Here is a 64,890-nt window from a genome sequence, read left to right as displayed (position 1 = left end):
AGGATTTCAAAAGTACAACAACAACAGAAGCAGGACAATGGTGTAATCACCATATCCTTTGAAACTAATAATGCCTAAACAATAGGCAACAAGACAATTACGAATTCTGAACCATGAAAACTAACATTATGATGAATCCACCATGTCTCCGGATCTCCCAATCAGGCCACAGCAGGCATATCCTTGAGCCATGGGTCCAATGGCTTTCCAATTGAATAAACGATGAAGCCAAGCTCCCTAAGCTTCTCGGGGTCTACCACATTGCGACCATCAAAGATGAAGGCAGGCTTCTGCATGTTATCATAGATTTTTGCATAGTCCAGTTTCTTAAATTCATCCCACTCAGTCAGGATGCAGACTCCATGAGCCCCCTTGGTGGCCTCATATGCATCCCAGGTCACCGATACCTCCTTCACTGCGGTTGGGCTCATTGGTTGCAGGTGGATCGGGTGATCCCAATCAAATTTGTTCATCGCAAGATCACGTTGTATCTGATCCTCAGTCACCTGAGGATCATAGATGCTGATCTTGGCCTTGTCGCCTATAAGGCCCTTGCAAACGTCAATGGCTGGAGTCTCCCTTGTATCGCCGGTGTCCTTCTTGAAGGCAAACCCAAGAATAGCAATCTTCTTTCCTGAAACTGTATTGAACATGGAAGAAACGACACGGTTCACAAACCTGCTCTTCTGGTAGTCGTTGATCTTGATGACTTGCTTCCAGTAGTTGGCTACCTCAGGGAGGCCATTGCATTCACAGATATAAACCAAGTTGAGGATGTCCTTCTGGAAGCATGAGCCACCAAATCCAACACTTGCATTCAAGAACTTAGGCCCGATTCTACTGTCCTTGCCGACAGCATAGGCCACCTCAGCCACATTTGCCCCTGTTGCCTCACAGAGAGCTGAAATGGCATTCACCGAAGAAATCCTCTGAGCTAGGAAGGCATTAGCAGCAAGCTTGGATAGCTCAGCAGACCATAGGTTGGTAGTGAGAATTCTTTCCTCAGGAACCCAATGGGCATACACATTTTTTAGCGCCTGGATAGCCTCTTGACCCTCTGGAGTTTCCCGGCCACCGATGAGGACGCGATCAGGGTTGAATAGGTCCTGAATTGCTGTACCCTCTGCGAGAAACTCTGGGTTGGAGAGGATCTGGTAGTTGATGCCTTTGCTGTTATGGGTTAAAATCTTCTCAATGGCCTCGGCAGTCTTGACAGGAACGGTGGACTTCTCAACCACAATTTTATCAGATTGTGAGACGTCAGCTATCATCCGAGCAGCACTCTCCCAGTAGGTGAGGTCCGCTGCCTTGCCAGCACCAAGGCCACGGGTTTTGGTGGGTGTGTTCACTGAAACAAAGATGATATCGGCCTCACGAACATACTTCTCTACATCAGTGCTAAAGAACAAGTTTTTTCCTCTGCACTGCTTCACAACTTCATCGAGTCCAGGTTCATAGATTGGGAGTTGTTCACTATTCCATGCGGCAATGCGAGCAGCGGAAATGTCAACAACTACCACCTCAATGGAAGGGCACTTGAAAGCAATGACAGCCATTGTTGGCCCACCGACATAGCCGGCACCAATGCAGCAAATCTTCACCATATTTGTTTAGATGGACTGAATCAATCAAATGAAAAACAACACCTAGTCAGAGAATGCAAGCATGGTGGAATTGAGATATATTAAGAAATAATGAATCTAATGATCGTGGTCATAGATCTTCAACCTATATAAATTCCAAAAAAAAAGAACATAAACACTAATTTGTTCTTTTATATTGAGAGTGAATTCAAACATTTTTCTACAAATAAGAACATCTATTTAAAAAAACCAACAATATATTGATGTTAAAAGACAACGCATGAAGAAAGATTCAGAAGTTAAAGGTGGAATGCATGAACGGAGAACTCTTTCGTTTTCAAAGAGTACCTGGCGTAGTCTAATAGTATGTATGTATATGATCTGACGAAATTTTTAGTAAGATGGTAATAAGAGGCGGATTTTAGTCTTAGGTCCATTGCAGATCTTGAAAAAATGATTAAAAAAAAATTATAACTCCAATGTTTCCAGAACAACTGACAGGAAAAGATCCGATCTGTAAATTAGAGATGATATCATATTTAAAGATCAAACAACAAACAAATGAATCTGCATACCGGTAAAATCTTCCTAATTCCTAAAGGATCTCACTCAATCCTATGCATCCCCTTCATTCTCTGGCCGCTAATCAAGAAAATTATGCTAATAGTCGAGCAAAATCCTGGACACGATTTAGATCGTCGCGAATCTCGCAAAGGGTAAACAGATCTAAGGCATGCGCATGCATTTCAATCAAAGAGCGGTAAACCAGAAGATCGCGAAACTCAAATCGACAGGACAAGGAAAAGCTTCAGCGACAGGAAAAGCTTCAGCTCAGGCGATAGAATTACCTTCAGAGATCGGCGCACCTCCTCTTCCGCGACGAAGAGATAGCAAACGGAAAGAGCGAGATCTGAGAGACGGAAGAAAGAGGAGAGAGCTCCTTGTTGACGAAAGAGGCAGGCGAACCGAGACTTAAATAGCAGCAGGCAAACCCGACGCCTCAAAAAAGTCAAACGTCGATTTCATGATCTACCAAACCCAAACATTTATCTTTTATTTTATTTTATTTTACTCTCTTATTCTTTTCCTAATATCAAATTTTGGTCTTAAAATATTATATTAATATTATGTAACTGTATCACTACGGTAAGAGGTTAAACCCTTTTGTACGAGTCAATTAGTCCGTCGAAAATTAATTTCAAAATTTATAAAATGATTAATTTTGAAGATCTTCGATCTGTTCTATTAAAATGTTTCATCCATCGTATAAATAAATAGAAAAAAGTACTCATAATATTTTTTTGTTTCGTTTTCTAAAATAAATAGGGCATTAGTAGTAGACCGTATGCATGGATGGTGATGCCAACCAATGTCTCTTGTGACCGACATCACCTAACTATTTGGTTAGTGTTTGAACTCAAGCATCACGTCGGCTCCGGACAAACTAGTATAAATAATCTTAGTTGACTTATATTTGTAACAAACTTGGCCTACCCTATTGATCCAATGTTACTTAAGAAGTATTTTAAAATTAAATATAATAATAATAATATTAATAATTATGATTAAAATAAAAGGTTTAAAAAAAAGGAAAACAATTATACAATAAAAATAGGTATTTAAAATGGTTATTATATTATTTTTAGAGTAATTTAGTAATTTTAAGGTAAAGCTCATTAAAATACCCTCTACTAACTTTTTTTTTTCAAAATAAAAAATTATTTTGGTCCTTTATAGATATCATGTTAATAAAATATTTCAATAATCCAAATATCTGAAATTCATCTCATTGATTCTGAATGTAGATCGCCTTTTTATATTTACCTATCAAATAAATCTAAAATATAATTTATATTCAAAATAATTTTTTATTGGCAATAATTGTTTGTTTATTCCTCATCGCACATGTGGAACTGCTTCTACCCTAATTTTACATCGTTTAATCGTTCTTTTTTTTATGTGTCTAGATGTTATTGGGATACAATTAAAGTTCCACATTGAAAATATATGAAAAAGATTATGAATTTATAAAATAGAATATATCTCAATTGGTATAAAGTCTTTTAGATAAAATTTAAAAATAAAACTATGAGAGATTAGATCTAAAGTGAACAATATCATACCATTATAAATATTTTTTGATTTCATCAGTACTAACAATTGGTATTAATATCATATTCTATGTGCAACCATGTGAAAACCCTTAAGAAAAACGAAAGAGATAGGAGAGGCCCAAACCATAGTAAGTCCCAGTAAGTCAATTAGACCAGATACTATGCAGTCTTGATGAATTAAGAGGATCAGACATTGAGACAAGGAGGCCTAGTGGGTTAAGAGATCGGACATCAAGTTGGTAATGTCTCAAGACAGATAAGTCCTAGTAGGTTAGTTGGACTGTATATTAGGCAGTCTTGGCGGATTAAGAGGATCATATATCAAGGCAAGAAGGCCTGGTGAGTCAAGAGATCGAATGTTAAGTTGGCCTCGATTGATGTATGATGGTCCTTTGTTTGAGGAGAAGATTATTGTGATACAATCAAAGTATGACATTGGAAATACATGAAAAAGATTATGAATTTATAAGATGAAAGATATCTATTGATACGAGGTCTTTTGATTAAGTTCAAAAATAAAATCATAATAACGTAGTTCAAAATGAACAATATCATACAATTATAGAGATATTTGATTTATCGGTACTAATAAATACCACTCAAATTTTTATGGGTGCAGTCTAAACATGACGGGTTAGAAGCACTATAACATGTTTGTCTCTAACCGTTAGTCTATTGTTGGATAAATGTGAATGAAAAAAAAATAAAAAAAGGAGATTTCATTACAAATGATAACTTAGTTCCAATGATATTACGATGACTCAATTCACTTTTCACCTATGTAGGATCAGATATTAACGAGGTCGACAGTTCAAATTGCTAGTTCGATATTGTATTATTTGTAAGAATAAAAATTGTAAGTAGATTTTTTTTTTTCTTTGTAAAAGTATCAGAGAAAAGAAAATATTTAATGATGATAGAGCACGAGGATCTAACCTTGGAGTAGTGATTTTGGGAGACAATCAAGTAAAATATTGAGGGGGGAATCAAGTAAATTCCTTCGTATTCTTATTCTGGAAATATATTTATTCTAGGGATGTTACAGATATAAAGATACTATAATGCGTTTCTTAATTTAACTGAAAAAATACTATAAATAAAATACATATGTTAATTTTTATAAACTTATCAAAATTATTTTAATATGGTAAAAAATGATTGTAACAATAAAGTGATTTTTAAAAGTATCAACAATTTTAATAAAATTTAAATAATTTTAATTAAGTGTAGCTGCTATAACTTTTTGTTAAAAAATTTTAAGTATTTTTGATAAATCTGAATAAATTTATTTTAATAAGTTATAGTAGTTATTTTATATTACTATAATAATATTAAAATAAAAATATTTTTAAAATGAGAAATATAATAGGAGCGTTATTTTATTTTATTTTTTAAAATTTAAAATTCTGAAAATTGAGGATGTGCTTCTGATTTTTAACCATGTTTTTTTCCTTATAATTTAAAAGTATAAAGAAAGTCTTTTAAAATTTTATTAAATATTTGTATTAATTTTGTAATAGCCAATCTATATGGGCCTCCAACTTCATGCTGGAGGCCCAATAAAATTTGACTCTGATTGGCGCGAAACTATGAGTTTGCCACCAGAAAATTTCGAAATATTCAGAGATCAATCGGTAAACGCGGAAAAACTCCATGGAAACACGTTCCCGCCACTTTCCGTCGCTCAATAAATTTAAGGTTACAGAGTGTTCCTCACATTGTTTCCCCCCTCCTCGCTTCTTACCTTCTCCTTCTCTGCTATCTTCTCTTCTCGGCGTCAGATCTTTGTAGGAATGGCCAGATCTGTGACCCCAGGAGCCATCTCGATGCTCCTCTCCAATCCTTCTCCTGACTCGCCCTCCGACGTGCCGGAAATCACCGTCCAGGTCGTCGATCTGAAGCCCATCGGCAGCAGCAGCACGCGTTTCACGTAACCATCTTTCTCTCTTGCCATTTAGTCATATCTCTTCTTCTTCGCCTAAGTTTTTTTTTTCTGTCAATTTTTCGTCGACTTGTTTGCTAGGAGTCATCAGTTTAAGTATGCATAATATCGGTTAGATCTGCGTAACAGGATTTAACTTGTCTAACAATCTACATCTTTAGGGCTACAATAGTTTAGCCTAAGGTTTTGATTTCTCAAAGAGTTATACTTTATGCACTAGCTTAATTTTTTCTTGTTGAAGTTTGACAGTCTAGCTGCCCATGTATTCTTGATCGAGAATGCCTTGGATTATGCACGCAAAATTTCTTTACAATAATAAAGTCCTCCAAGTTGTAGTAGTCTAGAATTCCAGAATGAGAGCATAAAGTCACACGATTGTCTTATTTAGTACTAGTTTGATAGAATTATTATATTTTGCGCTTGAACTTCTTACGGATAAGCCAAATTTTTTAACTTACAAATTATAATATTTGGTTCCCGAGGGAGTTAGATGGAAAAGCCCACCATAATCGCAGTGTTTGGGTTAGAAGTAAGGAAACATAGATTGTGAAATAAAGAAGGAAATTAGAAGCCTGGGTGATAAAGGAGGTTACAACTTACAGAAAATATATAGGACTCGCAAGATGAGTCAACCGCAAAATGAAAAAAAGAGTTAAAGGCAAAATAATCCTGGTAAACGATGGAAAAGATTACGAAAATCTTATGTGCAAGGGACTGATGCTGAAAAAATGGCATGCGTTTAAAAATTCTTTTGTTGGTAAAGCTTCGCGCCTTTGGCCAATTTTTTTCTTCCTGTTTTTATATTGCATTACGCAGAATGGACAACTGCATGTTAATTTTAGAAGCTGATGTTATATTTGATAACAGGTTTATGGCTAGTGATGGGGAGATGAAGCTAAAAGCTATGCTTCCCACTTATTTGTCTACAGAAATCCAATCTGGAAAATTGCAAAACCTTGGTCTCATCCGTATTCTGGATTATACTTGCAATTCCATTCCTAATCAGCTTGAAAAGTAAATACATAGTGATCATGACTTTGACCTTTTGAATCTTGGTTTACTCTGATGCCAAAGCATTTACACTGATTCATATTCTTTCAGGGCTTTGATAGTGACAAAGTGTGAAGTAGTTTCTCCTTCTCTTGAATTGGAAATTAAAAATGATGCAAAGAAAGAAAAGCCTGATATGAATTTAGAGTCTAAGCAAGAGGTATTTGTTAACAATGCTGTGAAAATAGAGGAGCCTATGGTAACATTAAAATCTACTCAATCTATGGAGTCAAAATCTGCTGCCCAGATTGTGCATGAACAGCATGGAAAGTAAGTGGCTTTTATTGTATTTGCCATCAATTCAATTATGCAATTCCAGTTTCAGTCATATTATGGGTATTTTATATGCAAAGAGCCTGCTGATTATAGTATGTCTTCTTCATTCTGTTTTTCCTTTTCTGATTTATTTTGTTTGCGTTAAAATTATAATGTCTGCTATGTTCTGCAGTGCTGCTCCTGCTGCTCGTCTTGCTATATCAAGAAGAGTGCATTCTCTAGTTTCCTTGAATCCTTATCAAGGAAATTGGACCATAAAGGTTCGACTCACAAATAAAGGGAATTTGAGAACATACAGGAATGCTAAAGGAGAGGGCCAGGTTTTTAATGTAGAATTGACAGATGAAGATGTAAGTGTTTCTTTATCTAATTGTATCAACTTGTCCTCCTACCCTGGTATTTCTTCAAGATACAATATTGCTGATCAACTTTGCTAAATTTTGATCAGGGCACTCAAATTCAGGCTACAATGTTTAATGAAGCTGCAGCTAAGTTTTATCCTAGGTTTGAGTTGGGAAAAGTATATTTCATATCAAAAGGGTATCTCAGAGTTGCAAACAGGCAGTTCACAACTGTAAAAAATGATTATGAGATGAATCTAAATGAGAACTCCATAGTTGAAGAGGCAGAAGGGGAAGTTTTTGTCCCTGAAACCAAGTATAATTTTGTCAAGATTGATCAATTAGGGTCATATGTGAATGGGAGGGAGCTCATAGGTAAAGACCATCCTTACTAATTTGGATTCAAATTAATAGAATTTTGAAGCTTTCCTCTTAAACTTTTCTATTTGGTGTGCAGATTTGATAGGTGTTGTTCAGAATGTTTCATCAACTTTGAGTATCCGGAGGAAAAGCAACAATGAAATGATTCCAAAGCGAGATCTTACTATTGCAGATGATTCGTAAGCTGTCTTAGACACTTTTTTTGGGGGATTATTATTATGCATAAATTGATCTTTTCTGCTTCAATGGCTTAACATAGATTAACTATGTGATTGAGTTTGTAATTGTTTGTGCTACAGGAACAAAACTGTTACTGTCTCCTTGTGGAATGAACTTGCTACAGATGTTGGGCAGGAATTGCTGGATATGGTTCATACCTCACCAGTTGTAGCCATAAAATGCCTTCGAGTAGGAGATTTTCAAGGTATAAAATGTTCACCACTAATTTTCCAAAGGAACCGTCTTAAAACATGTTTATATGTTACTAATGGACAATTTTTTGTTCCTCTTGTAGGTGTATCTTTGTCAACTTTAAGTAAAAGCACAGTGATAATAAACCCAGATTTGCCTGAATCAAAGAAGCTGAAGTCTTGGTAAGATTGGCAGCTGTCAAAAAGCCTTTAACAAATTTCTCACCCATTTTCAACTATTCTAATACGTTTTCCTTCCTATTACCTTGCAGGTATGACTCAGAAGGAAAAGGAACTTCAATGGCATCTGTTGGATCAAGCTTGGTCTCTTCCACCAAAAATGGATTGAGGTCAATGTATACTGATAGAGTTTTCCTTACTCATATAACTGAGAACCAAAGTCTGGGTCAAGATAAGGTATAAATTTATGAATTGACACAAAAAGATAGCTATATTGTAGTGTTTTCTAGTTCTTATATCCTCCTTTGTGAACAGCCTGCCTTCTTCAACATAAATGTCTATGTAAGCTACATTAAGCCTGACCAGACAATGTGGTATCGTGCATGCACTACTTGCAACAAGAAAGTTATTGAAGCTGTTGGTTCTGGATACTGGTGCGAATCATGTCAGAAGAATGACGAGGAAAGCTCTTTAAGGTAAACAAAGTAAATGAAGTGTAAATGCACCGCTCAGTTTCTTTAATTATTTGGAATAATTAAGCTTTCAGATTTTTTGCTTTTCAGATACATAATGGTGGTTAAGGTCACAGATCCTTCAGGTGAAGCCTGGCTTTCAGTTTTCAATGAGCAAGCTGAGAAAATAGTTGGATGCTCTGCTGATGAGCTCAATAGAATAAAAACTGAGGTAAGAAATTAACACCTAAAACTCCTCATTCTACTATTTTCTACTTGGACTTAAACTTGTAAGATTATTTTTTGGTCTATGAATGTAAAACCATTTTTGGTGGCTTGTTTGAAAAAGTTGATCTATTGCAGGAGGGAGATGAAAAGTATCAGCTCAAGCTGAAGGAAGCAACATGGGTTCCGCACCTGTTCCGGGTTAGTGTGGTGCATACTGAGTACATGCACGAGAAGAGGCAGAGGATAACGGTTAGAGCTCAAGCTCCAGTGGATTGCTTGGCTGAATCAAAATACCTACTGGAAGAAATAGAAAAGATGTCTGTATGCTAATGTCCTGTGTTTTATATCTAATTTTCAGCAGTTGCGAATTTTCTCTGAGCAAACTTCGTCACTTTGCATTCTTTTTGTTTCCTCTGAAAGAATGTCCGCTTGAAGCACGTGTAATATATGTTCTAATTTTCTTGAAGAAAAGTCCTAACATCATTATTCATGGATGAGATGATGACTGTTCGTTGTTAAATAATCCCATTGATTTTGTCTATATTAGGTGTTAATCTATGTGACATACTATAAATGTAGATAGATGACTCACTAAAGCTGAACACTAGTAACAACGTACAACATCAACAATAATAAAGCAATCATATCGGATGCTCAAATAATTTCATACCAATTTAAATTGTTGGAAATACATTGACAAATGCAATGTATTTATTAAAAGAAATCTAATCTCTTTTGAATGTTTATTCTTAATTCACAAAAAGTAATATTCCTCAAATTTTTTGCATTTGAAGCAAATGATCTAAAATCAATATGTAGCATAGGTAATAAAACAATCAATAATGTCATTAAGACCGTTTACTTCTAGAATTAGTTGGACAAAATTCGAACACTTGAATTATAAAAAAAACAAAGCAACCAATAATTAGTGCAGTTATGAAAAAAAACTGTAATATTGGCATGCAAAAGATCACTCAAGAAATTAATCCTAGTCAAGCAAATATAACTTGCAACCCATTTAACAGTCAAAACCACATTTGAAAGAACTACCAACATCCACTTCCTATTGCTAAATAGATTCATTGTTCAGCAAAGTTATTTCTTTCTTCAATTTTATTAGCAGTACGACTCGTCATAATGGTCTGCTCAAGGCCATATCCTGTCAGAGATGATCATTCTTGGAGGTGACTTGTCAGAAATAGTCTTTCCAAGACCATACTTTGTCTTATCAGGATCTTCTCAAGGACCATGCCTTGTCAGAAGGACGTGACTTCTTAGAAATGGTCTTCTCTCTCTCTATTAAACAACATTGTCAAGCATTAATGGAAGATGTGACCTGTCAGAACGGGCTCTCTCTCCAATGAACAACTTAGCCAAGCATTAAATAAGGATGTAATTGGTCATCTTTTCAAGACCATGCTTTGTCAGACAAAAATCGTAGCCTTCTCTCCTAATGCTATGAGGGAGCTCTTGAGGTATAAAAAGGGAGGAAGGAGGTAAACTAAAGAAAAAGGGGAGGTTCCGGGCTCTCTCTCTCTCTGGATCTCTCTCACTCTTATTATCTTTTTTGGGCTGAGCATTTTATTACAGTATTTTTATTTTACTGTACTTCTTCTTCTTCTCAGACTGGGCTAACTTGAGCGTCGGAGTGGCCGTCCGAGGACTCCCCGGCGCTAGGATGACCTCTGTTTTCGATGGTGTTTCAGGGCCTACCGGTGGCTGATCTTCTCTCCTTCCTCGATATGGAGGCCCTCTCCGGCGGCTCCACCCCCCTCTCTTCCCCTGCATGCTGACTGGTCCGGCGGCGCATCCGGAAGCCGATCTCAACAGGAACAGCAGATTTAATTTGATGTTTGAAAACTATCAGGCATATTGTTTTTAGTTAGTGTAGAATACAGATTAATTTTGTTCCAACTTTTATTTAAGAGCTAGACCAGATTATCATACCTAACACGGTTCTTCAATTGGACAGTAATAATGAAAAGCCAATATATATACCTAACAACTGGCATCCCTACATTTGGATTCCCAGTCAACAATCTTTCTCATGCATGATATATATATATATATATCAATGAGCAAGAAAGCTTCTTAGTGGATGCTCTTCATTTCCTGCACATCCTTTTCCATGTAGCCATGAGCAGACAACGACCATTAACAACGCCTCGTGATGGCTACATCACCTCAATCCACCTGTAAAGACACCATTGACTCGACAACAATTGAGGCAATGCCGTGATTAACTGCTGAGAAACCTAGTACTGGACCTGATAACGAGCATCTTTCAGAATCCATGACCAACTTGTGGCAGCTTTTTCTTGAAGCTCTTTTAGGTCAAGATTTTTGCATGGACTCTTTTAATTTGCCTGCACTTTGTTAGGTCGAGGTCTTATTCCTGCTCAATCAATAAATCAGAGCAATCACCAAAAGTGCTTCATGTTAACTTGCACCACAAAACACTGGGCTCCAGTGTCCATCATGCACCTCTTTAGGTTTGATTCTCGAGCCCCAAGTTGGTAGGTCTCGAGTCTGATGAGTGCATGCCCACTGCCTCCACTATCCAATTTGGCTACACAAAGTGACACGATCGAGTGATGGAATAATATTCCACCAGTCATCTTGATGACAGATAATGATTTCATTTCACTGGTGGGTGGATCGGAGGAATCAAAATTAAGAGGTTAATTAATTAGGAAATCAGAAATATTGTTATAGTTAAACTCGACTCATTTACACCCTCCTATCAATGAAGGAGTCAAAACTTTTATAGCTCCTGGGCTACCTTCCTCTCTTTTTTTTCCTAGATTATATATCTTCCCCTTTGCTCGGGTAGGTCATCACGTGGCTCCGCCCTTACCTCCAATCCTCTTCTGTAAAAAAGGTGAATTCGTCATCCTAACGACTTCACACGATCGGACGATGACCATCTATTGAAACTTTCTTTCTCAAAACACCCCTGAAATTTCAAAATCTTGAAAAGGCCACTAGAGTCATCAAGCTCTATTTGTTTTACCCTTAATCAATAACACAAATTCTAATGAAATAGTCAACTCATTTTTACTATTTTGTGAACTACTCGAGAAAAAAAGGGGGGAAAATGATAGGAAAATAAAAACAAAGAGAATATTTTTAGTTAAGGAAATATTTTAAATACTTTATTAAGTAACATGCTGAAAATTCCCTTTTAGTTATAGAAAAGAAAGTCTTTTGTCTCTTTGTATTTAACATTAAAAAAGGTCATACACCCAAATAATAACTAGCAATATTTATGTTTGTTTTTGGCAATCCCCCCTTTGCGAGTTTATGCCTTTTTAACCAGGCTCATTCTTCCCAGTTCCCCTGCCTCGTTAACCTGCGAGGCTTCGCTTCCTCTTCCTCTTCCTCTTCCTCGTCCTTCTCCATTGCTGGCGCCGTGTTCCTCTTCGGCTTCCCCCGTTCGTTCCGCTGATTTCCGGTTTCTTCCGTCCATTGCCTCTCCGAGGTATCCCTTCCGCCTCCTCAGCTTAATTTTACCGTAAAAAGGCAACCTTTGCCACTCCTCAAATCCCTAACGTTACTAAACGCATCAACTGGTTTTGCACTCATTAGCGTTCCTTTGATCCAAAGAAATTTCCTATCTAGTTCCTTCATTAGGTTTAGGTTGCAAGAATGGCTAACTGTGGTGAACCAGAGACCAAGAGAGATTTGAGAGTCTTTGAGGATAAGTACGAGCTCACCACGGATTTGGCGGAGTATATATCCCAACTCTCTGAAAATTCCGTTAAGGAGAGAGGATGCTTCACCGTTGCTTTATCTGGCCGGTCTCTGATAAGATTGTTGGAGTAATCTCTTTGAATACCTTTCCAAATGTTGGTTTTTCATTGCTTTTTCTGCTAAGTTTGGGGGTATCACCATTGAGGTATGCCGAGTATTTAAGGGAGGACTTACTGTGGATGCAGGAAACTTTCTGAAGCTCCTTATAAGAAGACCGTCGATTGGACAAAATGGTATGTATTTTGGGCTGATGAACGTGCTGTTGCAAAGAATCATGTCGACAGCAATTATAAGTTAACCAAGGATGTATTTCTCTCAAAGGTTGGTAGTCATTTTGGATCCTCCTTGCTTGATGAACTTAGAAGATGATGTCTGTTCGTAGGGATCATGGAACTATTCACTTGTGAAAAATCTGGCTTATTTCTTTAAATGCTTTGTATTGCGAGTTCTTGAAAAGTTACCTTCAAGTATCTTCAAGATTGTGTTGAATTTCATCATTGTTTATATAGCTTTCTCGTTTTTTGTGAAGTTGGATTTTGTTGGATGTGTAAAAGAATTTGGAGTGAATAATTTATCCAATAGTCTACGGATGATATTATGCATGTCAATAGACTGAAACCATAATACAAATAGAAATTTTGTTTATGCTAAGTACAGCAGATAGTTTTATGTTTCAAGTGACACACACACACACGGTTCCAGTATCCTGAAAATGGGCAGATGATATTTACTTCTGCTTGTACTTCTGAACATATTCTTTTTATTGTAAGAGATATTTCTCAGTCCTTGGCCATTATACTAGCTACATGCCTTTCGTTTCATTCTACCTTCAGTAGAGGAGTACTTCATTAATATAATAGAATTATCAATCTTGATCGCACTAAATTACCATGCCTATTTTGCTATTTCTTGAGTTTTTTTTTTTGATATGTTGTTTTCTAACTATGCAGCACCCTGATTCAAAAGGAATAGTTGTTTGTATCATAGTAATATGAAAAGTTTCTTTTTAGCCTAAGGTATTGAAGGAAAGCCAATAGTAGTTTTTCTTTTAAAAAAATTTAAAGGAGGCTTAAATACTTTCTTGATCTACATGAATACATATTTTTCCTCATCTAAATATGTTTTTGAATTTGACAGTTAGGCATGTTTTCATTAATATCTTGTAAGCCAGTCCTTTCCATATTCTTTGAGTTGACTGCCAGTGCTCTGTTTGTTGTTATTAGAAAAGAAATATGTAAATTAGTGAATTTCCTAACAGCTCGAGATTTTGATAAGTAGTAATCCAATCATCTTTACATTTACATGGCATCTTGGTTCAGAGTTTAAATCTTGCTATGTCTAAAAGAAATCTCATCAATTCATGTGTCATGGTTTGGCCAATCAAGTGAAATGTACTCACATATGGAGAAGTATTAGAAAATAAACAAATAGTCTCTTTTCTATGAGCTTGAGAAGCTTTTAGAATGAGCAGTTAACTAATCAACTATTTAATAGTCGCATGACATCGTACATTTGTATTTCAAAAATTGAGTTTGGATTCTTTATGACGACATGTTTCTGGGTTTCTCCCTTACTTCTTGCCATTTCTAGTTCATATATGAAAAGCTCATGTTTCTGCCATTCAAATTTTTAGGTGTCCATTCTCAGCAATCATATTTTCTCCGTTAATGACAATGCAACAGTGGAGGATGCAGCAAGAGAATACGAATTTACCATTCGACAGCTAGTGAAGATCCGAACTATAGGTGTTTCTGAAAGCAATGACTGTCCTAAGTTTGATCTTATCCTTCTCGGGCTGGGACCAGATGGACATGTTGCTTCACTATTCCCTCATCACCCAGCACTTGAACTAAGAGGGGAGTGGGTCACTTACATCACTGACTCTCCTGAGCCTCCACCTGAGAGGATTACCTTTGCACTCCCTGTCATCAATTCTGCCTCTAATGTTGCTATAGTTGCCATCGGCGAGGAGAATGCCATGGCAGTGCGGCTTTCCATTCTCACCGACGACGTGAAATTTGATGCCTCTTCATTACCTGCTAGGCTGATTTGTCCAGACAATGGGAAATTAGTGTGGTTCTTAGATGCATTGGCAGCGTCTGCTTTGAATGACAATAATGTTGAACCTGATAAACTATGAGAAATTCTGGATGCACCAAGTGTTTTTTTCTTCTTCCAGTTTTCTTTGCAAGTATTTTGCTATTCTCTAGTATCGCTTAGAAGGAGAAGAGCTCCTTTGCTGTATGATATCAGTTTGTTTTGGGTAAATTACATAATATAATAACTTGGTGTTGCTTCAAGGCTTGTTCCATTCTTGCAGTTGGAGAAGCCTTTCCAATTAGTTAACAAGGTGATTCAGGAGTGCTTGACGAGAAAAGAAAGTCAATAAATATCTCTATGATATATAATTACATTTTGAGTAAAGTATGATTTTGTATTTTTTTTTCTCAAAAAACTTAGATGTGTATTGATTCTCAAAAAACTTATAAAAACAATTGATGATGTGTATTGATTCTTATGAAAGTAAGAGCTATTAATGTGTTAATAAAACATGATTATGAAAGTAAGGAGCAGTGAAGCTCACAAATAAAATAGAACTCATTGGACTTTATGTTTTAGATCTCATTAACCAAATTTATGTCTAAGAAAACTAATTACTATAGCTAATTAATTAATATTTAATTAATCATATCTAAATCTAAAAGACTTAAATTGACCTCACTAATTTAGCTTTATATAGATAGATTAATTCTCATGTTAATTATATATTCTTGTCAGATAATCAATATAATTTTAGACCATCTCTTCAATAATTATTATTTGTTGTAAATTAATTTATAAATTAAGGTTCAACTCTAATTTCAGTTATGATAGACCATGATCAAACTTAAGATAATCTAACTTGATAATTAGGTCAATATATGTCATTTAAGGTCTAATCAACATTTGAATTTAACACGAATAATTATGATAAGACTTTATGGAAAGTCATGGATCACTGATAAGGAATAGTCACGCCTAAATCAAGGTATAAAAACTAAGGCAAAACTCAAAAGGAGCTCTTTTTTATTGAATCACGAAAAGAGTTTTTTTTTTATTTATTATCAAAAGGCATTCCATCCCGTATATTTTACTTTATAAAATTATTTTTATTTTTGATGCTATTATAGTAGTTAAAAAATATAACTGTTATGTAATTATAGCATTGAAAAGATTATAACGGTTATGTAATTATAGTAGTTACGGGATCATAATTGCTATACGATTATAGTAATATAATTATGATTCCTTAACTTATAATAATTATAATCTTGTAATTACTATAATATAATATTGATCAAAATTAAAATGTTTGTTGAATAAGTTATGAACATGTAGTGGTTATAATAGTATTAAAAATAAAAATAATTTTGAAAAATAAAATATATAGAAGCCAAATGAAACACGGAATAAAATGTTCTTATGATAATAAATAAAAAAAAGACGTCATTGATGTTTTTTATTTAAAAAAGGACGTCATTTTAATTTTTACCTTAAAAACTATACGTCCATGTCAAATTCTCACGTTTTCATAATAGAAAAATAGGTAATTTTCTCGTATGGAAAGTACTAAATTACATTGCATAAATATCATGATTTATAATTATCTCAAAATTTAAAATTAACTGAAAATAGAAGTATTTTACTCTTTACGTTCTAAAACTCAAAATTTAAATTTAATTTTTTTTAAAAAAAATGATCAAGTTAAATAGCTTTCCTATAAAAATAAATTTTATTATTCAGACGTGCCAAATATAATAATAGTCTTTTGTTTTTATTTTAATTTAAAATTTAAATTTCATAACTGATGAAATGACGTCGTTCGATTTAAAAGTTTTTTTTTTATGACTTTTCGATTTCGTTTTTTATTTCGTCGGAACATAATTCTGCCCACTCGTAGTGGAGACTCTACGACAGCAGCTATCGTGAAATCACGTACATAATGCAGATCGCACAACACTGAATCAAAATCCCTGTTCTGTTTACACTGCATTTCATGGACAGTTTCTAGCTCATCAATTGGTTGAATTACTGAATGGTAGACGGTTCAATTTATTTAATCCCTACCAACTCTTGAGTAATCTCACCGAATCTAGTAAATCGAACGGCCGATATTTGCCCATCAACATCATGATCTATATAGTTCGGCCCGCCTGCAGGTGCTTCATTTGTCCAATCTCCCTGCCTCCATATACTGCGCGTGATCGCCACCCGTGCAAAACTCCGATCCAAATCGCCTCCTGAGCTCCGAGGCTTCGCCTTCCTCGCGCCGCGCTGCCCCGGCTCCCTACTGGATTCTGTAAATTCTCTCCGGTGGATCGGCGATCGATATGGGAGGTGTTTGGGCCCGATTTGAGCGGTTGATCCGCTGACTCGGTGTCGGTGCGGCATCTTACCGAGAAGGGTTGGGGGGTTCTGGAACGTGGTGACATGCGGCGGAGGGCGACGGAGTTCCGGCGTCCATCGAGAAGGCGGATCCCGGGCTGGATCTGGTTGCTTCTTCTGATTTCTGTCACGGCGGGGATGGTTCTCTTCTTCTTCCAGCACCGCCAGGACCAGGCTGCCACGCCCGTGCAGGTATACTTTGCTTTCAAATTAAAGTATCTTCTCTTTTGGGTCAGTCTTAGGAAGTGATTGGTGACGTTACTGTTAGATATACAGTCAATAAAGTCGGTTGCCTTGATCTGGTTTTTTAGCTATGGGGTTTGTAAAGAGGAATTAGATTCCTTAAAGAACATTTTTTTTTTTTTTGCATTAAATGGTTAAACCAGGATATATGTTGGACATCTTGTTTGGATCCGATTCCAAATGTAAAAGAATTAGAGTTCTGTATTAGATAAGAATTGTAATTTGAATTTGTCTGTTTTAATTTGAGGTGATAAGATTTGTGATTCTACTTTTTATGTTAGGAATCCTAGATTATGAGTATAATCTCTCCTATATTATTAGATTGTTCTGGATTTTGGTCAAATTTCTAAATCCCCAAAATTTGAAAAGATATAGTTGTAATTCCCATCATTTTGCCAAATGTGGATATATGATATTAGAATTAAAGTTCAAATTCTATTCTGAATTCAGTTAGGGTGAACAAGAGGTAGTGGAAGCATTTAAAGCATTTTTTTGCTAGGTGAATCAATAATGAAAGCTGATTCCATTGATATGTTAAACTTGTTTCCTATAAACATTAGATTAACAATAATTGGATGGACGAAGTTATTTACAAATGGGAACCGGAACAACAGATGGTGGTTTGGAAATAGCTAATGAAAGTAATACTGTCATGTAAACTCATGATTCTCATGATACATTTTGATATTTGTTACAGTAAATCTTGTGGATATCAACAAGGCACTTGAAATGACATAATTCTTTCAGAATTAGTTATTTCAAGACAAAAAATATTAAAATAACTTTAAGCAGCTACATCCTGTCACAAGGTCACTATTTGAGATGAGCAAAATATTAATACCAGTAAATATTGATCTTATCATTTTTCCTTGATGACTCTATGATCTGATTATACCAAAGTAGTTTGGAGTAGAAACATATAAGTTCAATCCATGCCCTACATATAATTATTGATTTATGATCGGTTTGGTTTTTGTTATATTTTATCTGATCTATAGGATTTTTAAAACCTATTAGAAGGGTCAGAAATGTTGTTTACACCCTCATAGCTGATTCACCTCCTAGTTGCCCATAAGAAGGCACATTAATATATTGTGATATTTTTGGGGCCTGTGAGTGGAAATCCTACACTTCAAAGCTTTAGGTCATTTATATTTGATTGCTGGATCTGACCCTTTTTTGTTTTAAATAACTGTCATAGTCAAGGCTGTGATGCTTGCTGCTCTATTTTTTGCTTCTTGGATTATTATGGTCTCTCATTTACTATTCCATACCTATCAAAGATTATATTAGCTGTAATAAAATTCTAGTCTACATAACCATGTCGACTTCTGAATTAAGATGGTCCAAGAGGATTGAGCATTTTTGCTAGCCTTACACAAGTTATTCTTAGGAATGAGCATTTTTGCTAGCCTTACACTAGTTATTCTTTTTGACTAAACTCTAGTTATCGTTCACAATGCTCACTTATACTCATATCTCCTAAAACCATATTGTATAGACATATACATGGTACACTAATAAACATATATTATCTTTATAGGGGATCCAAAATTTTACTTGGTAATTCTTACATTAAATTTGGCTTTTCATTCTTACTTGGACAATTTCTTGCTCTGTGTGGTCCAGTTTAGTGCAGCTCAAGCTATTTATTTTTTATACGAATGTGAGCAACCTGTCTTATGATAGATTTGTTTTTTTTGGTCATGATATCATCGAATGAATTCGACCCTGCAAGTTTGTTTGTCCCTATCTTATGTTCTCTTAGACAATTGTTCCTAGATATGCAGGATGTGGTATGAGTATTTTGTAACTATTTATTAACTTCTCTATGCAACTATGGGCTTCATAAGTGTTTTTCATTTTGAATATTACAGGAAAGTATTCTAGATGCTGAGGAAGAAATGAATGTAGCTTTAAATTTCACACAAGAACTTTTGAGCAGTAATTCCTTTGCCAGGCAACTTGCTGAGCAGATGACACTTGCTAAGGCATACCTTGTCATAGCCAAAGAGCATGATAACCTTCAATTTGCTTGGGAGCTTAGCTCACGAATAAGAAGTTGTCAATGGTTGCTTGCCCAAGCAGCTGCTGGGAAAGTAATCACCCAGGAAGAAGCAGGCCCTATTATCACTCAATTAGCACACTTAATATACAAGGCCCAAGACTCCCATTACGACATAAGTACGATAATTGACACTTTGAGGAGCCATGTGCTTGCGCTGGAAGAGCGTGCAAATTCGGCAATAGTGCAGAGTGCTGAGTTTGGTCGATTGGCTACGGAAGTTGTATCCAAGAGTCTTCATTGTGTAAGCATGAAACTCACTGAGGAGTGGTTTAGAAATCCTGCACTTCAAAGACTTTCTGAAGAGGTGAGGAACTCCCCTAGGCTTGTGGACAACAACCTCTATCATTTCTGTATTTTTTCAGATAATGTGCTGGCAACCTCTGTTGTCATAAATTCAACAGTCTCGAATGCAGATCATCCTCAGCAGCTTGTGTTCCATGTGGTGACTGATGAGGTCAACTACTGGGCCATGACGACATGGTTTCTTGGAAATGACTTTGGAGGCTGCACGATTGAAGTACGGAGCATAGAAGAGTTGTCTTGGCTGAATGCCTCATTCTCTCCTTTAGTCAAGCAGATGGTTCAGGATGGCTCAAAAGGTTCAACAGGGGAAATGAAGTATAAGAATATGATATTTGGATCATTGCTGAAACATTTGCATTTCTACATCCCACAGATACAACCCCTGCTCGAAAAGGTGGTGTTCCTTGATGACGATGTTGTGGTGCAGAAGGATCTTACTGCTCTGTACTCAGTGGAATTACATGGCAATGTTATTGGTGCTGTGGAGACTTGTCTAGAGACATTCCATCGCTTCTACAAGTATCTCAACTTTTCTAATCCAACCATTGGCTCAAAGTTTGATCCTCAGACCTGCGGATGGGCATTTGGGATGAACATCATTGACCTCATAGCATGGAGAAAATCTAACATTACTGCCAAATATCACTACTGGTTGGAGCAGAATGCAGACAAAACGCTTTGGAAGGCAGGGACACTTCCACCTGGCCTCCTTACATTTTATGGTCTGATGGAGCCCCTTGATCGGCGATGGCATGTATTAGGACTAGGGTATGACTTGGATATGGATGATAGGTTGATTGAGAGTGCAGCTGTTTTGCACTATAATGGGAACCTCAAACCGTGGCTAAAGTTGGCTATCAGAAGATATAAACATTTGTGGGAACGGTACATTAATTTTGCTCATCCGTTTATTAGAGATTGCATTGTGCATTAAGATGCTGTGAATCTAACACATTATTCCTTAAAGGTCTTCGACATTCTTATATTCTTAGCTAAAGATCTTGCTCTATGCTCCGTTTTGGAACTGTAATCTAAAGAGGGAACGCTCAGACTCATATCATGTAGAATTCAAGAGTTCATGTTGGAGATATAAGAACTTAATTGCTAGATCAGATGTATTCGGGTGTGGAATTTTAGTAAAAGCAGATATTCTTGATTTTGCTTGTACAAAGTGTAATAATACAATTACTTGGCTTGTTTCTCTGTGCCCATTCTCATACTGCAATTGTTAGAAAAAGCTACTGTCTGGTGGATTTGAACTTGGCTTGTGTGGAGTGTAGCAAAGTTGATTCAAGACGAGTAGTCATTTTCTGTATTATTTCCAATAGCCAAAATCTGTTTGATTAGAGTATTTTTCTGAAAAGAGGGGCACATTCAAAATGTGTTTTTTTTTTTTAAATATAAATCTCTCTTGCGATAAATTTGCTTGAGAAAAAGGGATAGTGAAACTAGTCATATAAAATGAATGAACTGTTCCTGAAGGGATCAGATTCATTGACCTGACCACCTTTCTAAAGGAACAAGACAGGGTGGAGGGGGAGGCCTTATTTGGATGTTTTGTTCTTCAAATGGCGACTTTTAAGTCATCTTTTTTCTCCTCCAATAATTTCCCTTTGAGTTGTCTGTTTCTCTTTATCAATTGGATGACCTCTAAGTCTAAGGAACACAGAAGAAACTTGTTCTTTATATATATCCAACTCTGAGAAAACTCACAACGCCAATCCATTAATTGATCTCCCTTAAATCGTTCACTCGCTCTTCAATTTTCTCTGCAACAATTAATTACTGACATGGGAAATCATGGAGAAGGTGACAACCCTAATTGCTGCTGCCGTTTCCACCCCAAGCAAACGGTAGTGGGAGTGTGTGCTCTCTGCTTGAGAGAGAGGCTCCTGGTCTTGGCCTCCGATTCTGAGCAAAAACCACTGAAGCAGTCCAAGTCCAGCGCCAGAATTGGTAAAGTATTCGCTCTGCCTTCCTTCTTCCACCTCTCTCACGCTCACGCCAACAACAAATTTGATGACGAGGCTGCTTCTGCGTCCATCTCCAGCCTTGAAGGTTTGTCAAAACTTCTTTAAAGGCATGATATTTAAATATAAACTAAGTGGAATGCATGTGTTTGTGTTCAGAATCATTCATATCGATCAAATTTGAGGATAACGGGCACGCATCATGGTGTAGTGACGACAGAAGCATACCATCCTCCACTGGCTTCATCGATTGCACAAAGCACAGAATTAGTAGCAGGAGCATGGTGGAGCACAGTGATGAGATGGTGCCGAAGTGGCGCGACAGGATTGGCCAATTGGCACAGTACTGGAAGAGCAAGAAGAAGAAGAAGCAGCAGCCCATTAACAAGACATGCAAGAACAAGCAGCAGTGCAATAATGTATGAGAGACTGATGAAGAGCATAACAAGGAAGAGGTCCTGAAGAAAGAAGAAACACATGCAAAGGAGTGGATTTGCTTTTAGTTTTCTTCATTAGTTTTAGTTTTAATTATATCAAGAATTCTTGCATGAATGGGGTCATGTTAATTGCTGCATTAAACTTTGAATAAAAAGATAGCCATCTGATGATAATTTTGTATTAGAAATTAATGGTTTACTTGTTCTAAGTCTACATTCCTAGGTCCCTCATCGTTTATCAGAGAAATAATTAATGATCATATGAAAGTGAATGCAAATATCATGATATTTTCCTAGCTACTAAACCTCACAAAATGGGACGGTGCCACTTAACATCCGCAAAATAATAATAATAATAAAAATGTTTTAAAATTTTTTACAAAAGGCCACCGGGAAGCTATTGGAATATATTAATATGTGGAAAGACCATGAGCCATGAGTATGATAATGAAGAATATGCTCCAGCTAGGAGTTTCTTGTCATTTTTTCTTTTCTTTCTGTAAAATAATAATTATTTATTATTATTATTTTTAAATAATGAATTAGGTTGTGCCAATTGGTCACCATGCTTCTATTTTCCTCAACACGACAAGGAAACATCATAAAGTTGATTAGGTACCAGACATGCACGTGCGAGGGCTAACCCCACAGAATTTGAAAACATGAACAAATAGCCCCGGGCCAATAGTGCAGCTGTAGGATGTCTTTTTAATTTTTTAATATTTAAGAATCAAGTTTTATCTTCAGTAAATTAATTCCTAAATTTTTTTAAATAAGCGGTTGATTTAAGAATGCTGAATTAACGGGTTGCATGTTACAAGTGCTTCCCGATTTGTTGTAATGGTCAATGAAAAATTTTCGTGAGAGTTGAATCATGATTTTTTTAAAATTAATTAGTATAAATTGAATATACTATGATAATAAGAGAAATACACAAAAGTAAAAAAAAATAATAATGTGAATATGAAAGTAAAAGTGCAATATAAATTGTATAAATCAATGTTTATATATTCTACAAGAGATTTCTTAATTTTTCCTAGAGTACTATTTTCTCGAAAACCATATAGAAAAATAAAAAACCTCCTCGATCGATCTCTAACACTCCTAAAACACAAAAACTCTCTCCGCCTATTCCAATCAGAGTCAAGATGTCTTGATTGGAACATAATACATATTCACACTCGGCCAAAAATAAGGCATTCATAGCTCTACCCAACCCCGTGCAAAATCATATTGAAAACTATCCAAAAATAATCCAAGATTAGAGTTAATTTAGCATTTAGGCTATAGCTAAGCCTAGCTATTATATTCAGCTGTGGTCGAACCAAGGGTGGTTAAAAGAACAATAATAATACATCTATTTTAAATTTCTTTTGAAAATTAATATAATGAGGATTATTCGAAAGGAAAATAATTATTGAAGAAAATTAATTTAAAAAATTCTTTTGTTAAAAAATTTGTTATTTTCTATTTTGATATCTTTTTATAACAAGGATCGAGAGGAACATATGGGCCCAAGTATTTATATCTTATCTTTGAAATATTAAAGGAACAACTCTTTATATCAAGTTGAAGAAATTAAATACTCATTTGTAGCTAATAGTTTAGGAGATAAAAATTTATTATTTGTCGATCGCTATGAAGCCATACCTTCATAGTCTACTTCAAGTAAATCTACGAGGTACAAAGTTTTTATCGTCTTGCTTCTTTTTATATTCATGAACTTTAGTTTAGCTCTATTATTTCTCAAATCAAATGCTAAAAGAGTGGATCAGGGTCGTCTCAAAATTTCGTGAGATCCTAGGCTAAAATTTTTTTAGACCTTTAATACATTTTTTTTAAAATATAATTTTTTTTTCATCCTTTTTCATTCAGACTTGGGACCGACGACAACAATGAATTTAAAATATTTTTAAATAAAATATTAATTTAAAAATAAATTTTTATATAAAATTTAATTTTCTAACTATTAATTTAAAAATAGATTTTTATATAAAATTTAATTTTCTAACTTTTTGAGATGTAAAATTATTAATTAAAATTTTTTATTTAATTTTTTTAATAAATTTTTTTAATTGATAAAATTATTAGATTATTTAATTTTTAAGATATTATTGAACGTAAATAAGACTTTATTAAGACATTATTTTTAGAATGATATATCAATTCAGTCATGTATTAATTCTCATGCATATAGCAACTTCTCATGCATGCAGGCATGAGCAGTGCATCAAATGCATGAAGCGGCATCAAATTCTCATGCGTAGTCATACAGGCGTGATGTGGTCTTACGAAAATTGAAACACCATGATCTCACGAAATGAACACATTGTTTGATTGATATAAAAAATTGATTAAAATAAATTTTTTTAATAACAATGTGCCCCAATTTTATTGAGGCCCTAGGCATAGGCCTTAGGCCTTGAGCCGGCACTGGAGTGGATCTCTCAAGTGGTTAAAGAAATAAGCTAAATCAACTTTTTAACTTATAACTTTATTTTGTTTTAAAAATATATATATCAATAGATAACACAAGTTTTATTTAGGCATGCCAAAATGTAAAGCTTCTTCAAGCTTATACTTGTCATCAAGCACAATCTTTGCTTATTATATTATGACAATGAAAGTGGTGGAACTAAAAGCTCTCAAAAAATTTTATTTGGATGGTATACAAATGCCAAGAAGAAATGATTAACTTTTTTTCTAAGGGAATCAAACTTATTATGAAGCTAGAATTATAAGGGGGTAAACTCGATAACTCGTTCTTCCAAATGAGAAGATTAATTAATGTAAGACTAGGAAAACTATGAAACACTATATCCTTCATATTGTTTGACTATTTGATCTATTCTCTCGTGGAAGTCAATGTGGCAACCAAAGATCAAATGGTGCACCTAAGATACTTTTATGTTAGTCAAATATTTGAGAGAGCCAATCTAGATAACATGTTACATGCATGCAAACATGCTTATTTTGTTTAGTCTATGAAATCTCATCGTAATAGATATTTTTATTATGATAGTTTGAATAAATAGCTAGCTAGGTTAGCTTATGTTTTCTTTTAAAAGATTTACTTCTTCATATCTTGAATAAGGTGAATTGCCTTTGTAGTTATCTCTCTTTATTAATTTCTTGTAAGAAAGAAGCCTTTGGATTAATATAGTTGGGCTATTTGATATACCTTCGACTAATACCTATTTGTCGACTCATCTTACTGGGGGTCTTTAATTTCCATAATGGAAGAGGATGAAGAACATTAGCTTTGAACTAACATGCAAATCGTTGGAGGAGGGTTCATGCTATCAATTCAAATTGAAGAATTTTTAACATGTCCTTTTCCACAAGAATTCTCATAATATTTCCTTACTGAAATACTACAAGAATCTACCATCAAACTAACATTCATTAATTCAGCTTCAATCAGCCTGAAAGCATAGATCTAGGACTGCAAGAAACAAGAACAACATTGACAGGCTTCTATCATTTTAAATTTACATCACATACATCAGACTATGTGGTCGTCATGCAGGCTTCCATGCAGTGAGAATCTCCTGAAACATTTCGACCATCAGTTCCCTATCAATATGCTGAAAAAAAGTATTGATATCATCCTTCACATCATATATCTTGCCAAAGTCGAACAAATACAGCAAGCATCCCTTCTTCAGCTTGTTAAGCTGATACAACCATGCCTCATGAAGCCTCTCAAGGACATTGCTGGTGTCGATATCATCTAAGAGGCTGTCCTCGCAGCAATCTTTGAGATCAGCAATATCGTACTTATCTGCTGCACTGAGCAATGCGATTCGGTGTTTCCAGAATTCTTCTTGTTCAATTGCCCCATATATAAAACCAAGAAGTGCTGAGCAAGCTTCTAATGACATGTCCTCTATTTCGATTGTTGAGGACTCTTTCTCTCGGAGGTCATGCAGAAACATGCTTTCAAACACGGGGGAGCTAGAGGCAAGAATGGCTTTGTGGGCCTTGAGAAAACCATTTGAAGTTTTGATTGTAACATCAGCATGGATTCCATCTTGAAGCATTCGAGAGAGACATTGAAGACTGGATTTGCTCGATACAGATTTCAGCAACCCTTCGGTACACCATAATGGATAGGGATCTCCACCCTACAATCATAAGCATATGATGTGTGATGAGAAAATAAAATTCAAAACATAATTCAGCAGAGATTCACAAGTGTTATCATATAAAAGATAATAATATATGGAAGAAATAAATGAAAACAATTTAAATGTTTCGCAAGCCTCATTGCTTATCTTTTGAAATCCTTACATTCAAGGAAGCTATCTTTAAATCCAGAAACTCCACGTCAACTGTAAAGCGTCCTTGAAAGATATAATCTACCGTCCAGACAAAATCTTCACTTGTTCGAAGAAGCCTATCGATAACTACAATCAAGTAATGGCTCGTCAGATGCAAACCAAATAAAAATTGCTAGAAATTATAGTAATTATTGCCAAACAGAAACCTATGAGTAAATTTTCACCATTTAACTTTAAATTAATTGAAAACTCAATCCTACCTTCAACTCTCAGTCCACCTATCTAAACTTATTAATTGCATGAAACACAATTTGGTATTAGCAAAATGTGGTTGGCCATTGAAAAGACTTGTCCTGGTTTTGCTTTCAGATAGCTAGAAGGGAGTTTACTCTCTTTTTTTAGTGAAAACAAGGAAGTTCCTTGCGTTGTCGGACTATTTACATTTTACAAGACAGAAGGAAGTACATTATGATCTATAACAAGGGTGTTAGCTCAAAACTAAACGATAGGATAAGTCCATTGAAAGGTCCATGATTCGGCATTTCAAGGATTTCCCATTACTGCCATTTCATGATACTGCTGTCAAAAAATAATTCCAAGTGCAATCAGTGATTAAATTGAAACTAGAGAAAGCTCCACCTTCAGATCTTAATGTTATTGCTCAAACTTAATGGTCTTTTTCTAGCTCTTGGAACCAATTCATGATGATAAATTATAGCTTGAATTAAAACAATCGATCAATCTAGATATGATCCCAAACCAGTTTCTTTGAAACCTCGAGGAAAGGCAAACTGATCTGTAAGCTTAAACAAGCTACTCCTGACAAACAAGGATATAGAATACCAGACGAGACGAAGCATCGGCGGTTAGGACCAGGGGAAGAGACCCGCACCACGAATCGAGCAACCGGCGGCTGTTCTTTCGACACCCTGCAAGGCTCCGGGAAGAGCCGGATGTACATGTAACGGTTCTTCTCGATCGTGAGGTACCTAAGAACCCAAAACACTAATTTTTCTTTAGAAAAGATAATCTAATTTTAAACCCTAAAAACCTAGGGGAAAGGGGGAACTTTCGGAGAGGAAAAGATTCAAACCAGTTCCAGATGCCAAGCTTGAAAGACTCGGAGCGGCGGTAGGAGCAAGGGCCGAAGCTCTCGATCCTCCACTGCGCCAACCTCGAGATCGTCTCCACCCTGGAGTCGCTGGAATTCGCCGATCCAGTGCTCATCACTCTCTGTGTCTCTCCCCCCTTCTCTCGCGCTTGCTCGGTGCGAAGCGAAGCCAAGAAAGGAGCTTTTTCGCGGAAGCTGACTCAGATGACAGCACCAGCAACACAACCCCCTTCTTTCTTCCCTTAATCCACCGTTTCTTTCCGGAGCTTCGAGTGAAAGTAAAGCGGAAATCAGTGGAACCCGCGGACTCCGGCCAATGGGAGATCTCCCACTGGCGCTGCTAACGGTGGCGGTCTGTATCAAGGGGCTTGGTCGGCGTTTACTTATTCGATTGAAAATAATAATAAAAAAACCCTTGATTGGGAAAGCTCCTTTCTTGATGTTACCTCTCGTCTTTTAGGAAGGATTCTGAGATCTCAACTGTATGATGATCTTACCTCTCAAATTTCGCGAGGCAGTGGTTTCGCGAGGCAGTGGAAGCATCATCGCCGTAGATGTCTCCGTCGAAGAACGTATCTCTCATTCAATTACTTCATATTAAATAAGGAAATTACATGTGCAGTTTCGATTTAGGCCAAGAGGTCCGGCCGCCCAGGGTCTGGGAAGATCGGATCCAAAAGGAGAAGGAAGATATGAGGTTCGCCACTCAGATCTCAGGTGTGGGAGTGCTCAGGAGCTTGAGGTGTTTGGCATTGGAGACTCGGGCAGACATGGGTGAGGGAGGGCTCAACTTGAAGGCGATGCATTTTGGAAAAGGGGTGATTAACAGCCGTTGCAAAAGAAAAAAAAACGGATAAATTTCAATTAGCCTTATTGACTATTCCTGGGATGACAGGCTCGGCTTCATAAAAATTTCCCATCGGCCACCAGGATAAATTAGGAAGTGCACGCAATGACTAGCTCAGACGCTCAACATCCTTTGATTGCGCTCTCCATTTTCCTTAAGCCGTTGCAAAAGAAATATCATAATAACAATCGTTCTACAATAAAAGAAGGATGATAATCGAGGGACCCTTCGGACTGTGATTCTATCGCTAAATTATCTCTTTAATTTTACAATATTTTTAATTTTTTTTTTCTAAATCTTATTTGAACATAAGATGGACTACGATAGAACAAGACCAACGTTCTTTGATTGAGCATTAACTTTGAGCAGGAGATTGTTTGTGGGGTTCGAAAATAATAAAAAGTACTTGACAACGAACATCCAAATTCTACCGCATCATAATTGATGTCTATAAGAAACTTGAGACTAAGATGTAAACAATAATGCATACATGCTGTAGCACATGAAAACGGGATGCTCCAACTGACACCTTTACTCTAGTAGAGGGAGAAACCCCTTTTGAACCGCAATCAACTGGTGCAGTTAATCCGAGCAACTATCAAAGAGGCGCTCCATGCTAGAGCACCCCGAGAGATTGTCATGTTGCTACGGAGAATTGGGGATCGAAACTAGGGGTAGGGAATGATGCAAACGTAATCCCCCCGAGTAGACTCTCAATCTCGATGCCCTAACTACTTCAAGAAAGACATGACGAGGAAAGGAATTCTCAAATCAAATTGAGGGAGATCACTCCGTTTATGGAAGATATTTTGGCAAAGGAGCTATTCCCTCATTTTCATTCTTCACAAATTGGAGCATATGATGACTCTGTAGATCTTGAGGAGCATCTTTGTCAATTCAAGAATGCTGCCATTTTATATTAGCAATCATACACTATTAAGTGTCGATTTTGTGACCACCTTGATTGGCTCGACACAATAGTGGTTTTATATTTTCAGGTCTCAATTTTTGGGTTCATTTAAAGAGTTATTTTCCAATTTCTTACATCTTCTTATCAACTACAAAAAGTATCAATAAACATTCCTCAGTCTATTTAATTTAAAGTAGAATTCAGCAAAGTTTTTGAGAGCACATATTCTAAGGTTCACTAAAATAGCCCTAGAGGTACCTAGTGGTGGCTACTTATCTATTCTATCAATGGGAATTGGATTTAGTGGGGCCTATGTCGATTGTTCCTCTTCAAAGGAAGTTCTTAATTGTAACAGTTGATTATTTTTCAAAATAAGTCGAAACAAATTAGCTATTAGCAAAAATTACAAAAGTAGTTATCATATTCTTATGAAAAAATATTGTGTTGGTTCGAGATTCTATTAGTTTATCAGTGATATTGGTAGGCAATTCCAAGGGCATAAAATTTAAACCTGGTGTCAAGATCTTACGATTGAGCAAGTGTTTACTTCAGTGACATATCCTTAGGCAATGGACAAATTGAAGTAACTAACATGGATATTGTGAAAGGGCTAAAAATTAAGCTAGACTCAGCAAAAGAAAATTAGGTAGAAGACTTGCTGGAGTATTATAGGCACATAGAACCATGGTCAAAACTCCTACTGTAGAAATCCCGTATAATTTAGTTAATGGGTAGAGGCCACATTGATGACTAAGATAGCTGTGGAGAGTGCTCGAATACAAACTTTCACTCTACTAACAGTATCCGAAGTTACTCCCGACCACCCTGGCCTCACTTTTCTGACCTACCAGTCTCCTTTCTTGAGCACTCTTGACTCGTCAGTCTTCTTTTTCGAGCACTCAGTGTTCGTCCAGTAATGTCCCATTCTTACTCGGGAAGGCCACTCGAGATTTGTGCTCCCGAGCACTCAACGTTCGTCCAGTCTTGTCCCTTTCAGACTCGGGAAGCCCACTCGGAGTCTACGCTATCGAACACTCAGCCTTCATCTAGCGGCATCCCACTCAAACTCCGATCACTTCTCGAGCACTCAAACCTTCATCCAATGACATTTCGCTTGGACTTGGATCACTTCTCGTGCACTCGATCTCACTCCCGGACCATTCGTTTTGCGCTCCCGAGCACTCAGCCTTTGTCCAATAAGGTCCCATTCAGACTCGAGAAGCTCAATTGACTATCAACAACAATCGACTACTTGGCCCAACAACCTCTGACAACTCGCATAGAAGATATACACTTGGCCAATGGCTTGATAGTGTCAGAGCTACGATCCAACGGTTGTTACCACCACAAAAAAACCACTGAATAGAGACGGAATTAGCGACGGAATATAATTCCGTCGCTAAATATAGAGACGGATTTATTTTATCCGTCGCTAATCGGATTTATTTTATCCGAATTTAGAGACGGAATATTAATTCCGTCTCTAATTCCGTCTCTCTAGCGACGGAATATAAATTTCCGTCTCTAAATAGAGACGGAATAGAGACGGAAATTATTATTCCGTCGCTAAATTTTTAATTTCTAAATTTTATAAATTATCATAAATTAAAAATTAGCGACGGAATTTTAATTCCGTCTCTAAATTAGCGACGGAAATTCCGTCGTTAAATAGAGACGGAAGAAATTTTCCGTCGCTATTGTCGCTATTAGGGTTCCGCCGCCGCCTTTTTTTCCCTCCTACGCGAAATCTTCTCCTCTCCTCCGCGCGATTTTCTCCCCCTCGTCTCTCTCGCGCGATTTTCTCCCCCTCGTCCTCTTCCTCTCCGGCGAACTGTCCTCCCGGCGCCCTCTCCTCCTCCGGCGAACTCTCCTCCCGACGCCCTCTCTCTCCGTTCTCCGACGCCAAGAGCTCCGCGCGTTGTCCGTCCAACTGAGCTCCCGCGCGAACAGATCTTCTCCGGCGAATTCCTCTCCTCCGCCGAACCCCAGCGGCATTGTCCTCCGGCGAAGGTTCCCTCCCTATCTCCGAACCCTAGCTCAGATCCCTAGCTCCGGCGAAGCCTCCCTTCCTAGCTCCGAACCCTAGCTCGCGCGAGTATCTGGAGGCATTTCCTGATTGACTACTTCATCGGCTTATTTTGGCGGCTTTGCATTTGCAGGTACTTATCTTCTCCTGTGCTCATCCATTGATCTCAACTTTGATCTCGCCATCGTTGAGTTGATTGATCCCTCGTACTTATCTTCTCGTTTCCTGTTCTAAGGACAAGCAGAAAGCAGAACTTATCTACTTGAATCTGATGCATCCGGAAAAGAGGAACCAAAATTGCTCAGGTTAGTCCATATTCCGACCATTTTAGTTTCTAGAGAAGAAAATCTTCATCTTTGATAAACTTAATTTAATCTAGGTTTCCTTGTTCTCTCCGGTTATTCTTCCATATCTGCATCATTTTCTAGTTCTAAGAGAAGAAAATTAATTTTCATCTTTTGAGAATCATTGCCATGATTGTTGATCTCACTGCTACTTGAAATAGGATGTAATTAACTATACCCTCATTTCCATGATCGTTGATATATTTATGTTTTATCCAAAAAGTACTGGGATTCTTCCATATTTCCTTCGAAATTCAAATTTGATGTACATTGTTTGTTCCTGAATCTGGAAATGTCTTCTGTAATCAGCTTGCTTAAGGATCTGAGTTAACATCTTCTGTAATCAGTCTCCTCCCAACCCTAACTCGCGGAACTCTTCAAAGCTAAACAGGTAAACCCTAAGCTGCTTGTTTAGAGCAATCCTTTTGAATTGTGCACTTATTATTTTAACATGACAAAAAGAAAAATAAAATAAAATTGGGAGGTGAAACGGAAAAGTCCATCCGCGTGTCGAGCGTTGCTCCCGTCAGCGAGCAAGCGGCGGATCCTTCCTCCAAGTCTCCTCCTTTCTCCCTCCTCCCTTCGGCACTTCGCCTCGGTCTTCTTCGCTTCCTGGTCTGCATCCGCTCGCCCTGTTAGGGATCGGGGCAAATTTGGCAGATTGAGACAGGTGCTGTGCTTTCCTTCGAGTCCCTTGTTCATATCCTCATTATTTTTTGTCTCGTCGTTTCCGTCGCGACCTCTTGATTGACCGTCTTTTTCTAAAAGATCGTCTTTTTTTTACTGCGTTTGTGGTTTCTGATTCCATGGACGTGCAAGCATAACGTTGATTCGTCGTTGTGGTCAGTGGAATTGTAGTGAGGTCTTCTCTTCATTATTCTTTGCTATTGACTAAATACACAGATGAATGTGATCCGGTCTTCCAGGATTTTCAGAGTAGAATGCAAGAGCCCTAATATCGGTGCCTTAGTTTCCTATTTCTTGCTCAGTTACTGATTTTGGATCTTCCTGTCTAGCTTTGACGCTTTTTCTGTCGGTTTTCTGTGCTCCCTTGGATCATCTTCCGGCACAGCACAATCAGCTTGGTGGTTTAGGGCGCCTCGCTTGTTATGTTGAACCCTAATGTCTCAGTATGTAATCGAGATTGCCTTCGTCTTTTCTCAAAAAAAAAAAAAAAAGATCTTTGTGATTGTTTCAACTATAACATTGGGGAAATTAACTTTTTTTCTTCTTTTACCCAATCCATTGGATCTCTTCTTCTTCTATGGATTTCTTTGGCGCTTTACCTTGAAACAATAAAGAGTAACAGATTGAAACTGTTTGTTTATTTATAATGCATGAATCAGAATGTTCAATCTACTACGTTTAACCGTTTTGTTCTTGTTAATTTTAGAAATCCTACTTATTTTGCCTATCTTTTTAGGGGCTGAAACCAGACGAGGATTAAGGAGGGCTCTCAGCCAACACCATTGCTCTTTAAATCACTCTGGAAGTCACTGAGATACCATTCCCTCGCACCTTGCGAAAGGTGTGGGCTCGGGAGGATGCACTTTTCCATCTCACCGCTATTCCAATTTCCACTCTTCTGGCCGTCTGGATTCTCTGTCTCATCATAAAGGGTTCTCCAATCGATAATGGCTAACCGGTGAAAACGGTTCCATAGAAATAGACCACTTTATTTTTACCTGCTAATCTTCCTTTTTAGCTTTTTAGAGTTTGGTAGGTGTTCTCCGGAATCATATGTAACGATAGTTGTCAACTGCCCTGGCATCTTTTGTCCGTACGATTGAAAAATGGCATTGATTGGTTGCTTCTCTGCTCTTCGGGTTGGAAAGAAGAAGTCCAAGGTGAGCAAAGATAATATTCTGTTTTCCTTTCTCTTTGATAAATTTATTCTAGGTTGTTGCTCATTTCAAGGTTTGTTTGCAGAGATTGCAGAAGGAAATCAATTCTAAAATGGAAAACATCATGGGAGATTCACCACTTAAGTCAGAAGTCATCATCTATGAATCCCTCCAAAAATCTACCCAGGATGCATCTTTCAGACACTCTGATCAAATAGAAACCAATGCAAACAGAAGAGGTTCTGCCGAACAGAAATTGGTTGGGGTTGAAAAGAATGATGAGAACTCTCTCCAAATAGACATGGCAGCTGAAGCAGCTTATGAGGGAGGTGATGAACACGATGAGATCACGTCATTTAAAAGGGATTTTTCTGACCTTGATTTGCAGGCCCTGGCAGAAAAAGATAAGATCAATTCCTATGGTTTGAACCAAAAACTGATCAATGAACCTGACAACCAATCTGAGAAAGACGAGGGAATAACACCTGAATTAGTGATCCAGAGTGGGCATGTAAGTGATCCAGGGATGGGCCGCACTACCGCATTTTGGGGATCTCCTATGTTGAAGCGGTCATGCTCTAATATTGAGACAAAGAGATCTAGTAAACTGCTTATGTCCCCAACCAAGTCCCATTCGTATGATGACCTCAAAAACTTGCCTGGAAATTTCGATGAAGAACCACAAAAGGATATCCTAGGTAGCCCTGTATCAGTAATGACTTCTCGCAGTGCTGATAAAGTAATGCTAAAGAAGAGATCTTCAAGCCAGGTTCTTCCTTCAAGAAGTAGGAAGGTTTGGTGGAAGCTTTTCCTATGGAGCCACAGAAATCTTCATCAGAACTGGTCTCTGAAACCTCATTGGAGTGCTTCCATCAATCATAAATCCAACCAGAAGGATGGTTACTGCTCTGATACAGTAGAGCCTGGCGGGGGAACTGATTTGAAGAACAAGAAAGTTATGGAAGAGTCTGAGGTTAAGTTTAGGAATGATAAATGGCCTCCAAACCAGTGGGTTGCTTTTTCAACAGAATCTTCTTCTTTAGATAGAGTGGACGCTTGGGTGCATAGTCTTGATGATTCTCCATTATGCCCAATTGAGGATGAGTATAATGGAGATGAAATTGCACCTGAGTCTGCTACTCCCCCAAGTTTTCTAGACATTGGGGAATCATCCAGTAAAAACAACACTCGAGGCCGTCGGCATGGAATGGAAGACATCTTGCAGGCCAACAACATTATACAATCCCTTCCTCCTTTTTCTTCAGTTGCTCACATAGCTGGCATGGGTTTAAAGGTCATACCCGCAATTTCAGCTTTCAGTAGCCTCCGGTCAGTCAATCTATCTGGCAACTTCATAGGTAAAGCTTAGCTAGGGAATTGTGTGATAAAAATATGAATTGTATATAATGTAACGTGTTTCATGTTTTCTGCAGTTCACATTTCACCAGGATCTCTACCCAAGAGTCTTCATATGCTTGACTTGTCAAGGAACAAGATTGCCACAATTGAAGGGCTCAGGGAACTGACAAGGCTTCGAGTTCTTAATCTCAGCTACAACAGAATCTCACGAATCAGTCATGGTATGAATAACAATTTTTATCCTTTCGGTAGCGGAGTTGCTTGTTTTGTTCTTTGATTTAGTTCTTTCTAGCACGAAACAACCATCAGATGCATATGCAAACAATAATATCTGTGTTTGGGGTTACTGAATACTTCTATCAATCTTACTAGTTACAATAACCTTGGAGGATTTCAACGAGTTGAATTATTTATTGAACATTGTGCCATTTGTGGTATTCTAATTCTGTGTATATGTTTTATTTGCTTGGCATATCCATGTCGCAATTGTCAGTATGGTCACTTGTATGCAGGTACAAGTCTCTCTCTGTATTGAAAACTTCCTGCCCCATCGATTTAAATTCTACATTCTAACAGACCAAGTGGTCCTCGGTTCACTATCACTATCTCCTGCTCTCCAAGTTATATATTTATTCCCAATTTCTAAATTTTGTAAAAGAGATCATGACATGGTGGTCAACTCTTTGTTTTCCTTTTTGTAATGCCTTATGGCGTTATGATCATGACTTGGTGGTCAACCCTAAGATCCTTGGTACTATTTCTTCTCACCTCGCATATTAATACTCAGATTTTTGGGACTCGAAGATATTTAAGTTTAAGCCATCTACCATACACAGAAACTGTCATGGATTAATACCTTTGAGAAGCTAATGAAGCCATTAGTAGAGTACTTCATTGCAAAACTGCAAAACTTTTGCAAATCATTTTTAGGCGAAGTACTGATGTGATATTGCTCTTGAATTTTTCATCCTGTTCAAAATTATGATCAAACCTGCTTTTCCAGGGCTGTCGAACTGCACCATGATCAAGGAGCTGTATCTTGCTGGAAACAAGATAAGTGGTGTAGAGGGTCTTCACAGGCTTCTGAAACTTGCTGTTCTGGACCTGAGCTTTAACAAGATAACAACTGCAAAGGCTTTGGGCCAGCTTGTTGCCAACTATCACTCTCTAGTGGCCCTCAACCTACTCGGTAACCTGATTCAGAGCAACATCGGAGACGACCAGATCCGCAAGGCGGTCTGCGGTCTCCTCCCGCACCTTGCTTATCTGAACAAACAGCCCATCAAGCCAGTTAGAGCCAGGGAGGTAGCCACGGATAGCGTTGCAAAGGCGGCAATGGGAAACAATAGCTGGGGTTCTCGTCGGAGGTCAACTAGACGAGTTGGTCATGGTTCGAGCCCTTTAACCAAGGGCATCGGCGAGGGTATGAGCTTCCGAGGTGCCATGCATCCGCCGCGGAACAACAAAAACAAATCAAAGAGCAGAGATCAGCACTTCACTTCTCGGAAATGATAGCATACAAAAGCTTCGCACTCTCAATGTAACAGTTTGGTTCTGCTCAATCATCAGATCATTCAGATTTCATGCTGTTCCGAATAAGCTGGAGAAGATTGAACTGGTTGGTTCAATCTATAATTTGCTTTCTATTTATATAAATCTATCTATAATTTCATGCTGTTTAGGGTAGACTAAGATCTGAAACTGTTTTGCATCTGTTTCATCTTTCAGAAGAATAAATTTGGAACTTTTTAATGATCCAACTGAGGCCATGTTCAGCTCTCGAACAATGCTTGAGCTCGACTGTTTAACATTTTCAAATAGAGTTTATGAATAATTTACGATCAAACTTAACTACAAACCATATCCTCCATCCTTGAGCTTGCTCTCAAAGCCTGCACATGGAACAATAACAAAGCTCAATATTCAAATGTTAGAAACTCTTTTTCTAAAAATATATAAATAAAAAATTTATGAAATTCACCTCTTTTTCCCAATCACATCTGATGGTAAGGAAAGCCAATATTAATGTCTGAATTGCTGTGCCAACAATCATTCCTCCCCAAATACCCTACCAATTTATTTCAATTATAAATTATTATTATTATTATTATTATTTGAAAATAATTTTGCTAAATTATTTTGAAAGGCCCAATTACCAGAACTCCGAGATCGAAGGCCCAGCCCATGAGGACTCCAAAAGGAATTCCAATTAAATAGTAGGTGCCAACGTTGACCAAAGCCACCGTGCCTTGCCACCCTGACCCAACTGCCACTCCTGCACATTTTTTATAAAAAAATTATAAAATTTATTTGATAAAAAGAAAAAAAAAGACTCTTTTTTTACTTTTAAAATTTATCTATTTCTATCTAAAATATTCCTTTATATAGTTGTTTTGAAGGAGATGATGATAAAAAATTAAAAATATTATAAAGAAAATTAAAATTGCACCTATCGAAATTATAAAAGAAAAAATCAAAAAAATATTTGATTAGTAATAATAAAATAAAGAAAAAGAAAATGGGCGTTACCGGAGAGAACTGGCTGCACGCTGTTGAGCAGAAGGGTGAACGCCAAGAGCAGGGAGAGCTTGTCCGCCGCCTGGATCACGGCCGGGCTCGAGGTGAAGACGAGCGCAAAGATGTCGTGGAGCCACATGATGAGGGCGCAGAAGATGAGCCCGATCGCCGACGAGGTGACCACCGATACGACGGTCGAGAATTTCGCGCCTTTGCCGTTGCCCGCTCCGAGCTCATTCGCCACTCGCACTCTTGCATTGCAAAAAACGAAGCTTAATCATGAACTAATTTGACCAAAAGTTTCATTGTGATCCCTCTGAGATTCGACAACGACTGTGTAAAAATCTGTAGATGAAGGAAGGGAGGTTGAGATTTGCATACCCTGTTCCGGCGAAAAATCCCAGAGGAATCATCAACTCCCATCCGTTTATACTCATGCTGCATTCAATTTCAGTAATGATGATGATGAACTCAGTTAATCAATAAAAATGGAGGATATTTTACCAGATGGAGAGTGCGTCCACTGCAATCTTGGCGTCGCTAAGATTTCCTGTTAATAAGATCAGTATTCTGTAGTACCAGACCTCCAAGCTGCAGAATCAAATAGCAGAGGTTGAATTTGGTGTTAAATTTCGATTTTTGGAGTAGGATTAGATCGCCGGAAGCAGAGTGGACGGACCAGAGCATGAGGCCGGAGCTGGAGGAGAGCTTCAGGAAGTCCCAGAGGCCGACGAAGGCCTCCATGGAGAAGCCCTTCCACGTATCCGGGCACCCGCCGGCGACGGCGTAGATAAACAGCATGACGGCGGCGGCCCACCAGGAGAAGTTGAGTGTCATCGCGGTGCCGAAGAGGCCGAACTGGAGCCTGACGACGCAGAGCCAGGTGACGAAGAGGTGGATGAGGAGGGAGACGAAGGAGATGACGGCGGTGACGTAGTTCTTGAGCTGGCACTGGAGGAAGCGGACGATCGGGAAGTAGAAGGCGAAGCAGAATTGGAGGGGGATGAACCAGATGGACATCGTGCCGGCCTGCTCCGCCACGTCCGGCGGCTGTCCGAGGAAGAGGAGCAGCGGGGTGGCGAATAAGTACATGGGAAGGAGGAGGACGGCGCAGAGGAAGAGAACGATCCAGGAGCGCTGCATGTAGACGCCGAGCATGTGGTACTTCTTCGCGCCGTAGGCCTGGCCGCAGAGCGTCTCCAAGGCGCTCGCCATGCCCAACTGCAGCAACAAAACCTTCCATTTTTAGACCAAATCTGACCGGACTCAAGCACCAAAACCTTCAAGTTAGCGTACCATCAGGCCGAAGTTAAAGCCGACGATGACGGCGTTGGCGATGGACATGGAGGCGAGCTCGAGGTCGCCCAGGTGACCGGCGAAGGCCTGCGAGATGAGGTTCATGCTGTAAACGACGACTCTGCTAAAGATGGCCGGCCCGACGATCGGCCACAGCTTCTTCGACTCGATCCAGCTCCTCTCCACCCATCCGACGATCTCCTTCTCCTCCGGCACTCGAACTACGTGATCCAAAAGCGGCGCCCTCTCGTCTCCGGTCTTCATTGTTCTTCCTTCTGCTTCTTCTCCAGCTGTATAACAAGAGCGGAGAGGTGTTCGATGAAATGGCTGAGAAAGATTATAAAATTCTAAAGTTTAGTAACCTAATTATGACTATCTTAATGAATTGTTATTATTATTATTATTTTAATAAACGGAATGTCTTATCCATTTTTATTATCCTTTTATTAATAAAAATTAATTATAGGTGTATGGTTGCCGAAAATTTCTTTATTTTAATAAATAATAATAATTAGGATGAAAATATTATAATAATTTTTATTTAATTTATTAGATATTTTTGTTTAATTATAATAAACGACTATAAGTATCTCTATTTGACAAGTGTTTTTATTTAGTCGCACGAAGTCTTTGATTTTTAATAAAATAATTAATTAGAATGCAAATATTATAATAATTTTTATTTTTGTTTAGTTATAATACGCGTCTAGTATAATAAATAGTTTCGTTCAGTCTTGACGAGTACTTTTTATTTCCGTGTAAGACTGTTCGATGACGTGTCTAGTATAATAAATAGTTTCGTTCCGCGTCTAGTATAATAAATGTCTAAGTGTATGATTATATTTTGACACTTTTTATTTAGTTGTAATTTAATAAAAAAATTAATTAGAATATTTTTGTTTAGTTATAACATTGTATTTTTTCCTTTAATTATAATAAATATTTAAAATGTAGATATTTTATTTAATTATATTAAATATTTTTGTTTAGTTATCTAAGTATCTAACATGCTAAGCATAGCAAATGCATGATAAAAAAATCAAATAATTATGAAATATATAAAATAATTATACATTTTAAATAAACGAGGGACATCTAATATAACTAAATAAGACAATTAAATCTATTTAGAATGGATATTTTACAGTCGAGTGATCAGTCTTCTAAATCAAGCATTAGGGCACTTCCATCAGTATAACGACAAGCTTTGGGACATTGACAAGCACAGATCAAAATGAAGTAGAATGAAAGTTCTGTAATGCAATCAAATTAATAACAATGTGTTTGAAGTAGCACAGGAAGAGAGCATTGAGGAAAATAGAGCAAATATGCAACAGTTAAGAATTCTGGACAATCACTCAGAATTGTGCCATTTACATGCATTGGCACATGTTCAGTAACTCTCATACTGTTTGAAACAAAAGGCTGCATCCTCAGAGTTGGTGTTTCTGAACTAGAATTCAGAGTTCGATTTCCACTTTCAGCAAACTAAGAAACTAAGCAAATGTTCAGTGACTCTCATACTGTTTGAAACAAAAGTCTGCACTGCATATATATCACAGTTGGTGTTTCTGATTCTGAATTCAATATCCACTTTCAACGAAATTAGTTTATGAAGAAAAATATTGGAAGAAACTTAGCACACCCAGCTCGATGCATGCATTAACAATGAGGAATCTGAAACAAAAGTAAACTCTGAAAAATGGCATAGTTTTAGTGAGGAGCCAATTTCTCAGCTTCAGCTATAACACCTCAACTTAGATATCTTTTTAGATATGTTAAATTACTTTTTGCTTTGATTTTATCTGCCAACTTTGTAGATATAAATTGATTGGTGTTATTAGATAATTAGAGAGATCAGATAAGAAAAGGATTTAGGAATATTTAGAATTAAGATTATGTTTAATATTATTTTTTCTGTTTTCGGTCAATGGATGATGTTCTTGATGGCTTAGTTCTTTAGCACCCTCATTTTGTGTTTAGAATAGCTCGACCATCATTATGCTTCCACCATGTAAGTAATTAGTAGTGTTCATGAAGCAAAGATGTAAAATTAAGCTCTAATCAAGGAGACAGAGAATTAGGTAGAGTATAAACAAGTAGTGGATTAGGAGAAACTAATTTAGTGTTTAAGTTGGGAAAAAATTAGACGTGGAAATTGATTTGAGCATGATTCGAACTCCATCACTATATGGCTTGTTACCCCTGATAATATCACCTCTCCGGTATCCGTAATTCACAATCCGTGATCCGCTAATCCGTTAGGATTTGGAAGCATGAGACCATAAATAGCATAGGTAATGATGAAAGGAGGTATATTTCTACATTAATCCTAACCCTACTTCTCTTCATCTTCTATATTCTTTTCTCTTTCTCGATCCCATGATGAAGGGACCTCATTGGGGCAACTCCTAGTATGCATGTTATTCTCGCAGAGTCGACCACTTCACGAGAAGAAGAGATCGTCAACAACCATAAATGAGGTGATAGGTTTCAAACAAAAATTTAAGATTTGATTTGAGCATTAAGCTTTTTTTTTTCCGAATCTTGATTGTCACAAGTTGTATGATAAAGTTGAACTTTTCAAAATAATTGAGACCACATAGAATATTCCACCTTGCAAAGAAAACCTATATAAACCCTAACACCAAGTGAGCAACCCTTTTCCACATATGGAAACATGACCACTCACAAAGACTATAAACCCTAAAGCTATCACCTATAACAACCCCAATGCATGGGCTTCCACAAGGGCAATCGAGAGGAGCATCAAAGTTAAGGACCTCAAAAGCTTAGCATTCGCCAAAAATGGAACCCTTTATCAAATTGTTGTTTGTGGCTAGGGTTAGGTATTCAACTCAAGGTCACATCACCATGGCATTTGATATCCAAAAGCTTGGCTCGATCTTGCACACATGTCACAAGTGATAGCTAATTGCTCGCTTTTGGATGTCTTTTGCCATCCTCACCTTCTTGCCATTTCAATAAACTATGAGCAAAATTTGCATACTTTTGTGGGTGATGCTTCCACTTTCAGCAATCCATCAAGTGGGTCTTGTAATTTAATATTTTGGAAAAAATTATGATAGAGTTTAGGGTTGAAAATAGTCTCTTACAATATAAGATAAAACTGTGTATGATAGACCTAAATCATTAGGATCCGTATTGAAGAGAGTTAGAGACGATCATTGGGAACATCAATATCACTTGAATGGGTAGGTAAAAATTTTGTAGTAGAAAAGTGAACAAAAATGAATCCACTACCACCAAAAGAGATTGATAAATGTTGGTGATGCTATCAATCACTAAATATAAATATTATATAGTAAAAGGTGATCCACATCCAAGACTTGATTTGGTATCTTACAACTCTTTTTTGTGTTTAAATTGGTGTAAAAGAACACAATAAGAAGAGTTTCTAGTAAAAGATTTCAAAACATGAAACCTCTTTGATGACCATTGTGATCTTATTCAAGATTGTAATAAAAGAAGTTTCAATCTTTCTATTGAAGCAAATAATCTTGGGAGAGTACCTTATATAATAGTAAAACATGATAGAAAGGAAGTAAATTAGGTTAAAACAAGTGTTGTAAATGCAAATAAGTGAAATCATCTCGCTAAGATCATCTAACTCGTCGAGTTCTTTGGTTATTTTTTCAATCTCAAACAAAGAGAAGTGTGTATGAAGTTGTTCTAAATCATGCTAAATCGGCATCATCTAAACCGTAAAACATTATCGAAAATATATAGATTAGAATGTAAACATTGAGTTAGGGCTTAAGCATTGCTATGTTTAGTTTGGATCAATAATAATGTGGGAAAATGTAGATATGTTGAGATACTGTTTAGAGTTGTCAATGGATGTTTAAAAATGGGATTTTTATTGCTCAGTGCCATCCTTCTGCAAGTGGTTTCAGATGATGAGGGAGGACGGTAATGAAGAGGCCGAGAGGGAGGAGGAAGAGAAGAAGAGCTGCTCTCTGGGTCTTGGCATCGGCGGCGGCGGCGGAGTCCGCGGCGGGTGTTCTGCTTCATCTACACCGGCCACGAAGATGAGGATGGGGAGTAGTAGCGGCGGCGGCGGGCGGGTAGAACAGCCGCCACCGTTCTCCGACCGGGTGCTGGAGAACGTTCTAGAGAACGTGCTGGAGTTCCTGACCTGCCGCCGCGACCGGAACGCGGCGTCGTTGGTGTGCCGGTCGTGGTACCGGGCGGAGGCGCAGACCCGGAGCGAGGTCTTCATCGGCAACTGCTACGCCGTGTCGCCGAGCCGCGCCGTCGCGCGGTTCCGCGCCGCCCGGGCGATCGTCCTCAAGGGCCGTCCCCGCTTCGACGATTTCAACCTAATCCCTCGTGGATGGGGCGCAAGCTTCTCGCCCTGGGCGACCGCCATGGCCGCCGCTTACCCCTGCCTCGAGCGGGTTTGTCTCAAGCGCATGACCGTCTTGGATGCCGATCTCGCCCTCCTCGCCCGCTCCTTGCCCTCCTTCCGCGATCTCACCCTCATTTGCTGTGACGGGTTCGGCACCTCCGGCCTCGCCACCGTCGCCGAGCTCTGCAGGTGCCGCTTTTCACCGATTGCCTCGCCACGAAACACGGAACCCTAATTTTGAAACATTGTGGATGGAAAAAGTTCCTCCTTTTTTCTACAGGCGATCGATTAATTGCTATTAATGCTCTGTAGGAACCTGAGAGTGCTAGATCTGATTGAGAACGACGTGGAGGACGAGGACGAGCAGGTCGTGGATTGGATTTCGAGGTTCCCGGAGACGAGCACCCTCTTAGAGTCGCTCTCATTCGAGTGCGTGAATTGCCCAGTCAACTTCGCCGCCTTGGAGGCTCTCGTAGCCCGCTCCCCTTCCCTCCGGCGGCTGCGGGTCAACCAGCACGTCTCCGTCGGCCAGCTCCGCCGCCTAATGGAGCGGGCGCCGCAGCTCACCCAGCTCGGCACTGGTTCCTTTCAATCGGTGCCCGCCGCTGCCGGCGAGTCGGACCTTGACGCCACCGACCTGGAGTCGACTTTTGCCGCCTCCAAGTCGCTTGTTTGCCTATCAGGATTCCGTATGCTAGAGCCCGAGTACCTTCCGGCCATCTTCCCGGTGTGCGCCAACCTCATCTCCCTCAACTTGAGCTACGCCATGTTCACTGCTGAGCAGCTTAAGCCCATCATTATCCATTGCCACAATCTCCAAACCTTCTGGGTACCTACCAAACACCTTCCTCTGAGTCGCCATGATACTTAAAATTCAACTAATCTTTGATTGTGTGAATCTGTTTTGCTACAATTTGTTTGCTTAGGTTCTTGACACCGTAGGCGACGACGGTCTCCGAGCAGTAGCTAATACTTGTAAGAATCTTTCAGAGCTTAGAGTTTTCCCTTTGAATGCCTCAGAGGATTCTGAGGGCTCTGTCTCTGATTCTGGCCTGGTTGCCATCTCCGAGGGGTGCCCGAAGCTCCGTTCGATTCTGTATTTCTGTCAACGCATGACGAATGCCGCTGTCGTGACAATGTCCAAGAATTGCCCTGATCTAGTCGTGTTCCGGCTTTGCATCATGGGAAGGCATCGTCCCGATCAGCTCACCGGGCAGCCCATGGATGAGGGTTTCGGAGCTGTTGTAAGGAACTGTAAGAAGCTAACTAGGCTTGCTGTTTCTGGCCTCCTCACCGACAAGGTTTTCGAGCACATTGCACGGCATGGGAGATTAGTTCGCACTCTTTCGGTGGCATTCTCTGGGGACAGTGATTTGAGCTTGAAGTATCTCTTCGAAGGGTGCCCCAACCTGAAAAAGCTCGAGATCAGGGATAGCCCTTTCGGCGATGCAGGTCTCCTCTCCGGCATCCACCATTTTTACAACATGAGATTCTTGTGGATGTCTTCGTGCAAGCTGTCTTCAAGGGGCTGCAAGGAAGTGGCTGAGAGGCTTCCTCACCTGGTGGTGGAAGTAATTGGGGACTCCCCTGAGGATCTTCATAGCAATGCCGTCGAGAAGTTGTACTTGTACCGATCCCTGGACGGCCCGAGGGAAGATGCACCACCTTTTGTTAAGATCTTGTAAGTTTTTTTTTTCTCCTGCTATGGTAGAGATATTAGGAAGATGGAATTCTTCGCCATTTCTTTATGTATATTGAAGAAATCTATGATGCCATGAAGCTAAAAGCAAGTGAATTTGGCTGGTGGCTATTGAAGAACAGACAGTTTCAGTTTTTCAGATGGTGTATTTGTACTTCTTGACTGGTTTGTAGAATAGCTTGTTATAAAGTAGAACATTCAATTCAATTCAATTCAATTCATGGGAACATGTTGGACGGTATCGAGGAGGCTGGTTGACGATCGAGAAAGACGATCGAAAGTGCCATTCTTCAACTTGTTCAAATTCTCGGTACCATCTAAACTTGAACTGTCAGCTTTACATTTCTTCTGGCAAAGACCTTGGAACCCTGAATTCCTTCCTAGTCATTGATCAAATGCTTTCTTGTTCTTGGCTCTAAATGCTAAAAACATCCCTTTTAGGGCTGAAGAGGACTGCTCATCTGCCATTCGGATGGACGACTGAATTGTCGATCGCCAATGGCGTATCTTCGATCATGGCACTTACAATTTAGGTGGTGTCTTGTGTGTGCCTTCTTCAATCTACTGATGCTTTTGTCATTGTGCTCTGGTGTGCCATTGCAGTACTGCATGAAAGTTACAGCCACTGCTTCCATTCCATTCAGAAGTTAGTAGGCCTTGCTCAGTAATTTGCTATTGTCAAACAATTAATTTTTGTTTAATATAGCATTTTTGTTTCGAGGAAAAGTTGATGTCACATGACTTTGAGGTTACATGTTCAAATCGCAAAAATAACTTCTTGCAAAATATAAGATAAGACTGTGTATAATAGATCCAATATGATTTGATTTTTCCTAGAAAATGAAAACTTTGTATATATATATATATTTTTATAGCATTTTTGTTTCTTTTTAATCAATAATAATAATCAAACTTTTATATAATGCCTGTATTATATCTTCATCCCTTTTTCTCAATTACTCATGATCTCAATTGGGGCATTCTCCTACGTCTAAGTACATATCTCCGACTTTCTTAAATATGTCTTGGAATTTTGTGCCTTCTCTTCATATAAGATAGTAAGTTTAATTATAATTTTATAAAATTTTCTTCCGTTTATGTCATTTTTCTCTGTTTCAACTTTCAACCATCACTATAAATAGATGCATCTCTGAAAATGTCACTTGTCCACCATCAATCAATGCTGTTTGTTGAGAACTCCATTAATGTTCAAATGTTTGAGGAACTGGGACTGTAATTGTCCAACTGTTTAATCATTTACTAACAGTGGTTTATTTGTTTTTCATAATCCATATGTTCATTTTCATACTTGGCTCGTTAAATTTTAAAAATAAATTGTCTTTTTCCTCCCTATTTACTTATTGGATAAATTTAAAATATAATTTATATTTATTTAAATACTTTATCATTGCACTACATCTGTTTGGACAATGATTTATTTGTTGTGGTGCCTGTTATTGATGAGTCATGAAAACAATGACAGATGGTGGAGAGTGGAGGGTGAAGGGCATAAATTCACATTAAGACACTCAACTGATGCCATCATTGTTATGATTTAGGGTTGGATTACATGGTCCATCATCAGACTGCGACAGGGAGAGAGTTGAAGTGGCCTTTGTAGATCCATGGAGAACAAAATATCAACTTTCCTTTTGAGGGGGAGGAATTGGTGAGGTTTAGGATAGAAAGAGTGTTGCTATCGTCAAACTTAGAAGTGAGCTTGTGTTTCTTTTGATCGCGACATGTTTGATTGATTGATCGATCGATCGGGTTTGACTAGCTCGCGGTTGGTATGTCAACCTTGAAGACTAGTTTGTGAAGGCAAGTTTTGCTTTTAAAAGTTAGTTAGGTCAATTTGACAACAAACTTTGGAAGCTTATGACCACCCAAACAAAAAGTACTCTAGTTTAGGCAAATTTGGTCAGAGTTGGCCAAACATTTGCATCTTTTTTACTTTTCGAGTTCGATATGCCTACCCAATAGTGAATTTTTCTTATGCGCAATGACTAAAATGTGTTTTCATCCGAATCCATATATCGAATCGTGTGTAACTTCAATGTTGAACTAACTATTCGTCATTCAAACTATGCAAAAGCCAAAGAACCTAACTCATTCGAATGTCGCCCAAAACCTTGGTGACAACCTATAATAGTTTGTAAAATCCAAGAAGTTCTAGGTTAAACACTTTGGTGATTAAACTCCAAGACACTTTGGCGTAGATGTACCAACATTCAACAAAGATGAACAGAATAAAAAATAAAATTATAAAAGAAATCAAGATTATGTCTATTGAATAAAAACTCTACTTAAACGACCAATATATCCTAATTACACATTATGAGACTATATAAATATGCCTATCAATTGAAGCAAAATGACTAAAAATATTTTAATTAACAATAATAAAAGAAGATAAAATTTTATTTAAATATGAAATAAAAATATAATAAAGAATTGAATCCAATATATTGTTGCTGGTATAAGAAAGGTTTGATTGATGATTAAACAAAATGACACATTGGCAGCACTAAGGATGCCTTCGTGCTTCATGCTTGAACTTATCTATTTGTTTTATATAAATCACCCATTCTGATGATTGAAAAAAAAAGTTTCTAAATTATTTCAAATCCAACCAACAATTCCTCGATCCACAGTACTACTAAAAAATTCGTATTACAAAAGAATTTGATTCTATCTTAAGAACAATAATTAATAATTTTACATGCATTTAACATAGTGTGCGATTGTATCATCATGCTAGTAAACAGTAGCGTACGATTGAGATATATAAATCTTCTTATAACTATACATCTTTATCTTCATTTGTAAAACTTTAGATCATTTTGAATACACATTTATATGCTGAATAGTGTAGGCAAAATAAATTGCAGAGAGTGAATAGTGTAGAATAAAAAGTATAACTTGGCACATCAAAAACATAAAATTATCATAAATACAACAAATAAGAATTATTATTATTATTTATTTATAATAATAAAACATATGTACATATAAGTAGATGTAATGCACTACCCAAATATTGGGCGGATGTTGCAAGATACTGGAGAAGGACCCTAATAATATGCAAGGATTTATACACATTACAACATCCTGTACGAAAGCTTCAGACAAAAGGAAGTAGGAAATATCATGAAATTAAGAAGAAATGCCAGAGGATGGATAGAGAGCAACAACACCTTAACTGGATTTCAAGCTTTAGAGTAGTTTTTGGAAAAGTAGATACCCACAGTTCGGTTCGTAATGCCAACCCCAGAAGCCTCACTGAACAGCACCATCAGATTGGTTTTTTGAGGTAGATCCCGCAGTCTCAGGTGTCTGGTTTACTTGCCGAGTGTCAGAATACAAGGTTTCAATGTACTCCGAAAGAACTAAATGATAAAAAGAAAAGACCAAGGCACCTGAGAAAGCTGGACCATAACAAGTCAGCTCTGAGCGCATTCAAAAGGATGCAAAGTTCCTTCAGCCAATTCGTGCATCCTTATACGCTCCAAAAATTCCAGCGGCCTGGAGAAGACGAAAGGATGCAACTCATAAGTAGTTGAAAACAGAGTATGTTTCCAGCTGCAGATTATGTTGTGGTGTCCTATCATGAAGTTGCGTCGTGAATTTCTATGATATCATTCAATTTGGTCTTTTTCCATGAAGCTTTTTGTTCTCCTCTTAACCAATTGATCCTTTTTCGAGAGATCAAGCATCGATTTAATTTCATTTGCAATTAAAGTGAGATCAAAAGGAATGCACTTTGAAAGGCAATGGATTGTTAATGGATTCAGAATCTTACAGGAGAACTTCACGACTGCGACATATTTCTCGTTGGTTCATCTCTATAGCACTGAAGATATCAGGGTCTGGTCCTGCTGCACCTCCAGCAACCATCGAAGGGACTGGTGCATGTGGTGTCCACATCTACCAACGAGAAACTGTTAGCACACACTAACGAAATCATAAACACTTGTGATTTCCACCATTAAAAGGAAGGACTTCTTGATCTTACCTTAATTGTGTAGTCAATGCCACTGGTTGCAATAGCACAATCAAATGGATGGGACTGTATGCAGTTGACAACTAAAACCACACAAGATAAAAACGTGACAATATGCACCAACCAACACGACGACCTCTTGATGACGACTGGAAAGATCGGGCAACAACTGAAATAGATTTAAACACAATCAGAGATTTTACCAGACTCGTCCCCAGCAAGCATTTTGACCAGCCTCCCTGATTTTTTCTCCCAAATAAACCATCTTCCATCATCACTTCCACTTGCAACAAATTCTCCTATAAAAGTTCCACAAATCATGAAACAACATATTCAAGTTTCAAGATATTAGAATGTAACAATAAAATTTCACAAGTTAAAAACCGTCCACTCAAATTGAAAAAAAAAGATTTCACCATGGAAAAAAAGAATATTTATCCATCATTATCATCCTAAAGTTGTGTTACTCCCAACTATGTGAGGTTAGGTAATGAATTGAATAGCTCAATTTTATATCATCACTAATAAGATAAACTGTTTAAAGTATAACAATCTAGACAAGTTTAATCAAATTGTTCTCAACCTTCTAATTTTAACATAGATAAAAACAACTCAAAACATTTAACAAATATATCAAGTTGTTATGTTTTTCATCCATAAATTGTTATGGCATTATACTCAAGTATTATTATTTTAATTCTTATCCTTAATGTAACCAAGGATTATAGTAAAATTATTTAACACTCTTACTAGCTCCAACAATGATGCCACTTGGTCTACATATGTAATAAACAAACAAAATGATCTTCTGCTATAGAGAACAGTATATAGATAACAAGGCTTTATATGGTAATATACTAGTTTGTTTTTGCAGTTGTAAGAAAGTCTACACATGTAGACCACATGCACATGATGCATGATACTGATCATACAAAGATAGCAAAGATATAGATGAAACAACAACAAAGAAGGATATTGGTATAAGAATTCAACAGTATCTTGGGCCATGATGACTGCTTACATTCTCGTCATGGCCTTTAACAGATCACACAGTAAGGATTACTTCCTGGACTACTATAACAACAGCAAAGGTAACTCTTGATTTTCTGGAGTATGAAATTCAAAGAGCAAATATAAACTGCGAAAGAGTAATTTTTTTGTCACTGTAATTCTCTAATATTAACACCGATTGTAATAAGAAAAATATAAAGTAAACCTTGTCCACCAAGAAAGCTCGCTTGCTTTATATCTGTACCCACATTGCAATGGCCTATGTATCGTCTTTTCATATCAATTGTAATTTCAGGCTGAAAAATATATAAAAAGAAAACATCAAAATTAAAACTGAAAAGGCTAGACGACAACAAAATAAAAGAAAGACAAGAGGTTCCTGTGATGCAAGTTGTCTCAAAGAATAAAATGAATACACTCAACTAATTGTCAATGGAAAACTTGTTTAAGTAAAAGCCATGAATATGACACTTATATAACTACATTTAGTAGGTCATTAGCATTCCATTCTTCCACTTCGTCCTTAAAGAACAGTGAACACCATCAGTAGTGCCTAAGTAAGCCAATAAGTTTCCATATATTATCATACAGTATAAGTACTGATGCGTACCAAATGGAAACAGCACAGAGAACAGTTTTATTGGCAAAAATTGAAAGGTTAAAATCATCAAATGTCAAATGGGCCTACTTTAATTCTCATCAAATGGGCACCCCCATCATCTCTAGCATGCCCACATTACCATTTTCATATTGCGATATATTTAATATGTTCACTTGTACTAATTTAAAGCAAAAAAATCATTTCTCTCCTAACTCTAGGCTTGCTACCCGAAAATATTTCCATTTTAATTAAGGATAATTGCAAGCATTTGGAATTCTCAAACTAACAATTTACTTTTGGTGATTTGAACCAAAAATTTTCTAACTCCATCTGTATAGTCAACAGTTTGGAATGTGAACACTCACATACATTTTTATTGGAACTAGGACAGCTAAAAATGAACACTTTCAGTGACAGTTATAGTGGACATATTACAGGTGATAGGCACCCCTTTGATACTATTCAAAATAAGGGCACCCTATTCAGTTTTTTTCTCTTTATTTTTGCTGTATATACTTACTGTTGGTCTGGACTCTGTGCTAGTCAAAGCAAAACCAGAAACTGCTTAAGGCATAAAAATTTATGAGCAACATAAAAAAGTAATAAATATCCACCGAACCAAAACCTGATAAATAAGGCATTCAGTTTGAGATGATGGAGAGGGCAATCCTTCTGAACCATTAGTAAAACTTTCTCTAGTAGAATCATCTCTTCGAAATCTTAAGTTCAAACTGCCTCGCAGGATGTTAGAGTCAGTGTTACGAGCCTCATCCCCTGATATTGCTGTTTCAAAATCTAGTTCCATCTCTTCCTCATAATCAGAATGTTCTCTTTCGTAACGAGATTCCAAGTGGGTGTTATTCAGTTCTGCTCGAAAGAGCACATCACTTAATGATCTTAACCTTCCATGCCTTATTTCACTCCTAGCAGTTTCTTCAGTATCTTTTTTGCCTTTGTCAGCTTCAGCTGCACAACAAACAAAAGAACAGACAATTATAAAAAAAAAAAATAGAACTCCGGTTTGCAATTTTAAGTTTTGTGGTGTGGTACCTGCAATCAATTAAAAACTAGTATTTTTTCTTGTTTAAAAATACTTGTATGCTTTAGATGTGGGTTTTTGGATCTCCTTTTTCCTCACCAATCTTTTATTAAACATTTTATCATTCCTTGCCATTGTACTCAGCCACTAAAAACATCAACTTGTCCAACAAAAAAAATAACTAAATAAAAGTGACACATTCCTTGATCCTGTCATTGAGATTTTTCTTGTTCATTAGATGCATGCTCATGGAATAGCGTCATTTAGGTCAAGAATAGCTTGTGGACATAATTTAGTTCTCAAAGGATGTAGTTTTTGAATTGATTCTCCAAAATAACCTACTCTATTCCCTGCAACAAAAATAGGAATGCATTATTTGCTGCAAAATTATTCCTTTGATTAGTAAAGTTACTTGGTCTACCTTCCACAGAGGTTTATAATTAGGACACACTTTTGGAAGACATAAAAATTGTTTCACTTAAGTTCTCCTAGATCTTTTCATCCCCAAACAAAAATCATATCTTCTTTCTTAGGTCATAATGGGAGAAAATGTGGAAACTGAAACTTAATCTACATAAACTAGAGTTTGCCAAAGATAATTTTGTCAATCAAACCACTTAAAAGCTCCTCATATTCCCATTCAGCTTATCCCCTTCTACCAAACTATATTTCCTCTTAAGTCAGTCTATTTCTTTGCTCGACAACTTGCATGACAAGTACAAAGAAAAATTCCCTTAATAATGGAGGATGAATTATAAGGTTGTTAAAAATGCACCTCATAGCGTTCGGGTCAAGAAGAGCATGATGATTACCATGGTACACCTGTGTTCTAAGAGATTTCCCAATCCTAATTCAAAAAGATTCGTGAACAAGCTACTGGTCCTTTCCCATACACACAAATTTTGGATCTACATATAAGACTGATTTACCTTTAACATGAATATAAGTATGATTTTTGCTGTGAAAGATTTAACTCATATCATGTTTTCTTTAAGGCCTCCTGCATCCACTATCCCCAATCTACTAGTGTTTTAACCAAGCCAATCAAAAAATTAGAATAACCAGCAACAACGAAGTAGAGGCTATCCTCAACAATTAGAGTCTTTGCGATCATTTTGTGATTTTGGCTTTAAATGGCCTGCATGATATCACTATGGATTTATTTTGAGAATCTTCATGACTTTGCACATGATATTTTGCACCATATTTCATGGGTCAGTCTTGGGAGTTTAGACCTTTTCAACCACAGAGAACGATGGATAACCATCTAACTGTATCAAGAACTTCACAGCTACGATAGAAGCAAGAAATAGTACATAAAAATATAGTGATGTAGCACAGTGCGCAATCAAAGCAAACACACTCATAAAGAGGAGAATTCTCACACAGAGAAACAAAGTAGAAATTCTTATTAATAAAAATTAAATGGACTCTAAAGTACTTTTTATACACTCAAACCTAATGAAATCTAAGAAATAAATACCCAAATTGGACAAGTAGACCATGATTGAGAATCTTCAATTTGTTTCCTTTTCTGATCACCTAGGGCACCAAAAGGTTGCATGAAAAATTGTTAAGACTCTAAAAGATTGCATGAGAATTTTAAAGATCTAGTTTGGAATACAAATTAGTTTTCCTCCAGACTATTTCCTCTCATTTTTCCTTTCTTCTTCTATACTTATATTCTCCTATTCTTTCTTTTCTCATCTCTACTACTGCTAATTCCTTATCACGTACTACATCACTCAATCAAAACAGATCACTTATGCAGGAAACTTCACCATGCCAAATGGGTTGTAGCTTTGTTGATGGTATCCCAAATAAAAAAGATAGTAATAGAATAGCAATGACAATAATAGTAATATTAATAATCTATCTATAGATAACTTCATTAACTTCCACACACAACTCCAGAATTCACAAAACTAACCTGCAGCAAGATGAATTTTTATCGTTGCAACCATATCTGCAGCCTCGCAGTTTGATGGAGCTAGACTAACTGCCATTTTTGCAAACTCAAAAGCTTCTTTTAGTTTCCCTAGCTGCAGACAATTTGCATACAGCATATAAAGAGTAGCAGTTCCAGAACAATCCTTTTAAATTTCTGAGAGGATTATTCAATAAAAAGAACCTGCATTAGTGCTTCTGCCATGTAAAAATGTGCCTTGAAAGATGAAGGATTTATTCTCAAAGCACTTCTGCAGTCCCTTATTGCCATGTAAACATCATTTTTCCACTTCATCTGTAATAAAGATTGCATGTTCAGTAGTTTGATGACAAGTTTGGCCTGACAAAGAAAAGAAATAGACTAAGACTAACCTTAAGAAGCAATGCTGCTCGAATACACAAACATTCATATCTAAGAGAAACACCAACGTCTGGACCTTTCCCATCTAATACTTCATTGCATGCTTCAATACCCAAATAAAGGTTTGAGTTCTCCTCCAATATATTTGCAGCTGTTTGAACCAAATTCTTGTACAGGTCAAGCTACAATCATATATGAAGTTAGTCATTCTATAATGACTTTCCTTATTAGAAAATCAAACATTAAGAAAAGGCATTTAATGTTTCTTACCCGATGCATCATACGGGATGAGTAGCATGCTGGTGAAGACGTCAACTTTAATTCTTCAAATCCAGGAGCTAAATATAAATATTTTGGAACATCAGCAGCAGTATACCTCATGGTGCTTTCATCATCTGAATATTTTCAATCAAGTTCATATTAGGCAAAATTGGTAATAAATCAAGCAGAGAAACAGCACAAAAAAGAATAAGCCTTCACTTATCTACCTGAAAATCTATTATAATAACCTAATAACCTTCTAGGAAAAGCAATAGTTGGATATTGGGTGTTTTCTCCCTGGTTCGATCCAGTTTTTTAGATGTGGCACTATCAATTTTTATCGACCAAAATTTTGATCAATTATCCTCTACCAATGCACTTGAGTATAACCTAAATGTTACATTTTCTGCCATCTTAATAACCTAGACTGGTTAGCATGCTAATATTATCATGTCATCAATAGTTATAAATTCAAGTGCAATCAGACTCCTTGAAACCTAAAATCTTTTGGATTGTAAACATGATCTAAAACAATTAACTGATCAACCTAAAGTACTGGATAAATAATGGCTTCTATACAACAATTATTGACATGGAGATATTAGTCATTTAAGCTACTCGGGTCATTAAAATAACATAATATATGACAAGTGGTCTGATGGCTGCAATTGATCCAAGATACAAAGTTCAGTTATGACAATAAAGTTCAGACTATATTTGTTAAAATCATGAAATATCATACTATGTTCTGTGAATTCTGCCATATGTTTGTACATGGACATAAGCATTTTTAAGTGTAGAAACAAAAATTTAACACTTATGGTGTATTTGCCATTTGGTTCATAGAATGGAATTGACATGAAATAGAATAATTATTTCCAAGGATTTAAGTAGAGTAGGAATGGAATGATAATAGGATTTTTCTTGGTTTGGTTAATGTAATGGGATAAGAATAAGAATATTATAACAGATAAGAAAATCTCTATAATACTAAAATATCATTGCAAAAAATATTTCACCGAGCCCCCTCAATTTGCTTGGTCCAATCAGCTTGCATGGTTGGCCCATGTTGCTGCCTAGTCCATTTGGCCTGCACCATTGGTCCGGTAATGTTGATCCACACCCCTGGTTTGCCTCACTTGCCCAACATCCTTGGCCCACCACCTAACTTGCTTAGTCCACCTGACCCACTCAATTGCAAAGCTTGCTTAGTGTACTTAGTTCACTTGGTCCACCTAGTCCACTAAGCTCAATTGATATGTTCAACTCGCTCGACCCACATGGTCCATTCAACTCACTTAGCTTGCTCAGTCCATTCACTCACCCTGTTCACTCAAGCCACCTAGTGCTCATGGCCTGCTTGGCCCACTCTACCCAACCTGGCCAACTTAGTCTATCCACCTAGTCCACTTGACCTGGTCTGTTCACTTGAAATCTTGGATGTGACTTGCCTGACCTGTTAGTCTCATTCAGGATGGTAGCTCTGCCTATCCAAACATGTATCCCTTGGAGAATGAGATAAAAGTAAACAAATAAATATATATAAATATATATTCATTGAAATGGTGAAAGAAATTTGAGGGAATAATCATGTAAATTAGCATCCCAAATTCATTTTGGTGATGTATATAGAAATTAAATGAGAATTCACAAAGAATCAAAGGGCTACTCCTGGAACTAAACTTAACCTAAATGTTTAGACCAGTGTTTCCAACTAAATGTTTCAACAAGCAGAAGCAAAGATCTCAATTATCATATTGTGTAAAAGCAATCCATATATGGGAAAGAGTTCTGCTTAATCGATGAGAAAGGCAAATCATATGAGGCTAAATTGGCACTCCCAATAAACAATGATTTTTAAGCCACAACTACAGTGGTGCTGGATATATTTCAAACATCTGATAGCTGTTACACTTACTATGCTCAAATGTCATGCTCATTTTAGACACACAACAAAAAATTGCTTGATAAAAATACTTTGTCTACTTTCTAAAGTGAAAATTCAAACTAATGTTTAATCTAATTCAACATAAAATACCATAAAACTCCAGTATAGTGCATTTAGATAAAACAACATAACAATGGCATGACATATAGGTAGATGAACTTGAATATCTAAATTGCATGTACAAGTACAAATGCATGTTAACATACCACATTTAACGTCCATCAAGTACACATGTTCCCCACTGTAGCTCAAAAGCACCTCTTCTCCATTTGGACTAAATGTTACATGCGTCAAATGCAAGCTTGACTTTTTCTGGATAGTGGAGATAAATCATAGACAACCTTAAGAGATCATTCTAATTTCTAGAACAAAAAATTTAACATAATCCATGAAGTAACTGCACTTTCATTAAAAAATAATAGACAAAAAGATGAGGTCCATAGTTTACTCAAAATTGGCTTCTCTTTCATTCTTAAGATAATCACCTCAAATTTTCAGTCATTTTACATGTTGATGCCAAATAGCTTTAGAAGAAACATTACTTGATTTCTTTCTGGTGAAAGAACAATGCAATGCTTATCCATGTTGTCAATACTGACATTAGTAGGGCAAGCAGGATATCTTCCTCTTAACCAACATGATCAATATAATGATATTCCTCAGTCACTAGGAAATAATAAATTCTGCCTATGGTAGTCAAGATTTAGCAAAAAAATTGATGCAAAAAGATCAATATTTGCAACATCTAACTTGCACTGGTCAGGCTCTGAACCAACCTCTGAGTTGGCATGTGATCAATCAGGCTAGTTACTTTCCACTCATTGCTAGCCAAATCATGGTTACCTTAATGAAGTATAATATAACTATCACATTCTTAAATTGTGCACACATTAAGAATATGCTATTGGAGAGAACTTTTTGGCTAAAAGCATTTATAAAATTGCCATGTATTACATACTTTATGGAGGATATAATCCAGCAGAATCAGAAATTTCTTGTTATATATAATCAGACAGCACCAAACCCTGCCTAAAGACCCTTAAATAAAGAATCACATAGTAAATTTCCTAAAATAGATATACTGTATCAGGAAGTTTCAATGACAATAAGAGTCAAACTTGGAATACAATGAATTGTTACCATAGCAACTAAATGTAAGAGCATTAATCATATATACAAGCCCCCAGGGCGTAGCCGAGTTGATTCCCAAGTGACAGATTTGTCGAATTGGGCACAGGTCGACTGCGGAATTGCCCTCCCACCTAGGGGCCTGCTCGGTACCTGATTTACCTGCCTGTATCTCGTTGTGGAACTGACGATACTGAGCCGCTTAGGGTGAGCGAAATCACCTTTTGTTGGATTAATCATATATGCATACATTTTTTTAATCACTGAAGTTATTGTGTGAAATGCTCCTCAATTCTCAAAGTTAATAAATACCATATCTAAATTCATACACACGAAAATGGAACTGCATTTCTGACCATAACAAGATGTGATGCTTGTTATTTTCATATTGAACAGATAACAATGATTGCTCAAAAACAACACAGTAAAATGATATATGATGATGGCAAATTACATAACATCATGTATCTTAATTTGTAATGAATTTTAAAGGACAATAATATGGTTCAGGTAATGTCACTATTGAACTTGGAAATAGATACATGATGTAAGAAATACCCAAGCCCTTTTAAATACCAGAAAGGAAGTCCAAATTTCTAGCAATTATCTTAAAGCAATTTAACAAGGATAGAATCATTTTCTATTCAAGCATATAGGTAAACGATAAGAATGAGAATATCAAGGTAGCTGCCTGGATGAGTAAATTAATATTAGCAAGTAGCATATGTACATGGTCAGAGAGATGTAGTGGACAAAAATAGTTAACACAAGGCGGCGGCTTCATTTTCATTTGAGAAGAGCTCAAGGAAGAAAGCATTCTTCTATCATACAAACGAGCAAAAGCATCACTGCATTAGCAATAGAAGGATGATGTGTTAGTAATACATATAAATGTGAAAGAAGAAAATTACCAGCACATGCTACCTGCCACCCACAAGAAGCTGATGGGGACGAGTGGGACTAATGTCACAAGATTTTAGTGGCAAACAATATTTAGGAGGATCAGCTAATGATTTCTTTGATCCTCGTCGCAGATCAAGCTGTCAGAACATAAACTATCATGAAGGAAATGAACTTTGATGCAAAAAAAAAAAAAACACATAGCAACATGAGTAGAATTATAATATATGATATATAGCCATAAAGGATATATATGTGTGAGTATGTATCTCGCTTCACAGTTATTTCTACCATTTCTTTCCACAAACCATCATGCAACATTCAGACTTATGTTCACAAACATGATTTCTAATTTCAATCAGTGCTCATCCAGAAGACCTTCAGTTTGGACGAAAAGCTATTATTTCTTCATGCACAAAGAAATGGGAGAATCCATTATCCAACATCTCACTTTCTGCTGCATATGAGGGAGAAAAGTGGGGACAACTGGTTGCCACTAGTAAAACATATATAATATCTCATTTCACAACCTCATATCACCTTAATACTGAAACCATCATTATATCGAACATTCCGTTCACACTTCCATTCTTTTAAGTAGGTGTAGGAGCTAACATAAGCGAAGCTTATTCATACTTGTCTATAATAAAATAGATTAACAAGAGAAAAGCAATTTTCAAGCAATGATAATCCAACTTGATCAACTACTTACAAGCACATTATGACATTCGTGATTTGAAGAACCAGAAGGACAAGAAGGAAGTTCACGCAAGTCGTGTTGTCTCAAAGTACCATCTTCACTAGCACTCCATATGACATTGGGATTTCCAGGTTCAACCTAAATGTTAATAGAACAAATATAACAAACTTCTATTATCATAAAAAGAAAAAAAAAACATACTACAAACTTCAGAAAGATGATAGGGAAGCAACATTTGAAATAATCATAAGGAACAAATTGTGATACATCAAATTTATTAGGTGTTATTATGAATATAAAAGAAGGATGAAAAAAAATACACCCACTTTACCACTTCCACATTCTGCAAACAAATTTATTCATAATAAACTAAAGGCAATACAGATCATTGATCTATAAAATCCAGTCAACTGATTCATTCTACTTTCATATAAGATACTAGTGTTTGTTGAGTTAGAATCTTACAGCTAGCTTCTTGACCCTCCTAGTGTGGCACTTGTAAGATGCTGCTGGTCCTGAGGGTGCTTCCACAGACCTACTGCTTGAATGAGATAAATTGAAAATTCGTACCTGATATTTAGTGCAAGTCCCTACAATCAGCTTAAACTAAAAATTTAGTCCCTAAAAAGGAAAGAAAGAGTTTTTCCAACTGTACTTTAAGCAATACCTCAGCATCGCCTGCACCTGATACAACTAGTTCATCAGATGTCTCTGGAACAAACTTTGTACAAAATATATTTGCGTTGTGACCTGTTTCAATACTATGTAATAGCCTCCTGTCATTGTAACTCCATATATTGATCTGCAGGAGTAATTAAAGTTGAATATCAAAAACAAAAGTAGGTAATCATCAAATACAGACTTCTTTGTTAACCTAAATAATGCTAATTAGTATCAGAAAATAATAATGGCATTCAATTCCATAAATAGGATTCAATAATGGCCAACTCAGAACTAGCAGCTGATATATTTGCAGCCAAGTTAGATCAGCTAAGAGTTACATACCCTCAGTTCTTTAATTTCCATATAATTGGCCACCTACCGCAAGTCAATAGGACTAAAGTCATTTCTTTGTTCCTCAGGCTAATGAAAGTACAATGAAGAAAACAGTGCTCTAAGAGTACAAGAACATTGGAAAATGGAATGTCAAGTCTCAACCATAGTTACTGCCTCGCTTAAAAATCTACTGGTACAATTAACATGGTAGGGTTATGTTGTTCGACATAGAACTCCTAGAATCCATCACATTTAATTCCTTAATATGACTTCCAAGATTGTAGGATGATATCAGTAAATTATAACAAGAAAATGGAAAAAAATAAAAAAAGTCTAGCATATGAAGATCATACTTCTAGATATGATAGGTTAGAAAACATACTCTAGTGTCATCTGACCCAGATATTAAAAGTGAGCCTCTGGTGTTCCATGCAATGGCATTGACACAACCTTGATGGCCCTGAAAACAGCCACAACTAAGGTAAATTTAAAGGTAGAAAAAAAATTGCAAGCAGAAAAAACTAGATGAAAGATGAAAAAGGCAAGGAAAAGAAAAACATTGATCATCAATCATGGATAACTTGGCATCCAAAACATGGTACAGAATTTAGTAGATCAAATCCCTAAGGCATCATCACATATTCAGTTCCCTGTTTGCTGATCAAATCCCTTGCAAGATCCCTTTGCAAAAGTCCCTATCATGGTTGCTGGGGAAAGTGGCACTGGGAAATTGTTCCTGTCATTTTATTTCTGTCTGCATTTCCTTCATAGGAAACACGCTCTTAATGTCCAACTATGCAATTTTATTATCATTACAAGTTTTCAATGGTTATAGTCTTATGATGCATATATAATCATCCATAAAATCAAGTAATTTTGTATATTTCATGAATATGATAGAGTGGTGTAATAACTCAGCAAGCGCATGCATATTTTAAAGTAACAACGCATAATAAATCCCTTATACAAAATATATCACCACCATCATCAAGTTATGTTTGTTCCAAATATTTAAGAACAAGAATCTCACTCCTCCAATAAGCCCTACTGAAAATTATATCACCAATAATATTCAAATTTATTAGAGCATTATTTATTTTATTGATTAATATTTTCTTTGGTCTCCCTCTATATCTTCATTTCTAGTCTATAAATTTAACTATAGAATAAATTGCTCGTCTTTGAACATGCTATACCATCTACGCCTTTTTTCTCCTATTTTATTATCTGTTGGAGTATCACATGATTGATCTCAAATATTAGTATTTCTTTCTTTTATTCTTTCTACTACCTACAGACATCCATATATGCATTCTCATTTATGTTGTATGTTTTCCTTCTCAACAACCTATCACACACTCTAAACCATTAAGTACAGTATAATGTACTATTTTTTTATTAGCGTATGAGTGACACAACAATGGTACAAAACTTCAAAAGCTCTTCTCTATTTCGACCATACATTCTTTAACTTATTAATTATATGTTCATCAATATCCTCTTTTGTTTTGAATAATAAATCAAAGATATAAAACCCTTACGAAATATTTGAACACCAATTAAAAGAGTCTTGGAACCTTAACCTTGGCCTAAAACTTTTTTTTTTTTGGACTAATATTTCTTAGATTATAAGCTATTCAATTTGCGTAACAAGGTAAACGAGCACAGAGAAGTGAGGAAAAAAGGGGTACATATGATAAAAGATGGAAATTTTGCTCACTTTCATTGGTTTATCTAATAAATTTTACAAGCAATTCTACATAAAATACTTGATTTAAATAAGAAATATGTGATAGTAACACAAGATATATATGTCTTGTCATATTAATTATCTCAGGCTTATTAAAGAAATACCAGAAAGAAACTAGAGTTATTAGTAGAACAAACCTCCATTTCTTTGTCTAAGATTAGCCTTTGTATTAGAGATGAATGTTCTTTCAACCTCCTCTTCATATCCTGCATGACAGAAAATATCATCAGAATAATTAGAGCTAATAGGATTAAAAAAGAAACAATGAAGTATCAGCATAAGAACAAACAGTCATCTTGATTTCTTCTGAAGCACAATGTCCAACTGTGCACAAACAATTTCACGACCAGGATTTATGCTGCTACAGCTTGTGCACATTATGGATTACGGTTGATAAATTAGCAATATGCTTGATTTTTTTTAAGCACGGTTAACAAAAAAAATACAACAATTCTCAGTGCCAATTCTATCACGGTATCATTTAAAATCATCATGTCGAACATGTGGTGCTACCGTTTGTCCACCTTAGAAAAGATAATGCACATATAATGTACATATAGACTATAGTTTGAATATCATGAGTATGCTTATGAACATTTTGTTATTTTCTTTTCTCTATAATCAATAATTAGTCAAATGAGGCAACTGCTTGCATGAATTCAGCCACTTGGGACCCAGACCCATCTGGGGTATCTGCAACTAGTTTATATGAAGAAAACTTCTAACTTACTAGAATTATTATTGAACCAACATAGATGTTTGAAACTGTAAAAGAATAGTTTTTGACATGTGTGTAAAAAAGATACTCAAACTCTAGTGATGCAACTGCTACAATGTACCCAAACTGAAGCAGAAGCAGTGTGAATAGGTTGAGAGCTAATAAGATCTGTGATTTAGCATTTTCGTCCAAGAAACCAATTTTCAGGCCACAAATTACCAATTCTTAAACCATAAAATTATAATCACAAGCCAATCACATATAACCATCAATAGCCGCTAGTTCAAGAACCAAACTAGGATCGAAATCAAACTTCACAAGAAAAAAATTATTCATTAGTGATCCATATCGAGTAGGCATCAGATTACATTATCAACTCTCACACTGAAACATCCTTGCCCTGTAATAAAAGAAATCACGTATTGGAAAACAGCAAAAGAAAATTCATTGGATCACTTGACACCGTACCCTTCCATCGACAACCAGACTTGTCACTCAAGGAACCCAGAAGCTGAACGCGAACGCAACGACTCGACCAAATTCACAAAGCCACGGACTATAAGAACACCCTGAGGGCGACGGGCCATTCTAGATCAAAGGCGAACATGAAAAATCACAAGTTGCAGAGACGGCATACCTGGCGCGACCCGATCTGCCGGCCTTCGACGATACTGGCTACGTTACCGTCCGGGAAACTCCAGGTCTGCATCTCAGGAGCCATTGCGGAAGCCAGCCTTCCGTTTGTCGATCCTCCCCGATCTAAGCAGGGTGGCCGAAGCAAGAACCTGGAGGTCGGCGAGAAAGCGAAGGCGAGGGCTTCTCGAGCTTTCGCTTCTTCGCTCGTCAGTGCAACCTCGGCCCGGTTTGGGTATCCACATGCCACATCCACCGCTGCCTTCTCATTTCTATTTGCCAAACCGCCGTCTGCGCTGCGTCGCAGCTAGATGCGACGGATTAGGATGGGCTGGATCGGGTCGCAGATATGGCCCGGCCCGGGCCTCCTGGTAAACTTCACGGAAGAGCCGAGCCAGACCAAACCGGGCCCAGAATGGCATGGGTCTGTTTTTTTTTTTTGAAAATATAATTATCTCTTAAATTAAAGAAAAAAATAAAATTGATAAAAAAACAATAGGCCAATATGTGATGTTATAGCTCATTTTGGCCCATAATTAGCCCGGTTAATATTGGGCCGGCCCATGGTAAAGAAAATACTTTGAATAATTATAAGCTTTGTTTATTTGATAAGTTAATTGAATTAAGACAAAATCAAACAAGGCTAAAATAAATTAAATCGTTGAAATAGTTGTTCAAACTTATCTTCTTCTTTTTTTTAGCTTAAGCTTGGTTTGAGTTTAACTTAAATTTGATTTATTTATATATTATTTATTTAAAATTGTTATATTTTTAATCTTATTTAGTTAGTTAGTGAACCTAATATTATAAATTTATTTATTTTATAATCTTTTATTTATTTATAAGTTTGAGAAGAGATAATTTATAAATTTTATTCATTGAATATTTTTTTTATAAATATTATTCACAAACACTTTATAATTTATATTCATGAATATTGATAAATTAAACATATATATTCAAATTTATTTATTTAATTTAATAAATTATTTAATTGATCTTCTATTATTGTAGTCGTGATATAAATAAAAAGATATTAGCATTATTTAAGCGTGTATACTCATACTTAAATGTCTTTATCCTCTCTAGTAATCATGAGATAAATGAATTCATCTACTAATCTTCGATAACAAGGGTTTTTAAAATTATGATTTTTCTAACCACACATTATTATTATTCTGAATGATTAAAGTTTATACAAGTTTACACCCTAAGCATTCCAATTTCTTATGAGAGACATCTGTCACATATTTTCTTCATCATTCACGCTGCAAAAGGTTGGAATCCGCCAACCTAGCGGCCCCACACGATCGACCCCCCGACCATCTGTGGAGAGGTAAATCACGGTGAATGCGGGACTGACCAGGGCATGGTGGCCGAGGGATTTGGAAACATGACACAGATTGATGTTATCGCAAATGCAACCATGAGCCCTCGAACCGCCCACCTCATGCTGCAAGCACCCATGTCCTGACCAAACCCCGCCCGTGGGGGCTTCTTCATCATTCACAATCTAATGCAAATGATGCTATAGAAATCTATCCCACATCACGAAGTGATGACATAGAGTTTTTCTTCTCACTCTCTTCTCGTAATGTGATCGACTCTGCATAAAATAACACTCATCAAAGAGCTCGTCAGAAGTTGACCTAACGAAATCCTCATGGAGTTTCAAAAATGTATGATGCAGAGTAAAAGTGCTCAAGGAACACATCTTATCGTTCAAGGGCAAACCTCTTTGTAATTATTTGTTACCACAAGTCTCTATTCGCATAAAGATCCACACGTATTCGGGCAGTCAAACATGAGCTCTCGAGTCCTCAACTTCTGAGCGATCCAACAGACAAAGCACTCAAACTCAAGTGTTTTTGGATCCACAGGTACTCCGCACTTAAGCAATTTGGTCAGTTGGAAGGTCGAACCAACTAAGTAGGTCGAGAAGTCTGACTAGCTTGACAGATCGGAAAGTCAGACCAACTTGATAAATCGGATACAAATTGATATCTACGTTTTTTTTTTATTTACAAGGGGTATCTGGGCATTTGGCACCAACTAGTCCCCTTGGCTGACCGGCCCTGCCCCATGGCCTTCAACTAGAGTCCCCACCGGCCAGCGAGGGTAAATCAGGAG

The 64,890-nt window shown here is 37.0% G+C and overlaps 9 protein-coding genes, 1 long non-coding RNA gene and 1 pseudogene across 12 annotated transcripts in view; 7 read left to right on the top strand and 4 right to left on the bottom strand.

The window, feature by feature from the left end:
• Positions 1-2,523, bottom strand: part of LOC141827514 (UDP-glucose 6-dehydrogenase 4-like) — a 2,605-nt gene extending 82 nt beyond the window's left edge. Inside the window, exons 1-2 of the mRNA XM_074714778.1 lie at positions 2,432-2,523; positions 1-1,619 (exon numbers count right to left, since the gene is read on the bottom strand). The exon at positions 1-1,619 is cut by the window's left edge and continues 82 nt beyond it. Of these exons, the coding sequence (XP_074570879.1) occupies positions 162-1,604 (1,443 nt within the window). The 5' untranslated portion in view covers positions 1,605-1,619; positions 2,432-2,523 and the 3' untranslated portion in view covers positions 1-161. The remainder of the gene's footprint in view (positions 1,620-2,431) is intronic.
• Positions 2,524-5,490: 2,967 nt separating this feature from the next.
• LOC141828423 (replication protein A 70 kDa DNA-binding subunit B-like) lies at positions 5,491-9,287 on the top strand. Of its 2 annotated transcripts, XM_074715850.1 has the most exons (13): positions 5,491-5,627; positions 6,507-6,653; positions 6,741-6,855; positions 6,919-6,959; positions 7,138-7,315; positions 7,414-7,681; positions 7,764-7,866; positions 7,987-8,111; positions 8,202-8,280; positions 8,370-8,514; positions 8,593-8,753; positions 8,841-8,961; positions 9,093-9,287. In XM_074715850.1, the coding sequence occupies exons 1-13, from the start codon at positions 5,491-5,493 to the stop codon at positions 9,285-9,287; spliced, it is 1,815 nt and encodes a 604-aa protein (XP_074571951.1). The 2 variants fall into 2 exon arrangements, with proteins under 2 accessions (XP_074571951.1, XP_074571950.1); XM_074715849.1 differs by having other exon boundaries at positions 6,741-6,959.
• Positions 9,288-12,340: 3,053 nt separating this feature from the next.
• Positions 12,341-14,919, top strand: LOC141828528 (putative 6-phosphogluconolactonase 2). Of its 2 annotated transcripts, none has more exons than XM_074715972.1 (4): positions 12,341-12,438; positions 12,591-12,778; positions 12,896-13,031; positions 14,344-14,919. In XM_074715972.1, exons 2-4 carry the CDS (start codon positions 12,606-12,608, stop codon positions 14,848-14,850), a joined length of 816 nt encoding a protein of 271 aa, XP_074572073.1. In that variant the 5' UTR covers positions 12,341-12,438; positions 12,591-12,605; the 3' UTR covers positions 14,851-14,919. The 2 variants fall into 2 exon arrangements, with proteins under 2 accessions (XP_074572073.1, XP_074572072.1); XM_074715971.1 differs by having other exon boundaries at positions 12,579-12,778.
• A 2,028-nt stretch (positions 14,920-16,947) lies between these two features.
• LOC141827330 (hexosyltransferase GAUT11-like) lies at positions 16,948-21,010 on the top strand. The gene is made up of 2 exons (XM_074714552.1): positions 16,948-17,327; positions 19,256-21,010. Exons 1-2 carry the CDS (start codon positions 17,181-17,183, stop codon positions 20,681-20,683), a joined length of 1,575 nt encoding a protein of 524 aa, XP_074570653.1. The 5' UTR covers positions 16,948-17,180; the 3' UTR covers positions 20,684-21,010.
• A 529-nt stretch (positions 21,011-21,539) lies between these two features.
• Positions 21,540-22,204, top strand: LOC141828693 (uncharacterized). Its single transcript, XM_074716152.1, has 2 exons — positions 21,540-21,807; positions 21,879-22,204. The coding sequence occupies exons 1-2, from the start codon at positions 21,540-21,542 to the stop codon at positions 22,142-22,144; spliced, it is 534 nt and encodes a 177-aa protein (XP_074572253.1). The 3' UTR covers positions 22,145-22,204.
• Positions 22,205-25,503: 3,299 nt separating this feature from the next.
• On the bottom strand, positions 25,504-27,816 carry LOC141827310 (BTB/POZ domain-containing protein At1g21780-like). Its single transcript, XM_074714529.1, has 4 exons — positions 27,533-27,816; positions 27,283-27,428; positions 26,450-26,565; positions 25,504-26,283 (listed from the first exon to the last, which is right to left on the bottom strand). Exons 1-4 carry the CDS (start codon positions 27,664-27,666, stop codon positions 25,678-25,680), a joined length of 1,002 nt encoding a protein of 333 aa, XP_074570630.1. The 5' UTR covers positions 27,667-27,816; the 3' UTR covers positions 25,504-25,677.
• Positions 27,817-31,038: 3,222 nt separating this feature from the next.
• On the top strand, positions 31,039-32,070 carry LOC141826087 (uncharacterized). The gene is made up of 3 exons (XR_012601606.1): positions 31,039-31,466; positions 31,569-31,638; positions 31,987-32,070. It is a non-coding gene; the product is annotated as an uncharacterized LOC141826087 (long non-coding RNA).
• A 126-nt stretch (positions 32,071-32,196) lies between these two features.
• Positions 32,197-36,621, top strand: LOC141826760 (uncharacterized). Its single transcript, XM_074714057.1, has 5 exons — positions 32,197-32,347; positions 33,101-33,524; positions 33,607-34,879; positions 34,955-35,101; positions 35,884-36,621. The coding sequence occupies exons 2-5, from the start codon at positions 33,471-33,473 to the stop codon at positions 36,390-36,392; spliced, it is 1,983 nt and encodes a 660-aa protein (XP_074570158.1). The 5' UTR covers positions 32,197-32,347; positions 33,101-33,470; the 3' UTR covers positions 36,393-36,621.
• A 106-nt stretch (positions 36,622-36,727) lies between these two features.
• On the bottom strand, positions 36,728-38,957 carry LOC141827072 (protein DETOXIFICATION 27-like). The gene is made up of 8 exons (XM_074714351.1): positions 38,694-38,957; positions 38,077-38,618; positions 37,902-37,988; positions 37,779-37,835; positions 37,410-37,648; positions 37,037-37,155; positions 36,862-36,948; positions 36,728-36,772 (listed from the first exon to the last, which is right to left on the bottom strand). Exons 1-8 carry the CDS (start codon positions 38,955-38,957, stop codon positions 36,728-36,730), a joined length of 1,440 nt encoding a protein of 479 aa, XP_074570452.1.
• A 3,597-nt stretch (positions 38,958-42,554) lies between these two features.
• LOC141828668 (transport inhibitor response 1-like protein) lies at positions 42,555-45,476 on the top strand (annotated as a pseudogene).
• Positions 45,477-47,670: 2,194 nt separating this feature from the next.
• On the bottom strand, positions 47,671-62,987 carry LOC141826861 (protein ALTERED SEED GERMINATION 2). Its single transcript, XM_074714179.1, has 20 exons — positions 62,765-62,987; positions 61,547-61,615; positions 60,042-60,119; positions 59,331-59,465; positions 59,129-59,233; positions 58,676-58,801; positions 57,988-58,103; positions 57,794-57,911; positions 56,142-56,247; positions 53,997-54,121; positions 53,738-53,908; positions 53,550-53,660; positions 53,349-53,460; positions 51,005-51,345; positions 49,984-50,074; positions 48,971-49,066; positions 48,780-48,850; positions 48,567-48,691; positions 48,184-48,289; positions 47,671-48,100 (listed from the first exon to the last, which is right to left on the bottom strand). The coding sequence occupies exons 1-19, from the start codon at positions 62,846-62,848 to the stop codon at positions 48,208-48,210; spliced, it is 2,262 nt and encodes a 753-aa protein (XP_074570280.1). The 5' UTR covers positions 62,849-62,987; the 3' UTR covers positions 47,671-48,100; positions 48,184-48,207.
• Between the last annotated feature and the right edge of the window lie 1,903 nt (positions 62,988-64,890).

The sequence above is a fragment of the Curcuma longa genome, chromosome 4 (assembly GCF_044706935.1).
Source record: "Curcuma longa cultivar G26 ecotype Majalengka, Jawa Barat chromosome 4, ITB_CL_G26_1.1, whole genome shotgun sequence".
NCBI lineage: Eukaryota > Viridiplantae > Streptophyta > Magnoliopsida > Zingiberales > Zingiberaceae > Curcuma > Curcuma longa.
The sequence above is the reverse complement of the archived record's forward strand: the minus strand, read 5'-3'. Positions and strand labels throughout refer to the sequence as shown.

What these genes read in the sequence shown, in the direction of transcription:
- LOC141828693 (XM_074716152.1), top strand. Translation starts at nt 21,540, where the DNA reads ATGGGAAATCATGGAGAAGGTGACAACCCTAATTGCTGCTGCCGTTTC. An exon ending in GTCCATCTCCAGCCTTGAAG is followed by an intron (nt 21,808 to 21,878) that starts GTTTGTCAAAAC and finishes GTTTGTGTTCAG; the next exon opens with AATCATTCATATCGATCAAA.
- LOC141827072 (XM_074714351.1), bottom strand. Translation starts at nt 38,957, where the DNA reads ATGAAGACCGGAGACGAGAGGGCGCCGCTTTTGGATCACGTAGTTCGA. An exon ending in AGCTCCGGCCTCATGCTCTG is followed by an intron (nt 37,989 to 38,076) that starts GTCCGTCCACTC and finishes TTGATTCTGCAG; the next exon opens with CTTGGAGGTCTGGTACTACA. An exon ending in CCTTCGATCTCGGAGTTCTG is followed by an intron (nt 36,949 to 37,036) that starts GTAATTGGGCCT and finishes ATAAATTGGTAG; the next exon opens with GGTATTTGGGGAGGAATGAT.
- LOC141826861 (XM_074714179.1), bottom strand. Translation starts at nt 62,848, where the DNA reads ATGGCTCCTGAGATGCAGACCTGGAGTTTCCCGGACGGTAACGTAGCC. An exon ending in CATCCCGTATGATGCATCGG is followed by an intron (nt 53,909 to 53,996) that starts GTAAGAAACATT and finishes ATATGATTGTAG; the next exon opens with CTTGACCTGTACAAGAATTT. An exon ending in CTGAATGCCTTATTTATCAG is followed by an intron (nt 50,075 to 51,004) that starts GTTTTGGTTCGG and finishes TATATTTTTCAG; the next exon opens with CCTGAAATTACAATTGATAT.
- LOC141826760 (XM_074714057.1), top strand. Translation starts at nt 33,471, where the DNA reads ATGGCATTGATTGGTTGCTTCTCTGCTCTTCGGGTTGGAAAGAAGAAG. An exon ending in TCTATCTGGCAACTTCATAG is followed by an intron (nt 34,880 to 34,954) that starts GTAAAGCTTAGC and finishes TGTTTTCTGCAG; the next exon opens with TTCACATTTCACCAGGATCT. An exon ending in AATCTCACGAATCAGTCATG is followed by an intron (nt 35,102 to 35,883) that starts GTATGAATAACA and finishes CTGCTTTTCCAG; the next exon opens with GGCTGTCGAACTGCACCATG.
- LOC141828423 (XM_074715849.1), top strand. Translation starts at nt 5,491, where the DNA reads ATGGCCAGATCTGTGACCCCAGGAGCCATCTCGATGCTCCTCTCCAAT. An exon ending in TCGAGTAGGAGATTTTCAAG is followed by an intron (nt 8,112 to 8,201) that starts GTATAAAATGTT and finishes TTCCTCTTGTAG; the next exon opens with GTGTATCTTTGTCAACTTTA. An exon ending in TCAATAGAATAAAAACTGAG is followed by an intron (nt 8,962 to 9,092) that starts GTAAGAAATTAA and finishes GATCTATTGCAG; the next exon opens with GAGGGAGATGAAAAGTATCA.
- LOC141828528 (XM_074715972.1), top strand. Translation starts at nt 12,606, where the DNA reads ATGGCTAACTGTGGTGAACCAGAGACCAAGAGAGATTTGAGAGTCTTT. An exon ending in TCTCTGATAAGATTGTTGGA is followed by an intron (nt 12,779 to 12,895) that starts GTAATCTCTTTG and finishes CTGTGGATGCAG; the next exon opens with GAAACTTTCTGAAGCTCCTT. An exon ending in AGGATGTATTTCTCTCAAAG is followed by an intron (nt 13,032 to 14,343) that starts GTTGGTAGTCAT and finishes TCAAATTTTTAG; the next exon opens with GTGTCCATTCTCAGCAATCA.
- LOC141827310 (XM_074714529.1), bottom strand. Translation starts at nt 27,666, where the DNA reads ATGAGCACTGGATCGGCGAATTCCAGCGACTCCAGGGTGGAGACGATC. An exon ending in AAGCTTGGCATCTGGAACTG is followed by an intron (nt 27,429 to 27,532) that starts GTTTGAATCTTT and finishes TTGGGTTCTTAG; the next exon opens with GTACCTCACGATCGAGAAGA. An exon ending in TAAAGATAGCTTCCTTGAAT is followed by an intron (nt 26,284 to 26,449) that starts GTAAGGATTTCA and finishes TTATGATTGTAG; the next exon opens with GGTGGAGATCCCTATCCATT.
- LOC141827330 (XM_074714552.1), top strand. Translation starts at nt 17,181, where the DNA reads ATGCGGCGGAGGGCGACGGAGTTCCGGCGTCCATCGAGAAGGCGGATC. An exon ending in AGGCTGCCACGCCCGTGCAG is followed by an intron (nt 17,328 to 19,255) that starts GTATACTTTGCT and finishes TGAATATTACAG; the next exon opens with GAAAGTATTCTAGATGCTGA.